Genomic DNA, 62,881 nt, shown 5'->3' with positions numbered 1-62,881 from the left:
GATGCTGGGATTTCATTTCTGCCGTCCTGAGGAAAAACGCCGTACATGCCTTCAGGCGTTGCCAATTTTATTCGCTTAAAATATGAATTTTAGGGGAAACTTGTGCATATCGACGGTGACACTACTGGATCTATCGGTTTGCGACGTTGTAGATTCCCTGTCATCCTTTATTTCTGAAATGGAAAACTGCTCGACGTCCATTCTTGAAAACTTCGGGGTTTTTTCTTCTTTGCGCGGAGGAAGCTCTGTGAACATTTCAAAAAATGATATTGATTTGTTCTTCTTTAAAAAATAAAAAGGGAGCGGGAATTTTGAGACACCGCAAACGAAATACGTGATCTGTTATAGTTTTACATGCAATTTTATCTGAAGTACCTGAAAATTTCAAAGGAAAATATGTCTATATTTTCCTAAGACTATGAAGGTTTCGTGGGTAAGGGGAAATTTGGCAACATCCAAAGGTTCTTAAGACATTCCTCCTTAGCTCGGAAGATTTAGCCTGCATTTAGCGAACGGACAACGCCAAGTAAAAGGGCAAGAGCCACGAGGGCATAATCAGTGGCGTGGCGTGCTTTGCGATGTATCGACTGATCTGTCAATTGAACCTATGGATATGGATCGATGAACAGGGTGTTTGCAGCGAACACCTTAAGAACGGATTCTTTACCATAGCTTCAAATGTGGAAATATCAAAAATCGATCATTCATGCCTCGCCACTGGGCTTAGTTGCATTGCAGTATTGCAAAGATTCATTTGACAATGCATATATTAGCTCAACAACGACGGTAACAAGTTTTTTTTTTTTTTTTTTTAGATATTGTGTGTGCCGTTTTTTATGATTCGACAAAAATTCCTTGAAAATTTCTACGTAAAGGAGGCACCCAGTAATGAATAAAAAGATAAATTGGCATGAAAATTGAAATGTTACAGTGCAAATAAGCCCCACTGATCTGATCCCTTCCATCAAATGAATCCCCCATCCGCACAAGTGAGACCTCGCATATTGTATCCCACACATTTGAAGGCGCTTTTTATGGGCAAGAGTGCAGAGACAAAAGTTTTATCCGTGAAACAAACTCTGAAACGTGTTTGGAGCTCTTCAGTGACACTTACCGTATCTGTTCAATCTTAATGGCGCACTAAAATCCAAGAGCTCTGTTTTCCCTCCATTTTTGTTCAACTGTTCAACTTTTAAGGAATCGGGGTGAAACGAATTTTAAGAAAAAACGAAGTGTTTTATCTGGAATTCTATCATTGAAAGAGCTACATACTCCCGAAATTGCCGATGCGATTTTATAGTACTTACATTACCTTTGCACATAATCCATTTTCTTGAATTTGCTGGTGTGAAAACAATAACACTTTAAATCAGCCTTTATGAGATTGTGCATTTGTATACATGTGCACACATTTTACTCTATCTAGCGGCTATTGCAGCCCAAGACACTCTATGACATTCATTAAAATCCTAATCCAAAACATTGCAACGGTTTACCTTCAAAATAATAATATATAATTTTGAGTGGTATCATTATATATCATGAGTATGTATGTACTAGTCACTCAACCATTGAAATAAATCTGCTTTTCTCAATTAGGAAAAGAAGTCTCGGTATACAAATAGGTAAAACATGTCTGTCTAATGCATAGGATTCTAGGTCCGAGAGTAGACATAAAAAATTTGAAGCGGGCTACGCTAAGTATTACAACACCTTTGGTGACTGTGTCAAAGAACATTGAGCTCAGCTTGAAATATTTTGTGACAGCTAAACGTATTTTTTTGGTCTCAAAGTCTCAAAAGAGGTTGCGATAAAGGAGTTAGTATAACGGATTTCGTAACCTTTTTTCTACACAAGCAGATAAATAATAATGGGAGGAAAAATATATTATTTAAGGGGGGAAAAAGTTATATACCTTTATTATATACCTATTTGTTCATATCTTCCTCTCCTTTCGTGCTTTATAAAAATGTGTAGCGATTTTCTACGTTAGGAAAAAAGCTCGCTTTGGTGCTTGGCTGCATAAGTTGTCAAAATACTTCAGAAAATCGATACTGATTCTGTCTCATGCCGCTCACAACTTTTCGGAAAGTTCTTGAATTAGCGTTATGACTAGCCTCTCCACTTTAAAATTTTGTGAGGAATAAGGTAAAGTGCAGCCGATAAAGCCTGTGTCCCCCGCTAAAGTCCACAAAGGTGTTCAAAGTTGAGGTCTTAATCGCCGCCTGAAACCCAACTGTCGGGGCATCCGCGGCTGCAATTAATCATTTACTCCAAGTGGAGATAAGCAGGGTTGCAAAGTCGTTCTGAAATATATCGATTAAAATAGAGGGATTTTACTAGACTGTTCAGCGAAATCGCTCAAATGTTTACCCAGACGCCGAATCGAACAGGTCACCCATTCAAGAGCGAAGATGAAACTGCAAAATCGCACATCTCACTTTACACGTTGCTGTCGTGCCATAATTTATTTTCAGAAAATGTAAATACACTACGTCATTTCTTCAAAATTTTCATTGTTCATTTTTCTTCTCTTCGTGAAGAATTTCCATACTTTCAAGAAATAGTATTGGTTCTTGTTCTTTCATAAAATGAAGCGAGAGCGGAGATTTTGAAACACTGTAAACGAGAAAAGTGTTTTTGTCGTTTCACCATCGGCATTTGCTACCGTCGCGTGTTTTTTTTTTTTAACACGGATAAGAGAAAATCCATACTTACCAAATCCCTGAATAAATATGATTCCTAGGAAATCCAATAGCCAATACCAGATTTCAAAGCATGATTGCAGATGCATGATTCTCAAAGACATTAAGCACTGATTACAGACTTCCTGGGAACAGGCCCGCCACATCCCATCTCGGGCCCTGGTACCAATTTTCTGGCCCGGGCCCCCAGCACAGGGGGGAGGGGGGTCCGGGGGGCCTCCCCCGGGAAATGTTTGAAATTTTAAATCTATTTGGACGCATTATGAAGCTCTTATGATGGATATTTTCCATCAATTTCTGCAGAATAATTACGCCTTTTTGTTTACTTTCAGCTCCAAAAACTTTCGAATTGTTGCATTCAAAACATCTATAAATTTTTTTTGAGGGGGCAGATGATAATTTTCAATTCTATGGGGAGCCGGCCCCCCCCTGGACTCCCCTTTCGTACGTCTATGGCAAGGGAGTTAAGCCATTGAAGTCGAGGATGCCCAGAAAGGAGCCTCTTAGCATCCGACAACGGAAGAAAATGAAACACAGTTACTAAAAATATCATTCTACATATACTCAAAATCTTGAAAATCTCTAAAAAAGTAAGAAAAATTTTATAGTGCCCTAGCGTGTTTTTGAAACTTTATTCACCTTTTGCGGAATTTTTAGGGTAATTTTTTCACTTTTCCCTACGAGACAAGGGTTACACATGAATTCGTAGTGGTTTGTCACCTGCGTCACGGGCCCCTCCAGGGCCCGGGCCCCGGTACCAAGGACCCAGTATCCCCCCCCCCCTTGTGGCGGGCCTGCCTGGGAATCATACATATTCATAAATTTATCGGCCACTATCAGTCTTCAGTATCCGAGTAGGTTGCCATTGTAGTCTCAACTTTTCATTGCTCCTATGAACTTAAAAGTGTGTCCCAGACTCAACTAGACGTCCCCGAAATTTTAACGTTGGCTAGCTAAGTGACTACTTGCAATGGCAGCAAAATTCCCACGACCTTGCAAAAACCGCACTCACTCTCTAGTTACACTCTTCAAAGTTAAATTACGGCAAAGAAAGAGGGTTGAGTTTTTAATTAATTTGCAACCTTCCTTAATTTTCTCTTACCCATTCCCACCCACCGCCTCGCAATTTCTCCCATGACGAAATCTAGTGGAAGAAGAATTCCACTCGGTACTCATGTAAACACATGAATAATGTGGCGCCTTGCTGGCCCCGATGTTCCCTCTTGGAGAAGCGTTGCCAACCCTGTCATAAAATGCGTTCATTGATACCTCAAAATAATTCCTTCCGAGGTGTGACATAAAATCTTTAGTGCCGTATATACTATTATTTTTGTCTCTTCTCTGAACGTAATCATAGAGGCGTTTAACGATGCAGCTTCCTAAAGATGTAGTTGATTGACAATTGTTGATCCACATTCATACAACAAATGTTGACAACAAACATCATTTTCTCAGCTTTCTACCTGAATTTGCATATCACAGTTTAACTAAGCAGTATTGAACCACACTGGAAAAAAACACATTACAAATAGAGTCCAGACCCTTAAAAACATCGACAAGAAAAAGTACTCTTGATTCAATCATAATCTAGCTTAAATCAAGAACCAAGCCTCTTAATTTAAGCGGATTTCGTTTTGATTCAAGCAAAAATCCGATTGTGTCAAGATTATTTTTTCTTGTCAATGTTTTCAAGAGTCTGGACTCTAGATCCAATGTGTTTTTTTCCACGGCTGACTTCACATATCACAGTTTAATTAAGAAGTCTTGAGCCCCATAGTTTTTGGTGCTGCAAAATTTCAAACCGTCATAACTTTTTTTCCGGTTAATATTTCACGGTATCATTTCTAATATGTTTGTAAAATACTTTTTATATACTGCATATTACCAATCGCCGAATTCTGAGATTTTCGGTGCCATGGTTCATTATCCTGCAAATGGCCTAATATTTCGAAAAAGCTCGGCTTTTTGGGTCTTATTTGTGGTAAACTTTCGCGAGGCACTCCCGTAAGTAACGGTAAAAATGGCTTCATCTCGGGTAATCTGTCACCACGGGCTTAACTACGCGTGTTAACGTGTAACTACGTGTTACCAAAATGTCAGCGCCATTGTCTATTGATTTTGCATTTTAAACTTTATTATTACTCCTCCCCCAGGGAATAAGGTAAAATGAAACTTTGAAAGGTGAAATTATTCTCCTTTATTTACGAGAAATTTACACAAAAATTGAAGTATTGATGCTGCTTAGTTTTATGTTAATAAATGAAACAAAATGAATTAGTAAAAAAAGTAAGAAGAAATTAGGTAATGTGAAATGCAGAACTCGACGTGCTTCTGGCTATAGCTTTGTTCAATATTTTTCAAACACCTCAACTGACGGCAAGTTTTTATGCAAATAAACTTAAATGAACGAGCGTTGCATGCGTTCTTGTTGCAGCGGTATTGTGCAACCGTGCAGAGCACTGTGACGCGAAAGGGAGGGGGCAGTGCTCCCTCACCCTTTGCTCTTGCCTCTCACTACTCTCTGACATCACCTCCACCTGACTTGGACAACAGTTCACTGCGCTGCGGGCTTCGTTGTAACCGTGAGGAAAGCTGGAGCGCCTTCGTTTCTCTGAACGCAACACGGCTAAGCATTGAGCAAGTATAGTTGTATCACTCCAGGCGTTGTCATAAACTCTGTGATTGCCGCTGAGCCACACCAAAAATGAAATATACACCACGACCCACCCTGCGCGAGCTACTACTTGATTCCTGAAAACGACAAGATATCAACTTTTACTTGATTTAATTAGAAAAAGTGTAAAAATCATAACCGGATGGTGTTCACAGTTGAATGATCATGAGACATGGTTTTAGTTATAAACCATACAGTTAACAGTAGTTATACAGTAGTTATAAACATAATAAAATATGTGTTTGACGCCTCATTTCTCCATGAGATTTAATGCAAAAAAATAAAAATTATGTTCTCTCTTTCCGGGCTAACTATCCTCCGCAAGCATTAGATTGATGAGAGAAGAAAATTCACGCATTTAAATCAAAAGCAATCCTATATCCATTGTGACATGAGTCCTGTAATGCATGCATTTTTATGAATCTCAGAGCTCATAGAAGAATGAATATAGTTCCTTTTGTTTTAAATAAGTCCAAAGATGCCTCTGAATGAGCTCAAAACTATCCTTATGTAAAATTTGCATCGTTTGATTATTGCATTTTAATTGAGGAAAGGTGGTCTCCCTACACGGAGGAATGACAATGAGGCTCCTTTGCAACCACGATGTTCATTTATAGTATAGCATGCGGTCTATCTTCTCAGCTGAAGGAACTGGAACCATCGCGAACCGGGAATATTTGTAGTATATATATAAGGGTCGCTTTACAGCACTTCCTCGCGCTCTACGACTCCTAACCTCCACTGCTCTCTTTCAAACCACAAATCTTGGGGGATTGAGCACCTGAGCATATTTGTAGTACATCCCTAAATATCGCGATAGAGTTGTAGTTTGGTAGGCCGAAAATTGCCTATTGTTTCTCTTCGGTATGCAAATATCATGGGTAATAATCTGGAAAATTTTGATTAGCCTTATTCATTCTATAGCAAAACTTTTAAAAAAAGTGAAACAATATTTTTACTGTGGCAAGTGTTATTGTAGAGCGTGTTAAAAAGCACTCGTCCCTGACAATTAACCTTGAAACGAAAACAAAACTGTATTCTATTGTCGTAAGCAAACAATGAGTAGTTTTCCTCATACGAAAGGACATAACTTCATTCCAATGTTGAAAAATTGACCAAAACAATTCAATTTTTCACAAGAATATGACTATGAAATATCTGTCGAAAATTCCTGTAATTTTGGCGTGCGATGAGAGGAAATATCGATGAAATTTTCAGTCAGAAATTCCTAACAAATTCCTGATAAAGGTAGAATTTACGAATGTAATATTCCGACGTTGAAATGTAGTTACGATCTTCTGTCTGTAAAACGACGAATACACTCAAATACATCGGTTTCACGCACGTAAAACCTGTTGCGAAAGCAAAAAAGGAGAATCGATGAGACGAACAATCGAATACGTCAGAGAGATGGAAAACCTGTCAGCTGCTTTTAATCCTTTTCCAGTTTTACCTCGGTGCAATCGACTGTCAATCGAACTTGCGGTCACGCGATGGAAATACTATTTGCGAGCCATGCTTGCCGACTGTCCCAAAAAGTCACGAAAACATGGAATAACGACGGGATAACCGATTTAGGGTCCGGAAAATTGTTTTTCAGTTTTTAATGTAACGTCTCTGTTAAATCGAAGAGAAATGAGTCAAAATTTCAAGCCATTATTTTCATGGTCAACGATCTCATGCGAGCTCTCAATGAGCTTCGTTTCTAAGGCTGGGAAAATTTCGAAGCTCTCGCCTAGAGATATTTTATTTTCGTCTGCTAATTTTGAGTTGTTTCCACAGAGCCAATACCTGGAATTTTCGAGCATTCTTTGCGCCATTGATGCAGAATTGGACCAAGTCCATCAGAAAGGCACCAACCCACATTAAGTTGAAGCTGAGAAAAAGAGGTTTGAAGTTTTATTCCTGCATAAGGGTCAATGTAGAAAATAAATGTTAACCCCTCTTTTCAAAAATTAATTTTTTTTTCCGACTTCCAGATTGGCAGGAGAAAATCAACGACTAGTGCAACTCAACAAAAATTCTTAGCTCAATTTTTTCGAAAATGTGGGTTGGTTCCTTTCTGATAAACTCGGACCAAGTAACCTCTTTGATTTGTGTTACAGTTTCATTTTTATTAAGCTTGAGCGTTGATGTTGGGAAAACGGTGGGCACAGTTGGTGTTCTTTTGAAACGTGATATAGGAGTAAAAAGTTAAAATGAAAATTCTCACTGCGTGTAAGAACTCCATTGACATTTAAACCTGGGATAGGGCAGACAAAGGGACAAAAAAATTGATCCCCATTTAGATAGCTCTTGTGCTGATGATTGAACTTTCTGTAAGAGGTTTGAACTTTTAAAATCGAGATACGACAAATTTTTTTTTTACTTGGAGACTTGGACTTTTGAGAAAAAATTAAAGCTTTTTAAGTGTTGAAAGGCACACGGCAGCCTTCAATATACTATAAAAAATTGGATGATCATCAACTCTAGCTGAATGTTCAAGGCTGCAGCAAAAAAAGGCAAATATGAGATTAATCATGTTTGATAAAATCAATTTGTTTAAAATTAGATATGCAAAACACGATTTTATCTTAAATCTGAAAATGTACTTCAGTTTTTAAACGAAACGCTCAGGGGTTTATTTTGGTCAATTTTTAGCGATGAAGTTAATCATGTAAATTTACACCTATTTTTATTACTGTTCACTTATTGTAATGGCGATTGGGCGTCGCAGAGCGCGAGGCTGCGCTGTGAAAACGGCTTTGTTTAAGTATTATGGTTGAAGTTATTTTAACTTTGGAATTTGATTAGGTGACAAAGACTCAGTCATTTAAAAGATTAAAGTAAATAATCATACCTTAAATCGGTTATAATAACTCACGTCTATTTCAGTACCAGGGATGATAACGATGGCTACAGTGGGCCAATACGTATCGATATTGAAACGCTCCAAAATCTCCCATAATATTAATGTCATGATAAGTTATGCAAGATAAACGACCAGTAAATTATTTTCGAAATTTTCTTCGAATTTGTTTTGAATAAGTGAAGTAAATTCATTGTACATTTCAAGAATGTAGGAAATGTAGGTTGGCGCCAAATTGTTTGACACACAATTCACAGTTACGTCATTCGATAGATTCACATGCTGTGATATGGTTGATTTTGTTGAAGAGCGTGGCAACATTTCATGACGGTGACTAACCTGCGCAACCAGAGCGCTTTTTAGGACGAAACGGAACAGGCGAGTATCGGGAGAAAAATTCTTGCAACTTGTTGCTCCGTTAACATTGAAAATCTACCATAAATGCCTCCCAATATTGTTTTGTTTGTGGCTGCTCTGACGGTGTTTCTACCGCTCGCCAATCTCTATCCAACTTCAGGTATTCCTCTCCCATTTTCAATTCTTGAAATCATGATTATTGTGTTGATATTTGAATAGACGCGCTTGAAATACATTCTGCGAAGGTGTTTTGAATGCGTGCGTGGCATTGAACATTATTCGGTCTGTAGGTTTGTCTGTAAAATACATTTTAAGGAAATATACAAACCAAAACTTTGTTCAGGCTCAACATCCAATATGACTCGATGTGTAGGGACCGACCCTTCCCGAGGAAAAAATTTGAAGTAGATTCAAAGAACATTTTCAAAAATTTCGTTTTGACGACAAACGCTGCATTCGAAATGATGCTGAGCAACGCTGTATTATTTTATCACTGTCGCCAAAACAGCGTGATGAATTTCCTCACAATTTATCTTCAAATTTTTGAGGAGGAGGGCCTTTGCATTGTTATAATTAAATTTCCCTGGAAATGAGAGATTTTAAGCTTTCCGGCAGCCATCATAACGCTCATTACACGCTTTTCTTTGCTGTGGTAAGTTTGACTCATAATGCATCCTTGGAAATTTTAGGAGCCCAATAATAATTGACCTCTATATCAACAATCACGACGTTAATAAACCCATCGGGGGAAAAAGGCTGAAATTCGCAGTTCCTCGAACCTTGCCACTCCACTCTGGTAGGTGACCGTTTTTTTAGATTTTAACCTTATTTTAATTCTTCGATTGAAAATGTCCAAGAGTTTGGTCGGAACGTCTCAGTTTTTTTAAAGTTAATTAAACCCATTAATAAAGCAAAAAATGAATATATAATTATTAGTTGCCATGTGAGTGTGGATAAGTCACCCAAAATTATCTTAAATGGACATGTATGGACATCTGTGACGGTCCTAAAATCCGTCAAGCCTTCATCGATGCCCTGTGAATAAGTCAGGGTCCAAAAATTCGACCACATTATGATTTTAAAAGGTTCATTCTTATTACCTGTTATTTTATGTCACGATTAAAATTCAGATTTGTTTGCAGGGGCCTAAAAATACTACTTAACACAAGGTTTTGAACTCATTGAATAAAATTACTTACTTTCCTGTGTTTTCATGAAATAACTTTGAAACCCCATTTTGAGCCGCAGGGCCTCGATTCAATGACGAATTATTTATATTCTTTCAATGAAGGTAGTTTTAGTACAACTGACAGATATCATCAATTTCCTCTCGAAAAATCTGTTAGTGCTCCGTTATAATTATAACTCAGGAATATACACAGTTTCTTGAGAGAATGAATTTTATTGGGCTTAATTTTGCTTCAAAACACAACATCTTAAGCTGATATAGAACGCTAGCAAATCAGAAGTCTCAGAATGAACTTAAGCGCAGTCACGGCTCATTCTGAGTAAATATAGATGCTTATCTTGAGATCCTACGTTGCAATCTGTCCTACAGTGTAAAAGATGACCGATGACGAAAGTGTTAATCCGTTTCGTTCAGCAAACATAAAGTGCGACAAACAAGCAACAAGAACAGCGTGCAACATCCCACTGATCCTGTTATGCGGCAAGACAGGCAGAGCGCCTTCAAATATGTGTTTATGCGATACGGGCATCCTTCGAGCGCGAATAGTTGCATGCAGGTGTTAGAGGTCCCAACATGGCCTCGGCGCGTCTGTAGAAAAACTCACCAAGTGTTTGATGGTTGGTTACTGACCTAATGTTATTTTTTAAAAGTATCACGCCCGGCAAAGCACTCGCCCGGACATTTATCAAACATCTTCAGGCGAAGTATATGCTTAACAAGTTCCTCATCAAACATCATTAACCGAATTATATCAATTAACTCCTAACACCGCATTTTTCTCATCGGGTTACATTGCTCGCAAGGAGAGTGTGATGTCTCGATAGTATTTTGTCTCTATCTATAGTGTCCATTTGGATTGCATTTTGCAAAAAGGAACCAAGACCATTCCAATGTTGCTGGGATTGTGCAACATACATTCTTTGCGACAAAATTACTGAAATAATGAAAAAAATCATATTTACAAGGATCATTTTCCTCTTGAATTCATAGTATATTGAGAGGAAAGATACAATTTGTATAGATGATCAATTTAGATTTGCAGGGTAGAGAAAGTTGCACAATCTCAGCGACATTGGAATGCTCCTGGTTCCTTTTTGCAGAATGCAATCCATATCGACGGTGTAAGTTGGCAATCACATAACTCGATTTGCGACGTCGCAGACCACCTATCACACTTTATTTTTGGAAAAAAATTATTATATATATATTTTGGAAAAAAGGAAGAGGTAGGCGAGGAATATGATAAAATGAGGGAATAATGAGAGGATGAAGAGGTATGGGAAAAAGAAGCAGTGGCAGAAGAAGAAGAGAGAAGGTGAAGAAAAAGAGGAACAAGAATAATTCCGTTTTTTTGGCTTTTCTTTCTCTTTATCATCATCATCATCATCATCATCATTATCTTCTTCTTCCTCTTCTTCTTCTATTGCTTCTTTTTCCGATGCCTCTTTGTCCTCCTCTTCTTATTCCTCTTAATTTTTCTCTGCCTTCGCATTTACTTTTTTTCCTTTTTCACTCTGTTTTTTCACTCTTCTTCTCCTTACTACTACTAGTTTCTTCTTTTTACATAATCCCTCTCTTCTATTCCTACTTTCTCACCTTCATCTCCCCCCAATAATGTAAATGTTAGGATTCTTAAGCTATTGTGAATATCGACGGTGAAAGTCGGCAATCACATAACTCGGTTTGCGACGTCGCAGACTTCCTGTCATACTTTATTTTTTAAATGGAAAACTACTCAACGGCTATTCTTTAAAACTCCAGTGATTTTTCTTCTCTATGCGAAGAAAATTCTGCAAAAACTTCAAGGAATCATGTCAATTTGTTCTTCTCTGAAAAATAACATAGAGGCGGAGATTTTCAGACACCGCAAACGAGTTATGTGATTGCCGACTTACACCGTCGATATGTGCTTTGCTTTTTGTCCCTTAGCTTAAAATATAACATAAACATATTGTTTCACACCTTCTTTTCAGGTGCAGATGTCTTGCAGTATCGCAGCGTTGACCCGGCCATCCCACACGATGCTCAACCTCTGGACACATCGACCGCCCCGAACCTTGTCACCCGCGACCTGACAAGCCTACTGGACCTTTCACGCGCCCTAGTACCGACCCAATCTTTCCAGCTAGACCACCTGGGAGCCCCCGGGGACCAGACCTACTACCGCATCCTCATCACGTTCCTGGACCTCTTGAGCACTTGCACCAAGCTCACCCGGGACAAGCTCATCCAGTGGCGCCTCGCCGAGTCCAAAGACCGCAACGAGCAGGAGTTCTTGAAAAGGCTCCAGAGTGAGTCGCCAGGGCGCGTCGTGTTCCCCGATACGTCGATTGTGAATCCTGGCTCTGGGCATGGCACACTCTGGACCACGGGAAGGAAGCTACCGTTCTTCTTGCCATCGGTCAACGCCAACACTGTCGACATCCGTAGATAACCAACTAGATATTTTAATCAGAATCAACCAGTGGCGTGGCGTGCTTTGCAATCTATCGATATCTTCCCATTTGAAGCTGTGGTAAATAATCGATTATCAAGGTGTTCGCTGCGAACACCCTGTTTATCGATACTTTTCCGGAGGTATAAATGGCCGATCAATCGATATATCGCAAAGCACGCCACGCCGCTGGAATCAGCCTAATGCCAAGTCGCATCAAGATCAAACCGAGAAAATGGGGTTACACGTTTATTTTTGAAATTTTATAATCGACTTCTTTCCTGGTACTCGGTAATTTTATCCTTTTCGATTAAGAACAGTTTTAACAACATTGTAGACCTCCGATGATCAATAATTACCGCACTTCCGAACTTCCTTTTTTTCAGTGTTTTAACGTAGGATTGGTAGTATTTCCTTAGACATTTTTATTAGCATGCTCTTTGACTAAGTCTTCCTGAAATCATTTACACACGGGGTACATAAAGAAAATCAATTTTGTTTATCTAAAAAAAAACATACCTGCTATTGTTTTTCTTTGTGCCATTCGGCTTTCGCTGATAAGTTCATGAACTGGATTGATTGTTTTAAAAAATCCATGTAAAGTAGTAAGCTCATACAATACTTCTGCATACTTTGCACTTGGACAACATTTTGGACATTATAATGTGAGATAAAATGCAAATTCTTTTTTGAGAGTCAATATAGATTAGTAGTATAGTAACATTCATAAATATATACATTAGTATTATTTCCGTAGTATTATTGCAAAGTCCTTTATCTTGATGTCTAAGAAATTTTCGTAAGTATTTGTATAATTCAACGGATGTTGATTCTTTATATTAGACGATGACGGACATATAATTTCTCAATAAATCTTGCCGGAGAAAATAAAGTTTGTTGTATTATTTACAAATTTCTTCTGCAATATGATTATTTCTTGATCAATAAGAAAGGTAAAATGGAACAGCATGCTACGCAGCATATTCATACAATACAGATCTTGGCAGAAATACATTTTGCACTCCAATGTTTATCATGGTAATGTGTTCTGAAATTCACGGTTTTTATTACGCGTTTCGAAGGCTTTGTCCTCGGGCTTCTCTCAAATTGTTACACTTTCAAGATAATTTCAAGATATTTCTAATGGTATTGTGGGGAAATGTTGAATCTGAAAAAAGTATAAAATTTGAGCACAACCAATCGTAATCAGCCTTTTCCTTTCAAAGTTTGCCCAATTTTTGTGTGCTTTTTGCATTAAAATACGTTAAGAATCAACCAAAAGGTCTCAAGCCTGGTTTTTCGCTTTTGAGCGAAAACTCCTGCATTATAACCGTAATAAAAGAACATATTTAATCAACTTACATTCCCAACGATCCTCCAATTCTTTCTGAAATGCAATGTAAGAATTTTGTGTCCTCGAACCAATGCGTATAAATGGATACAACCTTCAACGTGCCCCTCAAGCCCTTGGATACCCAAGTTGGGTCAAATTTTCCCGAGACTTGCTAAAAACACAAGCCCTGTGGGTTGTATACGACTGGTACATACAAGCTCTAGATGAAGGTCTACAAATAAATTCTATTAAAAGAGGGAGACGTATTTGGACCTTGTCTTTTAACTACTTCCCCAAATTCGAGTGAAATCTCATTGAAATCCATATAGCGGAGCATTGCGAGTTCACGCCTCGCGCCTTAAATTTTGCAGATGCAACAAGGACATCCATCAAGCACGAATAGTTGTATCTCTCCGCCGTCATCAACGCGCCTCCTTTCCGTTGCTCTGTTTCCATGTTGTGTTTGATTCAGTTTGTCTTATTTATGGTGCTTAGGCAAGTGCTTTAAAGACAGATGAGCAACACAGTCGAAGATAGGAAAGATGTTATCGGGCCTCGTTTTTAACTTTTCTCCTGAAACTGAGCGATACCTGATTAGTAGCATCCCCGCTAAAAACGATCATGTTGGTGAGTGAAACATGGCACTATGTTGACGTCAACATGATATCAACATCAACATGGGGCATGTGAGGGGGAAAATTGCTATTTTAATTCGGAAAATTCTTGTGTGGCCTCGTGAATTTATTTTGACACGAACATGGTATCGTCTTGGTCAAAGTGACCAATGTGGTATCAACATGGGGGCAATGGTTAGACCAATCGGACCACGTACGGACAAACTATGAATGCGACCGTTGGTTTCAAGAGTTGTCTATGATGCATTTACAACCGTGTTAACGGTTAAACTCTCGAATTCCGAACTTTGAATTAGTCGGTTTGCACCGTGGTCACGGGAGAGCCGCCAAAATCAGTGAAAATTTCCGCAAACCATCTGCCGCAAACATTTCCGCGAAAGCATTGAGGATGTCAGCCCCGCAAATCACGACCGTTGGAATTTCGCAATTTGCGATCCGCTCAGGGCCGGATCTACCTACTTGCCGCCCATGGGCCGCCCCCTTCTCATTCGTTTTGAAACAGCAATAAAAGCTATAAAATGAACGTGCCAGAGGAGGAGGGGTGCATAAGACGGCGTCTCATGCATTAAGACTCGTTCACTCGTGTCGGAAATATTTTTTGCGAAAACCCTGTCCTGTCAACACTACTAGCAAAAGTTCAAGGAACTTTGCGCGAAAGTTAAGTTCCGTAAACCTATCTCTGTGTGGTCAAGGCCTTCCATTTTTGAGAAATGAACGAGAAAATTATGAAAGAACAAACATAGTTGTGGTTTAATAATTATTTTAACGTCCGCCGCCGCGCCTCGCTGACCGCACTGTGTTTGACGCAATGCGCGAAGTATTCATGCAGCCTTGTAGGCGCTAATATGTGTTACATGCCAACCGCCGCACCGAGTGCTACTCCTTTTCATCTCAAGTCCTCGTCATTATTGCTCTCTGCGCCGCGCCACTCTAGGCCAAATTGCGTGTTTGGTTTCTCTCTTAACTCGACTAATTAAAGGTGCTGTCTTTTGAATCATCGAAATACGAAAAAATTAGAAACTTATATACTCTAAGAAAATTAGAGATTTTTTCGCCTTTTCTCGATTGTATTTTTTTTTCTGAATCCGATTTTTTTCTCAGCCTATATTTAAAAAAATTGCAAAATTTGCCGCCATGGGCCGCGGCCCATATGAACACCGGCTAGATCCGGCCCTGGATCCTGGCCGCTTTAAGAACTGTCCGTGATTAGAGTTTTTATCGGAAAAAACACTGAAAATAAAAACAGGGATTTTTTTTTTCAACATCTGAAAACTCGGGGAATTTTTGAATCCAAGAAAACTTGTCGCCTTTGACTAAATTAAAAACTTAATTTTGAAATAAAACTAACATTTATACATCTATTATCAAGAGAAAAGCTCACCTTGAAATCATACTTATAAAAGCCAAGATTGTGATTAAAACTATTTTAATACTTCGATTGTATCTCGCGAAAAGGAACCAAGAGTATTCCAATGTCGCTAAGATTGTGCAACTTTTTTTACCTTGCAAACATAAACGATCATCTAAACTAGTTTCGCCTCTGCTCCCAATAAACTATGAATTCAAGACGAAAATTACCGTCGTAAAGTTTACTTTTTGCAAAGAATGCACCTCGGTTGTTGTACCAAAGTTGCACAATCCCAGCAACATTGAAATGCTCTCAGTTCCTTTTTGCAAAATCCAATCCAATTGGTTGTTGCTGCAAAAAAATAGTTTCCCGCAACCTCCTATACAATGCTCCAGTGACCACATAAGTTGGCCCGAGCACAAATTTTTCGGAAAGAAAGGTTTTCCCCTTCCTGGTTTTTCATTTAATATCCGCCCGAGTTTCGCATATCTTCCGTTTCTCCTCATCGCAGCTTCCATCAAATCGCAATTGCCCGGAAACTAGGGCCGCACATCTTATCTCATAAAATCGTTCGCCCTTTAGACCGATTCTGGGGGATTAAGCTAGACTAGTCGATGAGTCAACTGTTGGTCTAATTTCATTACGTGAACGCAGAAGAAAAACGGGGTAAAAAAACACTAATGTGTGATCAATTTTCAAGGACAATTCTGTAATTTCTTCTACGATTTTAAATAGATTAAAACGCGTAATATCCAAAATCTAAGCTCAGATTCGGATTTCTCGTGAAAAATTGATGAGATTTCATGTATCATATGTTAGAATAGCGTGAAGGAAAAAGGTTTAACGACGTGTGTAGATTCTGTCGTACTTTCCCTTTGAACTACGCCGCCGCCGGTCGCCCGAGTGAAACCGAACGGGGAGGCGCCGCTTGTAGCGCCGGCTAAGCATTCGGTTTCGTCGCGAGGAATTCCTCGCGATAAATTCTTATTCTTCCTCCTCCGCTGACCCACTGAGCACCACCCATGTTGCCACGTTGCATTCATATGCTCGAATCAGTATGCCTACGTTACGTCTCTTTCCTTCACGCTATGCTCGAGTATGATACATGCAATTGCATCGATTTTTAACGAGGAATCCGAATCTGAGCTTCAATTTTGGGTATCACGCGTTTTAAATCACATTTTCCTACTTCAAAAATCCGAAATGACGGACGTGGCTAAAAATGCTATCTCGGCTCCAGTTCGATGGATTTTTGTGAAACTCGGTGTCAGGGTATGATACATGAAATCGCATCGATTTTTTACGAGGAATCCGAATCTGAGCTTCGATTTTTAGTATTACGCGTTTTAAATCAAAATCTGTCAAAATTCAAAAAATTCAAAATTCGAAAATCCGAAATGACAGAAGTGGCTTAAAATGCTATCTCGGCTCCTGTTCGGTGGATTCTTCTGAAATTCGGTGTCAGGGGGTATTTTTCGACGGGAAAATCGGATTTTTAGTCCATTTTTTAAAATTCTCAAATCGAAGATGGTGGACGTGGGCTAAAATGCTATCTCGGTTTCTGTTTGTTCGAGTCTTGTGAAACGCGATATTATGTGGTGTTTTTCAATGGGAAACTCGAATTTTTAGTCAATTTTTTAAAATTCTCAACTCCAAGTTGTTCGATGTGGCCTAAAATTCTATCTCGGTTTCTATTCGTTTACAGAGCTTTGTAAACCGCGGGAGCATGGGTATTTTTCGACGGGAAACTCGAATTTTTAGTCAATTTTTGAAAGTTCTCAAATCCAAGATGGCGTACGTAGCCTAATATGCTATCTCAGTTTCTGTTCGTTCGAGTTCGGTGAAACTCGGTATCACGTGGTATTTTTCGACGGAAAACTCAAATTTCTAGTCAAATTTCCAAAATTCGTAAACCCAAGATGGCGGTCGTGGCCTAAAAGGGCTCACGTGGAGATTGATGTACGCCCTTTACACATGAGGAGAAGCTGATATTAAATGCATTAAAATGAGCCAATCTTTTCTGAAAATTTAAGGCACTCTTCCACAATCATGGAAATGACTATTTCATCCTTTATTTGCTGCTGTGTTATACTATTACAGAACTGTAGTGGCAAGTTTATTACAAAAATCACCCGCAATCAGTTCAACTTTTAAAATGAACTGATGGTCTGAGTTACACAACATTCACGGCATTTCATTTCCACAGTTAAGACTATGGGATTCTTACAACGGATGATCGATGCCTTTTACAGCTGTTTCATCGGCGATGGATGCAACAAGCTTTAACGACTCCACTTTTAACTTCCATTTGACAGTTTGACAACGACATTATAACAGAGTTTGCACAAGATACAGTGAAAAAAAGGACCCGCCTACGTTGAAAGATTCCACTTAAACAGCAGAATTTGTCAGGCTTGCAAAACGCGAGGTGTGTGGCGGGGCAGTAAGTGTGCAAAAGTGCATTTCATTTTCCAAAAAAATAGTAGTATTCCACGAGAGACCTAAATACTTACTTCTGAATAAAAATCAACCAAGTTGGTATACACTTGATATCATGTTAGTATCAACTTATTACCATGATGGCCGTCAATATGATACAAACATGATCGTTTTAAGGGGAGATAGAGCGAAGCATTACGAGTTCACGCCTCGCGCTATCGCGCCTTCAATTTTGCAGATACAATCCATTCAGCACGAACAGTTGTATGTCTGCGCCGCCGTCTTCATCGCGCATCCACCTCTATTCGCAGTACTGAGAAGTTACCGAGGAGTGCAGGAAAATTAATGGTTGAGTTCCAAGAAAAATCGAATGGAACACGATTGGATTTTTTTCAGAAGTAAGTATTTAGGTCTCTCGTGGAATACTACTATTTTTTTGGAAAATGAAATGCACTTTTGCACACTTACTGCCCCGCCACACACCTCGCGTTTTGCAAGCCTGACAAATTCTGCTGTTTAAGTGGAATCTTTCAACGTAGGCGGGTCCTTTTTTTCACTGTATCTTGTGCAAACTCTGTTATAATGTCGTTGTCAAACTGTCAAATGGAAGTTAAAAGTGGAGTCGTTAAAGCTTATTGTTGCATCCATCGCTGATGAAACAGCTGTAAAAGGCATCGATCATCCGTTGTAAGAATCCCATAGTCTTAACTGTGGAAATGAAATGCCGTGAATGTTGTGTAACTCAGACCATCAGTTCATTTTAAAAGTTGAACTGATTGCGGGTGATTTTTGTAATAAACTTGTCACTCTAGTTTATAAACTCCTGGTTGCATCTGGTGCCGCAATCAGACGCTGAATTTAGCAGCTGAATGTGGAAGTCAACAGTCATCGCCCAACGGCTGAAATTGAGCAAATTCGAGTTATTTTCATCCAGATGTGTATTAAATCTACTCGAATTGTTCAGACAAATTCAAAATTGGTCCGATGGTTGCTGAGAATCGTTGCTGAATTAAATTCAGGCATCGGGCCGATGACTTCTACATTCAAGCGACATTCAGCTCCCACATTCAGCGTGTGATTGTGGTGCCACGCGATAAACACTGCACTTAATACAACTGTAAAAATACGTTGCCAAATGTGGCGACATTCTCTCTATAATGACTTATCTCGCTTAAAAATAAACATTTCAGTTCAACATGGCAATGTTCTTGAACATTAGAGTCTCCTTTCAGCAATTATTGCCAAAGAATCCATGATCAGTACTGCTTTATTACCGCAAATTGATCTTTTGCTTCAAAATTGGGGTTGGCGACGCGTAACCGACCGGACATTTTCGGCCTATAAAGTATCATATTATTATATATAATATTAATTTATCATATTTTTTAGCATGGATAAGTTCAGGAACATCAAGTATACTGATTTATCGACTTGGTTTTCAATCGTTTTGCCCTTTGTCGTATGACTCACGGCGACACGACTATCTCTTATCGTGAAATCACCCATCTGCATTCAAAATTTCTGAATATCGCGCTTACAAGGAGCGGAGTTGGTGTAATGTCAATGGAAAAATAGAGTTTTGAATTAAATATGAAGATCATGATTACTTCAGTTCTTCGGTACAATTGGTCGCAAATTATGGGGAGACGTCATACTCTCTAGATTGTAAGTATTGTTTTTTAAGGCTTTTAAACCATCACGTCAGTCGACACAGATAAAGTGTGTTTTTAGGAAGCCCTCTTTTTTCACACTTTCGTTCGGTTCATTTCCGTATGCAAGAGGGGGTTTCAGAGTTATTGACGTTGGTGCGCATTTTTATTTCTCTCCGCACAATTCTTTTGGAGAATAAGTTGGACTGCACTTTGCAATTTGGAACTACAAATTCTGGCTCTTCTGGAAAAACACTTATGTGCATAGGGAAACTAATGGCACATACGTTGTTTTTAAACCGGGCTAGAATTTATAGTTCCAAATTGCAAAATGTAGTCCGGTTATAGTTACTCGAATACGAAAGTATTCGAATAAGTTTACGAGCTTAGAGCTTTAGTTTAGGTTATAAGAAAGAGATTTTTTAGAAATAAACATCCGAAATGAGCTTCCAGAGGTAGTTGATCTGGTTTTTGCCAAAGTTTTGAAGTGAAACCAATCCAAGCAAAATGCGTTCGATGTTTCAATGTTTGCTTACTCCTGCTATATGTTCGCCCTGAAAGGTTCACCCTAGCCGAAAACTTGATAAAATTTTACGTTCGTTTATAAAAATCAGATAGTGGATTTTGAGGATTCAAAGAGCTTTTAAAAAGTTTTCCGTGCCAAGATCAGAAAATTTATTGGATATAGCTTGTGAAAGTCGCCTTAAACATATTCATCATGTTACCTAATACAAAACGTTGAAGATGAAGTTGGAATTCCCATACGAGTAGATTCAGTAGACTATTTCAACCAGATCGGCAGGGTTGCAAATCAAAGGGGAAAAAGACTTGCTGAAGTCAAGAACTAAATTCTTGGTAAATTTTCGCCAGCATTTGCATTCATCCACTTTTCGACCCACCTCAGGAGGTGGGTTAAGTATTTTGAATGTGGAAATCATTGCTGCCAGCATGAAAACCAAATGTAGGCGCACCGTCGCGTCGCCTAGTGCGGCCCTCTGTAGACAAAAATCAAAAATTCACAACTCGACATCTGAATATGTTTTTTTGGAGTTTGTCATCTTTAAGATATTTCTGACATACAATTATGGTTCATTTCCACATTTTTCGCTCAAAACTACTTCAAATTTGGGTAGAAGTTTGAGTAGAAAGTGGGCGGGAAATGGGTCGAGAATCATTGGTCCATAAGAAACACACGGGAAAAAGACGTCAACTTCAAATGAAGATTTCTCGCTTGAAACTCAAAATTCTCTAGGTGGTTGACATTTTCTTAATCCTCAGATATCCAACTTCAATTCTACCGAGGATCTTGCGACTTTTTGCGACTATCAGAGATATTTGAAGTTAAAGTTTGGGTGTTTACGTTGCTTTTACATTGTTAACATAGGGATAATTCGAGGTTGCGAACTTCAAATGAAGTTGTTCATGAAAAACACGCAAAAAATCCTGAAAAATAACATTTCCTTATTTCTCGAGTGTTTTACTTTGATAGTGCCGAAGGGAGTTTCCTGTGTCGGTGTTACTATATTCATTATTTAAAGTTAAGTGTCTTTTACAGATTTTTGTCCGCATCGTCCATAGTTGGCAGTAGCCCGAAAACTAACTAATACTACTCGCAGAATCTCGATGAAATAAGCCTGGGCCAGACTTACGTACATTTCAGCTCACTTTTGATACAATGTCGCTGACTCATGCAGTGACAGAAACTCAGAAATAGCACTCATCACTCAAGATGTGCGTAACAAGGTGGTAAAATAGTGCTCCGTCCACACTTTTTTACGGGGAAAGCAAATTCCAAAAATTTCAAGCCGGCTCAGGCACTTATCGACATCGCGATAAAATGACAAAAAATTAATTATTTCACCACTAATTCGCACCCAGTCTCTTGCTCGTGCTTCAAGCTATATGAGAGGGGTTTTTAAATTAAACGTTACTGAAGGTCGATTTGCACGCATGACGTAAAAATAGCTAAAAAGAACGCTACCGTACTGAGGGAGAACGCCGTATGAACCTTCGGACATTTCCACGTTTTCTTGGAATAATTGCTAATTTTCTGGGAAACTTGTGAATATTTCTCTTTCAGTTCTTCGAAGAATTTTATTCGCAACTCAGTCTGAGGCATCTAAAAATTCCCAGAAAAAATATCTACTCAAAAATTAGCATTTTATCGAACAATATTTGACAACCCCCGATTTTCATGCTGTGTTTTTCCCCAGCACGGTAGTGTAAGCGAAGCAGTGCGTACAGACTCGATTTTTTTCTAGTTTCTTGGGTGATGTCGCGATCCGTGAGAGTTTTACGACGCAGACAACGCATGTCACGAGAAACTGTCGGGTCAACTCTCTCTCTCATCTCTCATTACTTTCAAATAATGAGCACTTAAACTTTAGATTTTCAAAATCACGCGCAGCACGAGAGGTCTCCGAGGAAGTTTTTGTGATGGCGTGACAAATGTCTAGTATAAAGTTTTTTTTTGGCGCGGGGCTTGAACGATTTTTCGCGAAAGACGATGTTTTCAGCTCAGTCACCTCGTGTAGATTTACAAATAATTTTTATGGAAAAAAATCCCGACATTTTCGCCGCATTACGTTTTTTTCAGGGGTGCTCTCCGACTGCTCGAATGTGTGACGTTATAATCTGAACCATCGTGTGGGATGTATTTCTCTCTCCAGTGGGGTGAGGTGAGGTTATTCATGTGTGGAAATTGTTTTAAGGATGGGATACTCCGTTTTCTCACCATGCAAGTTCTCCTGATCCAGTTGATTAGGCTCATCTCTGCGTCCATTATAGGTGAGTGAGTGACTTTAGTATATAAAGCATTAAAGATGAGTGAACGATTCTCAGTGACGAATGCTCAAAATCGAATTTCATTGTTCATGCAGATCCGTCAATTACAAAAGAGGAGGCATTTACGAACGACGGAATCTTTAGGGAGTATCTTAAACCGTCTTAAATTTGTGGGCTGCCTAGGGGTTAAGATGTTTGCTCTTTATTTCTTCATATGATCGTGCCCACAATGACGCATTTAAAATTTCACAGTTAGTGTCAAAATTATTTCTAAAGATTTTACTTCAGGTTTCAAAAACACCTCAGGGGCCGATTTTGTCGGCTCTTTCATATGGAGGTGCAACATCTATGGATAAGTCCAAACCGCACCACTGGCTCATCAGAAGCGCTAAGCTGGACTAAAGTGCAGTCGAGACTCATCCTAAATATAATTAAACACAATGGCAGCATCCTAGGCTATAGAGTGCATTGTAGGAGCAACTTCATATATATGGAAGGGCCAACAAAATTCGGCCTCAGCCGTAGAGCTTTGGCATAAAACTCGTCATTTTCCGGCTAAATTATCACAAGCGCCATGCAACGTTTCAAAATTTCCGCCGCCATTTTATTTTTTCACAGAGAAATTGTTAGTTGAATCTGTTTGAAAATTTCACTGAATTTTCTTCGTGCTCCCGATAAAATGCCTACTAGGTAGCATTCACAGGTATAAAAAAAATAGACTAACAAACGAACGGTAAAAAAATTGATTTTAGCTACATTACACCTAAGTACTCTGTCAGAGTCGCATGCGCACATTAGCGTGGAAAATTCTGCTGCGTCAAATAATGGATATATGTTTCACGTCACACCATACGAAACAGCACGTGTTCACAATCATTTTACGGCTCCTATACTTAGATTTTATCAGAATACCAAGTAAAACCAAAATAATTTCATCATCATGCGTCAGATTTCTGGAAATTCAATTCCAAGATCCTTGATTCCAAGATTCAAATCCTCTGGACCCTTTGAAACAACCTCATGCAGTTCTGCACGGGGGCAAGAGCGAACAAGAGGGGAGCTCTAATCCATAGGTATCAGAGAAATGGTCAGCGGGATTTCACGGTAGATTTTGCAAATTAGCGATAAGCTTGCGAATCACGCTAGAGTCACAGTTCTAGACTATACCGGGCTAAGGAAGAACGCCGTATGAGCCTTCAGACGTTGCCAAATTTCCTCCGATTAAAACCGAAATTACTTGGGAAATTCTGAATATTATTTTTTTCAAATTTTCAGACAATTATGTGCAGAATTTAATCTAAAATATCTGAAAATTTCAAGGAAAAATACGCATAAATTTTGTCAAAAATACAGGTTTTATCAATGGAAATGTGGCAATTCTCGAATGTTCATACGGAGTTTTTCCTTAGCACGGCAGTAGATGCTTCGCCATAAGTTATAATTTTGATATTGACGCTCACTTCGTTATTTCAATGCTTCACTGGAATACAGAAGGACAATGGGCCGGGATTGTTTCGATCGACATAATTCGATCTGAAAATGGAAACGAAACTGTTTTTTTTTTTTTTTTATTTCTCGATCTATCTCTATCTCTATCTATGTAGATCGGTTCGCGTTTATTGATTCTTGTCGATCTCGTTGTTGATAAAAAGCTCTTACCAGTGTGCGTCCTAACTGAGCGTGCCGTTCCACAACGATACCACTATTTGACCACGGGGGAGCTCGTCTTGACTACACTATAAATTGAAGGCGAACTGATTTGCCGTTAATGTAATATTTTCCTCTCCGAAAAAGCTACTTTATTTTCTCTCCTGTTCTTTCACTTGTCATGCTCCTCTTTCTCTTATCTTCCTCTACTCTCCCATTTCTTTTTTCTTCTTTCCCTTCCTCTTTTATCCTTGTTTTTCTCCTCTTCCTTATCTGTTTATCCTTTCTCTTATCTCCTTCTTCTCTAGCCTCTTCTTTCTCTTTTCTTATTTTTACTACTTGAAATGCGAAAATGCAAAAATCTCCTCGCCATCGACCGTTGCTGCTGAACATATCCTTGGAAAAACTAAGGAAAGCACCCAAAAATCGATTTGACGGATTCTAAATGGGATTTTGATGAAGCAATTTAAACTATCCAGTGAAATTTCCCACTAAGTTAAGCGATCCATCATTTTGAAGGAAAATTTCCTCTATATTCGTAATTGCTAAAAGCAACACTAACAGCACCTTTGGTTCTAGATTCTTCGCTTAGTAGTTGGTACATAATTTTGAAATGGACGTATTTCTATCAAACGGGTCTATGTGCATTTTGACGTTGGCCCTGTTATGCACATATTCTTATGGGTCTCAGGGCTCATGTCTTAATTCACATAGTTCCGTTTGAACGTCCAAATATGGAAACTCCCGTTGGTGAGAAGGCTCCCCCCTCGGATCCTTCATCCCTACCCCTCTTATGCACAGCGCCACTCAGTGGAGTGAGCCAATGAGAGAAGTCATACAACGGACACGATACAAAGATTTTAAAAGATTACATCTTTGTTGTTGAGAAACGTGGAGGTTTAAAAGTGCTTTCATTGGTTTTTTTGTAAAATTTCCTCCAAAAATCACCTCTTAAAATTTAAAGTGTGGCGGAGGAAGCGTCAAAATTTCCAGTTTTAACCGAAAACTCATTCACGACCTCTTCTAATGGTTCGTTCTACTGTGCATCGTGTCTGCCTAAAGGTGATTCACAGATCCAATTTCGTTTACACCCATCACTCTACTATGTCGTGCCTCGGAAAAACACCGTATGAACCTTCATACGTTGCCAAATTTCCTTTGATAAATCGCGAATTTCCTGCTACACTGGTGAATATTTTTCTTCTAATTTTTCAGATAATTTTGCTTGCAATTTCAACTAAGGTTCCTGAAAATCTCAAGGAAAAATATTCATGTATTTCCTCGATAGTAAACATTTTATCGAAAGAAATTTGGCAACTCTTGAATGTTAATAAGGCGTTCTTCCTTAGCACGGCAGTATGGTATGAAGGCATAGAGAGAAAAAAGGAGGTGTTTGCATCTTGAGGTTTGTTTACTCTGTGACGTAGGTCGGTACAACCTGTCCAGCGAAATCCGGAATTCGAAATATGAAAAACGGACCATAATGTCCGATTTTTTTACTTAAATCAACTCATGATATATTTTCAAGCACTTTTTATAGAATGACTTTTTTCCATAAATTACACCATTTCCAAGAAAATCGATGATAAACGTCGCTGTACCGACCTACGTCATCAAAAAAATTCCAAGATGCCCGAAATGCAAACACCTCCTTTTTTTCTCTATGGTATGAAGGTATTTTTCCTTCTTCTTCGCACCGTCTCCCTACAATGACGGAGTTCACGAACAATTAAACTCCTGTGCGTGAAGACCATTTTGGTCTGACTTTTTTTTTCAGAATTCTCGTTAAAATGAAACAACGGGCTTTGCAGGCCTAGGGGGAAAAAGAGCCGCAATGTTTTCTATTATAATGGAGTACATTTTTTTTTCTTACGTCATGCGTTGACAATTTCAGCTCAGCGGTTTCGGAAGCTCACTGAGTCTACGTACTCGGTTCACAAGTCGCACTATTTCGTGGTTAGAAACACCGTGCAAGTTATGAGTCAAAGCAATCCTCATGGTCTCAGTATTTTACGGATCTCACTATTTTCGCTCATTGTTCACCTCGTTTTACCAGTCAGTAAGTTCACGCGTAAGGCGTTTAGTACTATTTTGATAGTTATGATTTTTCAGGAATATGTAGGTATTTTGTTTCGTTCAGATGTGTGCTTCACCTTCTGGTAAAACATAGTTATATATCTGGGTGATTTCATGATAACAGGACCAGCTGAAATGTGCAACGCCTTAAAACTATAAGTGCACCCATTTTAACCAAATGTCATTACTTCGCGTTTTAAAGTTATTAAACTTTCTTTTTCCTGCTTTGGCACGGATTATTTCGATTCAGTGAAAAGTTATAGTGATTGACAAACAAGCCATTGAATCAGTTGTAAGCTCTTCCCGCAGGACTGCTGGAGGTGGAGGTTTACCCAAACATGGCACCACGGCCAAATTGTGTCGGTTACGTAGCCGTCACTTGAAAATGTGAAATAAAAAATGAAACAAAAGATGGAACTTGGCGATTCTTGAGAAATAAGGTGAAATATGCTGCCTTAAAGTTTTCTAAACTTTGGGGACTTCCATTTAGTTTCATAACACTGGATCGTGGCTTTTTTGAAGTGAGGAATTAGTGCTACAACCCAAAAATCACTGGTTTCCATCACAATTAAAGTATTTACTGTAGTTTGGTCGAGAAGACTTCAGCGAACAATTCGATGACAGTTTTGAAACTCCTGGCTCCATCTAACGAGATAAACACAGCGCACTTCATTGCAACTGCGAGAACTTGTTGCCAAATGTGGCGACACTTCTCTTAAATGACTTTTTTCGCTTAAAAAGAACATTTTAGTTCAAAATGGTGATTTTTTTGAACAGCACAATCTCCCTTCGGCAAATATTGTCAGAGAATCCATGATCACCCTGGTGAAAATTGGCAGTAGAATCTGTGTTCCAAAATACCATAGACCTACAGTCGGCTGTAAGGTTTCCAATAGCTTTTATAGCCGGCAACACAATTTCTTTTAGCATTTTATAGCCGATGGCAACTAAGCAACAGCCTGGCGATAAAGTGTATGCTAAACGTTACTAATTACGGATGCTAGGACTTAGTGAGTTTTTGGACTACCGCTCTCTTTTTGGGCCGTAGTACTTGAGTTAATTTGCGAGGACAGCTCCGTACTTTTGAAGGATGCCTGCCATTCCTAATATGTTGGAGCGCCTTCAATTTCGTAAGATACTGTGCAATACCTCTGGTGTGAAATAGTTGCTCCAAGCGCCGCGGTTCGCTGCGGCGCGGCGGGCAGCCAGCGCTGAACGCGCATTGGCGCCTACAAACCTAACAGGTATACTTCACGCATTGCGCAATGCGTGAAGTATCCCTATTAGGTTTGTAGGCGCCAGTGCGCCGCCGCTCCGCTTTGTGTTAGGCTCTAATATTTAATCTCGCGGAGTCAGCGTTTTTCAACTCATAACTTTGAAATGTTTGCACACTCTGTATGGATTATTCTCATTTTAATTGATGAAAAAAAAATGTGTGGTAAAGGAAAATATAATGCGCGTTTTGTAAATATTAAGGTGATTTCGTACAAACTTAAGGATTTACAAAGCACAAGAATTTCTACATAATTTCTTACAGCCTTTTATAGCCTATGGCGAAAAAGCAACAGCCAGGCGATAAAGTGCAAAGCCCGGTGATAGGAACTATAGCCCGGCTGTATAATTTTTTATCGCTTCGTGTAGCCCGGCCGTATGATTTTTTCCACTTCCTACAGCCAGCTATATGATTTTCTATTGCCCTCTTCAGTCGACTATAAGAACTCCTGTGGTATTTTGAAAGGCAGCTCCTATCGCCAATTTTTACCAGGGCGGTACTCAATGATTTATTACCGCAAATTGCTCTTTTGCATCGGGGTTGGCGACGCGCATAATCGACCGAATATTTTCAGCCTCTAAAGTCTCATATTATTAAACTGACACCGCAATCACACGCTGAATGTGGGAGCTGAATGTGGCTTGAATGTGGAAGTCATCGGTCCGATGCCTGAATTTTGCGCGTGACGCGCAAAATTCAGCAACAATTCTCAGCAACCATCGGACCAATTTTGAATTTGTCTGAACTATTCGAGTAGATTTAATACACATCTGGATAAAAATAACTCGAATTTGCTAAATTTCAGCCGTTGAGCGATGACTGTTGACTTCCACATTCAGCTGCTAAATTCAGCGTCTGATTGCGGCAATAATCATAATTTATCATATTTTTTTGGCATGGATAATTTCAAGGATTCCTATTGATTTAACAATTTGGCTTGAAATCGTTTTGCCCTAAGTCGTTTATAACCCACGGTGACAGGAGCTCGAGCTAGTATAAAGCTTCATGAATGAATGATTTTCTGTCGCATTATTAAAATATTAAAAGAGTATCCTGTGCAATGATTAAAAAAAAAGCCAGAGCCAAATCCTGTAGAAAAAAGACCTTGACAACGCTCTGATTTAGATGTAGCAAAAAGATATTCCGCGAAAAAATTTACAATGGGCGCAAATGCGACACATTTTTGGAAGCTTTCGGTTTGAGTGGTTACTTTGAATTTTGACGAGCACATAAAATACATGCGGGCGCATAATGTGTATAATGATGTTCTTCCCGAGAAATACTAGATACAAGGCACAATTCGGGAAAAATACAATTTTTCCACTGAATTTTTCAATATTGTGCTCATCTAATCAACCGGAGTGTTCTCAACATCATGAGCAATGAGGTCGAACACACCTGCTGCCCAGCGGGTCGATGATTGAAAGTGATAGACAAAGCTATGGACAAAGGAAGCAAAAGGAATATGGAGGGATCCTATTGGTAGAAGCGAGTGGTTACAATGGACAAAGGAGGTAGGTAATGGACTAACTAAATGCAACCCACGAGAGACCCGACAGTTAGTCCATCATTTTCTCCCTTAGTCTGTAAGAGCCATCCGTTTCAACCAATAGGATCACTCCTTACTCTCTATGTCTTCGTTGTCTATCGCCTTGTCTATCAATTTCAATAGTCGGCCCGCAGGACAAATAGAGTGGGTTAAAGGTAATGTATACCTTAAGAAATGGAAACGTAAAGATAAAAGGTAAAATAGAGGTAACTGGGTGAGCACTCCTTTGCCATTTATTGATCCTGGTGCCCTGGCTAGTGCTGATTCATTGATCAGATATAGTAGCCCCGACTCCTAAATTTTGAATTTTTCGGTGCTGTAAGGTCCTTTCACGTTGAGTGGTCACGTACTCATTGTATGGTGTGTCATTTCTAGCAGTGGCAGGGGACGCTGAAAAAACCTCGATGACGTGTTTTCACCTTAGGGGTGGAATAATTTGGTGTCCTAAATCTCTCAAGGGCTCGATCGAACAATGGGCCGCCCTCATCGATGACGCAGCTGATTATGGAACACACTCTAAGATCACCACTGAATTCTTTCAAATCGAGAAGGCTGGTAATATTTGTGAAATTTTTAATAGCATAGCTCATTTAAATAAGTAACCTGTAGTACCTGTAGTAGAGTTGTCTCAAAAAATACTGTAAACTATACTGAGATCGACTGATCTCAGGTCGAATAAAGATGAGGTAAAAAATACTGTAAACATACATTTTTACCGATTTTTTAAAAGTTATCCTTTTACAATTTACGAGTATTCCAAAATTTTTTGCAACAGTCGTTAACTTGCTACGAATTAATTGCTATGATTTTGTTTCAACCTTCTCATTAATTTCGAAAAAACTTTTGAATTTCATGCAGGACTTTCAGCTCAGCGAAGTTCAATATCATACCCAAAAAAGGGCGGCAATCATTTGTCAACAAATCCTCCATCGTCTCAAAGCAGTCATCCTGAAAATAGTGGACCGCTGATCTGCGCGACGCACAAAGAAAACTCAGACATTTCCAACTTCGGAGAAGATTTACCAGAGCCTCTTGATCTCGGGTCGAATAAAGATGAGGAACCACAAAATCAGCAACTCCAAGTTAGAGACAATAGAGTCCAACGGCAAATTTCCAGCCCTCGAGTTTCGTTTTCAGGTCCAAGTCCAAGTTCAAGTTCAAGTTCAAGTTCAGGTTCAAGTTCAAGATCAAGTTCAAGTTCAGGTTCATTTTCAAGTCCAGGTTCAGGTTCAAGTTCAAGATCTAGTGGTGGTTACAGCGTGGTCAAGAATACTAGGAGGTACTCATATGGCATCAAAATAAACTAAATTTTACCGTTCATATGGAGAGGGGTCTTAGAACCAAACAACACGAGATGGGCCAGTCCCTAATTTTTTTTAAGCGGAGAAGAGAAGTCTCTCTCTCTCTGGAAATTGGCTAAAAATTTACGTTGAGCACATCAAAGAAGTCTAAAATGAACTCATAACTCTACAGTATCTGCAACGTGAGAAATTTGAGCATTATGATCCAAAGGAAAGGTCGGAAAATCTCATTATTGGCATCAATCCGCTGAAACCGTCATCGATTTTGCTCTCAGTAAACTGTAAAAACTCTAAATCAAGTCCAAAAAAAGAGAGAAAAAGTAATTACTTATAGAGGCGAGATTGGACTTGGTTAGTTGATAATCGTTTTGAGACAACTGCTCGCTTAGTGCTTACATGGGGACATCCATCATCATCCAGACATTTTCAACCCAAAGGTTGATAAGATTACATGCATGAAAAACAACATATTACACACCTGGTACATTTTTACAATTTCTGACTTTTTATACTCTTGTCAATGCTTCATTAATTTACTTTTTTGTAATAGAGATGAGTCAAATGAATATAAACAAGTGTTTGATTGGGTAATTTAGGTAACTATCTGTATAGCTTTCATTGCCTAAGAACTGAAACTTACAAAAATGTAAATTTCTGTAATTTTTTTAGGAAACGCCCTCTGCCCGGTAAAAAACGCCAAAAGTCCATGACCACACACGTGCGTAATTTGGTGAGTGGTATTAAAAAAGGATCTGCGTGGCTCCTTCGTAAGACGCCTTTACAATCCTTAGCAAGGACAAAGAAGGACACATCAGCGCTTCAGTCGAAAAATAATGTCAGCAGACAGGTCCAGGTACAATAAACTCTTTCTAAAAAACCTTCATCCAATTTTTCGCCCTTATTAAAATTTATTGAACTCTTAACTTGAAAAACTAGTGACGTTTACGTTTTAGAAAAATTTGAGGTAGAATCATTATACTGATAATGACGCGAGCATTTAAGGTAAATTCAAAACTGGTATAATTTAGTTACTACTGAAACGCTGACCTATCAGATTTGGGTTTTAGAGCTCCTAAAGTATCTTTGAAATCGATAAAAAAAAGGAGAAGATGTAGAAGAAGAGGGTGAATCATGAGAAGAAGGAAAATGGATACAGAAGAAGAAAAAGAGAATTCATTTTTTCGTCTTTTCTTCACCCTACTTCGTGCCTCCTTTTCTTTCACTCCCTCCTCCTCCTCCTCCTCCTCCTTCTCCTCCTCCTCCTTCTCCTCCTCCTCATTCTTCTTCTTCTCCTTCTTTTTCCTCTCCTCCTTTTTTCTTCGATGTGCATGACTAAGACCCAGGTCGGTAAGACCCGAATCAGTTAGACTATAGGGATAGATTACAGTTATGAATTGAAACAGGGTGTGATATGACACTTTTGTGGGAATTATTAAAGCTACAGAAAATGGAAAAATGGAGACATAGCACATTTTGAAAATACGTTTGATCTGACCAAGTAATAGATTATTAAACACGAGAAGAAAAAAAAATTTACCGCATGTGTTTAAAATTCGTTTTCTCGACACTAAGTTTAACAAAGCTCCAAATGCGTACATTGTGTTCTCCATGAAATTTTGTTAAGAATACGTCAATTATGCTACTTGATGTACATCCTTGTCTGGTAGGGCACTGTCACATTTTAATTTCATTTTTCAATAATTAGATAAATAAAAAATCAGGATAGAGATAACTCAAAATGGAAGTGAAACATTATAATGGAAGACAACCACACAAACACAGAATATCGACGGTTTAAGTCGGCAATCACATAACTCGGTTTGCGACGTCGCAGACTTCCTGTCATACTTAATTTTTTAAACGGAAAACTACTGAACATGAATTCATAAAAACTAATGAGATTTTTCCTCTCTGTGTGAAGAAAATTCTGCATAAACCTCAAGGAATGGTGCCAATTTGTTTTCCTTTAAAAAGTAATATATAGGCAGAGATTTTCAGACACCGCAAACGAGATATGTGATTGCGGACTCACGCCGTCTGAGGAGTGTTGTTCGCCTTCAATTTGACAGCTAAGCAAAAACAGCTACTCTAGTATTGGAGAAGTCGTATCCTCCGTGATTGACCAATGCGCGGCACCCTTCTCTGGCAGGCGATATAAGGTGGGTGAAATGAACCAAGGCAGGTAAATACATATATAATCGGACGTGTCCATCGTCAAAATTTTACCCATAACGCCGAAAACATTCACAATATTCCTAAAATCCACTTATAGGTAATACATTAGCCCTCAAAGTTAACGTTAGAATCGGTCCAATTAAAATGTCACACCTTGAAAAAGAGCCTTTTTCATGGGCTCATACGAGGCGAGGCCTATTAAGGCCGGCTTCATAAAATTGACTAGAGCTAAGCAAAATGAGTGTTTTTAAAATACACATATCGACGGTGAAAGTCGGCAATCGCATAACTCGTTTGCGGTGTCTGAAAATCTCCGCCTCTACGTCATTTTATTAAAGGAGAACAAATTGTTATTATTTCTTGAAGTTTTTGCAGAATTTTCTTCGCATTGAGAAGAAAAATCATGACAGTTTTAAAGAATTGCCGTTGAGTAGTTTTCCATTTAAAAAATAAAGTATGACAGGAAGTCTGCGACGTCGCAAACCGAGTTATGTGATTGCCGACTTTCACCGTCGATATTCACAATGGCTTAAGAATCCTAACATTTATATTATTGGGGGGAGATGAAGGTGAGAAAGTAGGAATAGAAGAGAGGGATTATGTAAAAAGAAGAAACTAGTAGTAGTAAGGAGAAGAAGAGTGAAAAAACAGAGTGAAAAAGGAAAAAAAGTAAATGCGAAGGCAGAGAAAAATTAAGAGGAATAAGAAGAGGAGGACAAAGAGGCATCGGAAAAAGAAGCAATAGAAGAAGAAGAGGAAGAAGAAGAAGAAGAAGAAGAAGAAGAAGAAGAAGATAATGATGATGATGATGATGATGATGATGATGATGATGATGATGATGATGATGATGATGATGATGATGATGATGATGATGATGATAAAGAGAAAGAAAAGCCAAAAAAACGGAATTATTCTTGTTCCTCTTTTTCTTCACCTTCTCTCTTCTTCTTCTGCCACTGCTTCTTTTTCCCATACCTCTTCATCCTCTCATTATTCCCTCATTTTATCATATTCCTCGCCTACCTCTTCCTTTTTTCTCTTGTTTTTCTCTCTTACTCCGAATTTCGAATAGGTCCCCACTTGTCACCTACAAATATCCGACGATCTAAGTCTGTCTGACAGACCCTGTCAGACTACAACTAACCGAAAGCTTTATCCTTGCAGCCCCACGAGAGAGGCGATTCATCAGCGGGGATGACCGAGACGTCGCCTGACCGCTCGAGGTCGCTCTCCCCGTCACCGCAACAGCCTCCCGGGCCTCATCCCTCACCACAAGGTCAGAAACCTCTGAAGCCGCGGGTAACACTGACAGAAACCATGAAGGCCCGGATCTTCCGGCTGGCGGCCACGCTCTTCCCCTCGTTCAGCCACTCGACGAAGGACGACCTCGCAGAGGCCACGGACGAGCCCGAAGAGGGTGACGACGACGCGCAATCGTTCATGACGGACTCCACTGACGTCCACGGCGCCCGCCCGTACGACTGGGACCTGTCGGCCTCGGAGCACCTGAAACCGCATAACAACAGGGTCGTCAAGAGGAAAGAGAAAAAAAGGCGTAACGACGACGACACGCCCACAATGCCCGTCACGGGCTGGAGCCGCAAGCCCCTCAACGCCCAAGACCTTGCCTTGCGCCTTGCGCCCCTCGCGCAGCTCCAGAATGCAGGCTACGAGCTCCGCAAGCCCCCGCGCAAGTACAAGTATGACTACCTTGAGAAAGGGAAAGGTTGAATTTTGTGGCAAGAGTTGGAAACGCTTACTTGACTCAAGTTTAGTTCACTCAGGTCTTGTGGGTGAACCTGAAGGTCATAATTCGGGGTCCCGCGTAGAAAGGTTTCAAGCCCGTGTGAGAGGAGGGAGGAAACGGAAAGGGGATGGAAAATAAAAAGAGGAAGAAAAAAGAGAATAGGATGCAGAAAAAGGCGGAAAAAAGAAATAAGAAGAGGAAAAATAAAAAGGAGGGAGAGGAGACGGAAAAATAAAATTTTCTCTTGCTTTTCTTCTCTCTCTTTTTTTCCCTCTTCGTTTTCTCTTCTCCCTTTTCTTCTTCTTTTATTCTGCATTCTCATATTTTCCCTCTTTATTTTCTCCTTCATCATTATCATCCTCTCCCTTTCCCCTCTCTCCTTCTTTTTCTCTCTCTCCCTCTCGTCTTCCCCCTCCTCCTTCTTTTTCTCTTTCACTCCTTCTTCTTTTTCTCTTCCTCCTACTTCTTTTTAATCTTTTTCCTCGGGTTCTTCTAGTTTGTCTTCTTCTTCCTCTCCTGCTTCTCTTTTTTCCAATTTTAATGCGTCCTGTCCGAGCATAATGATTACCCCGGTAAAAATTGGCGATAGGAGCTGCGTTTCAAAATACCATAGTTCTTATAGCCGACTGAAGAGAGCGATAGAAAATCATATAGCTGGCTGTAGATAGTGGAACAAATCATACGGCCGGGCTACACGAAGCAATAAAAAATTAAAAAGCCGGGCTATAGTTCCTACCGCCGGACTTCACACTTATCGCCTGGCTGTTGCTTTTTCGCCATCGGCTATAAAAGGCTATAAGAAATTGTGTAGAAATTCGTGTGCTTTGTAAATCCTAAAGTTTGTACGGAATCACCATAATATTTACAAAACACACATTATATTTTCCTTTACAACATATTTTCTTTCATCAATTAAAATGAGAATAATCCATATAGAATGTGCAAACATTTCAAAGTCATGAGTTGAACAACGCTGACTCCACGAGATTAAATATTAGAACCTAACACAAAGCGGAGCGGCGGCGCACTGGCGCCTACAAACCTGACAGGGATACTTCACGCATTGCGCAATGCGTGAAGTATCCCTGTTAGGTTTGTAGGCGCCAATGCGCGTTTCGCGCTGGCTGCCCGCCCGCCGCGCCGCGCCACAGCGTACCACGGCGCTTGAAGCAACTATTTCACACCAGAGGTATTGCACAGTATCGTACGAAATTGAAGGCGCTCCAACATTTTAGGAATGGAAGGCATCCTTCAAAAGAACGGAGCTTTCCTCGCAAAATAAATCAAGATACTACGGCCCAAAAAGAGAGCGGTAGTCTAAAAACTCACTAAGTCCTAGCATCCGTAATTAGTAATGTTTAGCATACACTTTATCGTCAGGCTGTTGCTTAATCGCCATCGGCTATAAAAGGCTATAAGAAATTGTGTTGCCGGCTATAGAAGCTACTGGAAATCTTACAGTTGGCTGTAGGTCTACAGGGTGTTCGAAAAGTCCCCTCCCCACCCTCTAACTTTTGACCTAATTGAGGTAGAGATTTGAAACTTGGAGGGTGTTCCTAGATCAAAGGGAGCTACTTTTTGACCCCCCCCCAAAAAATTTTGGGGAGCCCCATTTTTGGGGGGTTACGGACCCTAACTTTTAATTTTCAAATGGGAAGACCCCCTTTGTGATACCTCGTTCGAAAGAGCATAAAAAAAGAAAATTTTTCGCGCAAACCGGAAGTCATTATCTCAAACCGTTTCAAAATGGCGGCCGGTAAAAGTTCCAAATGGCCGAAAATTGGCACCTCTGCTATTTGCACATGGATTTGCTTGAAACTCGGTATCTGGGGGTATTTTGGCACGAGAAAAACGAATTTAACGTTAGATTTTCAAAAAAACCCTAATTTTTCAAAATGGCGACCGGTTTAGGCTCAAAAAGGCCGAAAATTTGACAAACTCGATTTTTATGCCAATGGATTCACCTGAAATTCGGTATCTAGGGGTATTTTGACCCGAGAATAACGCATTCAACGTTAGATTTTTAAAAAAAACCTAATTTTTCAAAATGGCCGCCGATTAAAGTTCAAAATGGTCAACAATTGGCAACCTCGACTTTTTGCCGATAGATTCGCCTCAAACTCGGTGTTTGAGGGTATCTGGGTGGGAGACAAACGAATTCGACGTTATTTCACCGAGTTTCAGGCGAATCTATCGGCAAAAAGTCGAGGTTGCCAATTGTTGACCATTTTGAACTTTAATCGGCGGCCATTTTGAAAAATTAGGTTTTTTTTAAAAATCTAACGTTGAATGTGTTATTCTCGGGTCAAAATACCCCTAGATACCGAATTTCAGGTGAATCCATTGGCATAAAAATCGAGTTTGTCAAATTTTCGGCCTTTTTGAGCCTAAACCGGTCGCCATTTTGAAAAATTAGGGTTTTTTTTGAAAATCTAACGTTAAATTCGTTTTTCTCGTGCCAAAATACCCCCAGATACCGAGTTTCAAGCAAATCCGTGTGCAAATAGCAGAGGTGCCAATTTTCGGCCATTTGGAACTTTGACCGGCCGCCATTTTGAAACGGTTTGAGATAATGACTTCCGGTTTGCGCGAAAAATTTTCTTTTTTTATGCTCTTTCGAACGAGGTATCACAAAGGGGGTCTTCCCATTTGAAAATTAAAAGTTAGGGTCCGTAACCCCCCAAAAATGGGGCTCCCCAAAATTTTGGGGGGGGGGTCAAAAAGTAGCTCCCTTTGATCTAGGAACACCCTCTAAGTTTCAAATCTCTACCTCAATTAGGTCAAAAGTTAGAGGGGGGGAGGGGACTTTTCGAACACCCTGTATGGTATTTTGGAACACAGATTCTACCGCCAATTTTTACCAGGGTATGACAGGACTCTTGAGACCCGAGTTTGTGTGACTGTAGGACCAGTGAAGAAATAAATAAAAGGAATGTAGGCGAGACCATTTAATTGTCTTAAAAGCGGAGGTTTAGAGTGGGTCATCATCAATGTAGACTCTCCCTCTGAATTCCCACTGAATTTATGAGTAAATTAAATTACAGAAATATTACTTTTTTTAACAGAATTACCTTTAAAGGTGATTATTTATTTTTTAAAAAAATGTCATTTAATGTTCCTAAGAGTGTGAAAGGAGGCATAGCTCCTTAAATTCTTAATTTCTGAATACATAAGTAAATCCAATTTTCTACATAATTTAAGTTTTTGTATGAAATGACCTGAAATAGTTACTTCTGTTTTTAAAAAGGCCATTTAAAGTTCCTAATAGTGTGAGAAGTGAGTCATGACTGTTTTTGACACTCCTGCTCAATTAGAACTGAATTATGAGAAAATTTAATTTTTTACATGATATAAGTTTCCATATGGAATGACCCATGAAGGTGATTTTTTATCTTTAAAAATGTCATTTAATAGTCCTAAGAGAAAAACGTAACGTCCTTAAACGTAAGTCACAACTATCAAGGTGACATTTCTACTTAGTTTACATTGAATCTTTGAGCAAAAGGTAAAAACAGCAATGCAAGTAAACTCAAGAGCCCTTACGTGTCAAATCTGCTTCCTGTGAATGTTCAGGCAGAAGTCACTTCAACTCGGAAACCATGAATTTTAAGTGAGGTGTATAATAAGTAAGCCAAGTGTTTACACGCGGGGGACTCTCGAGAAAATTTCAAGTCAATGTGGTTTAGATGCATAGAGTACATCTTCTAGAGTTGTAATGTAAGTGGGAGAGCTGGCGCTATGTTCTGCTCGATGAATTCCGAGCCCGGTGTGCGAGGTCACTTTTTCGATACATATTCGATCCAAAATGGCGGCGTGGAATATGGCCAGGTGGGCGGCACCCGATTCCCTCCCGAGATTCCCTCCCGGATCCGATTCCCTCCCGCTAATGACCGCTGCCCAAGTCCGTTTCCGATTCCCTCCCGCTAATGACCTTTAATAAAATGAAGCGGCAACGTCGCTTTAATCATTCAACTTACCATTTCCAGAGAGATGCGCTGTTTCCCGTGAGTGTTTCAGGAAAATTAGTGTATATTCACAAAATTATGATGATTCGATGAAGAAAGTGGGCTAGGTTGATAGAAAGTTCCCAAAGTCTGTTTCATATGTATGTGTTCATATGCATGTTGTATGTAGTTTTTCTGTGAACATCCGGCAGCCATGAACATGACTTACTACTGTGATTTTATTTTTTGTGTGACGCATCGGGCTCTCTACACACCTTTTAGTTTTTCTGTGAACATCCGGCAGCCATGAAGAGGGTCATAGAAGGGAGAGAGGGTTCTCAAATTTTGTTTTATGCATGCATATGAAATAGACTTTGGGAACTTTCTATCAACCTAGCCCACTTTTTTCATCAAATCATCATAATTTTGTGAATATACCCTAATTTTCCTGAAACACTCACGGGAAACAGCGCATCTCTCTGGAAATGGTAAGTTGAATGATTAATGCGACGTTGCCGCTTCATTTTATTAAAGGTCATTAGCGGGAGGGAATCGGAAACGGGAGGGAATCTCGGGAGGGAATCGGGTGCCGCCCGGCCCGGTCCCCGTGTATCGCAAACAATCGATTATGTATCAAAAAAGGGGCCCGGCGCCACACAGGAATCTCGGGATTCAGGGCCTGAAAAATGCTTAAAAGTGGAGCCAGCACTCCCACTTGCATTACGACTCTATATACTCTATGTTTAGATGCGTCTTAAGAGTTTGCTATGCCCATACCGTATGCCGGTCAAGCGAGCGGCCTAGCTTGTAAGGCGCGAGCCGTATAAGGCCGTAGCCAGGTTTTCCATTCCCTCTGTTATCTATTCAATATAGACTTCTTTGATTGCTCGTGAATGCTCTCTTTCCTGTCTCTTTTTCCCTTGCCTTGTTTATGGCATAGTTTCCCTCGTCATTCCAGTCATAGCAGATTTTGACCGTACCATCAAATCGAAAAAAAAAATACCAACTCTACATTCATCTAATAACTGTTGGTCTCTGGTCTCGGCTGATTGCCGGAATTGGCTTGTTGAAAGCTGCATATTGACGGCCAAGTGCGGAACCATATGATGTCTCAAAACTTTTGCTTCTGTTTTATTTTTTCGAAGAGAAACAAGCTAATTTTATAGCTTGAAAGGACAGGATATTCTGTGAATAGAGGTGAAGAATTGAGGAAGTCTTAAGAAATAAAAACATAAAGTATGACAGGAAGTCTGCAACATTGCAAACGAAGATTAGTGGTTTTGCAGTTTTGCCATCGATGTAAGAGGTAAGTAGGTCTAACTGAGTAGACTTTTCATGGGTAAACTGCACCAAAATTACAACGAACACGTCGTCTGAAATCCTCAACTTATCGCACAACTTGCGGAGTTTCTTCACGCATTTTCAAACTTCACGCGTCCGCAGCTACTTCCTACGCTGCAGGCAATCAGGTTGGTCGAGAGAGACAGACGTGAGGGCAAAGCCCGAGCTGAAAATTTTGTGGCCCTGAAAAGGGCCGTTTTGGAAATTATGAGCTGTGCTCAAAGACGGTGAGCAGGAGCAAAGCTGGCTGGAGCGATGGCGAGGACCTGAAACAGAGTGATGCTAATGCTAAACGTCCTCGACCGCACCGTATTTATAAGTGCGGGAGTGCGGACGGCTTAGAGGGCAGCGCCTTAATTCGCCGGTGGTGGTGTCACCACAGACGCTAGATAATCAAATCTATCTCGCAACAATCTCAAACAATCTCGCAAAACCTTCTCTCACGAATGATTTCAATCTTTTTGAGCCATTTGCATTTTTCTTCATTTTCTTGTGTTACAAAAGGAGATACTTCAAAACTATTGAAATGTAGGTATTCGTATTTGAGATGTAGGGCAATTTTTGAGATTGTGCGTTTTCTTTGATCAGGTTTTTCTACAACTTTTTTGGACGAACCTAACTGTCAGCAGCTGAGGAGGAAACTCCCGTACACGCACTAAATTTGAACATACGTCATAGAGCCTACGCAAGACTATGCATTAAAGAGTGAATTTTAGACAATTCTAAAGTGCACAACGTGATTTTTGCGCAATTTTCCCTGTGAGAAATCTACTCACCTAACTTTACCTCTTGCGCGCAACAGACACGCGAGAAAAAAAATCAGCCAATCACAGGTAACCTTCTCCCCGTCTCTGAATGAAGAAGTTTCCGCGCAGTTTCGTCATTCAAAATGCGACTCTTAGTCGGCCCTTAAGTTTACGTCACAAGCACGTAAACACTGCAGCAACAGTGCCTTAAAATCAGCGCCATCAATTTTCCTATAAAATTCTCCTACTTTCCGTTGGCTTTCATGCGCAAATCAGGCAATTCCTCTTAAAAAGCAGCAACGCTGTTCGAAAAAATTTTTTTTCGTTAAGCCGATGAGGCAAACACTGCGTGTGGCAACACTCGCTGTGGTGAAAAAAATGCTTCGACTCAGTCGGTAAAAATGTCATCCTCGCGAGTAAACCTTGATGAAAGAGGGGCTTCCATCATGCGAATATATGGCATTACCATGTGAGCTGACATACAGGATGTTAAAAGTTTTTCGGTTTCATCATTTGATTTGGATTTTTTCAAGTCTATTACAATTCGTATCCAGTACGAGTGAGTGTTCCCTTTTACAATGTCACTAATTAACTGTGCTTGTATCCAAATGAAGCCAATTCCCTTGGCTCTTTTCAGAGACAATATATACACGCGTTGATTTTCCTGTGCATGTCGGTAGTTTTATATGTGTGCTTATCCACGTGGTTTCCTCTCTGATAAATGCTTGCCATCCGTGTTTAAATCGAATCGATGCACTGTTGTTGGGCCTTCTAATTCGTTTATGGATCGGTCAAACTTCTAAATAAGTTAGAGGTGGTTTTGAAAGATGACCTAGTGCAATTATTATTCATGGGTAATGTTGCTTAATTTAAATGACGGTGATGTCAGATTAATTTTTTTGTCCCAATTCAAAGTGATTACCTATATTAATCCTTGAAGTTGAAATACGCGTGCGAAAATGAGACGAGATTCAATTCCAAGCGCATCCCTTTTCTGACGAACTTGAAGGATTATTTTGACTTGAATGCCTTTCTGAGATATTACGAGTAACTTATTTGCTGAACCTGGTTAATCTCGCCGTGGTGAACTGATTTAGTAGCTACGTCATTCTTGCAATGTTCAACCTATCCATGTTTAATGATTCCAGAGTGAAAAATTGGAATAACGGAAATGAAGTTTTAACGTACTTTTTGTTGCTTAAAAATTTAATTTTTGCAGTAAATTTTTCACGGAGTATATTTCAAGACTAGTTCTTGTTGAAATCATCAATATTCAATTTTTGAGTTCAAAACCTGCACTTGTGCGCCTTGTTCTCCAATCCCCGCAATTGAACATAGCCAAAATATTCAAAACATTATTAAAATTCAATCTTGAGTGGATTTCTCGTTTATTCATGACAATTTCCTCATGAATAAATGATAAATCAATTCATGAGTCCCTTAATCCTTAGATGCCAAAGTTGGGTCAAATTTACCCAAGACTAGTGAAAAACACCTGTCTTGCATGGGCCGGTGCGTAAAATCTTTAGATATAGGTCTACAAATCCATCCTAAAAAAGAATCAGCCACAAATTGAAAAAAAGAAAAAAAATCTAAGGTCGGGGGATTTTTTAACAACTACCCCTAGAAATCCGAAGCTGGTAAAATTGACTCGACTATCTCTTCTGTGGGAACTATGGGGCCGGTACACAAAAGCATCAAATATAGTTCTACAAATACATCCTAAAGTAGGAATGAGACGTGAAATTGAAAAAAGAAAGAAAAAATCGAATGTTAACACAGCCGAAGATATGTGAGACGTATTTGGGCCTCGTCTTTTAACTTTCCTCCCGAGTCTGAGCGATACCTCATCGGCAGCATTCAATAGTTCACGCAGCGTGTCATCGCGCCTTCAATTTTGCAGACGCAACACGGACATCCATCAAGTGCGAATAGTTGTATCTCTCCGCCGCGCCTTTATCAACGCGCTTCCTTTTCCTTGCTCTATTTCCATCTTGTGTTTGTTTCTGTTTGTCTCATTTGTAGTGGTGCTTCAAGGGTTAAGTGAAGAACCTGGCCAAAAATACTGCCGTGATAGCGAAGAGAGCCGTAAGTGCAAAATTTTCGAAATCGAGTTTTCTTTAAAATTCGTCTAAACTCTTTTAGATGAAATTACTGAGAGCTAAAACAGCAAATTTCATACTAATTTAATGGAAGCGAGACGGATTAAAAAACCGCAAGTGCACAAAAAATGACATAGTTTTTTTCAAGAAGCCGTAGGTGCATGAGAACCAATGAATACTAGTGCTTTCAAGAGGAATGCCGCCCTCATCTGCCGATTTCTAACCTGAAAATGTGTTCGTTATGTGTCCAACACGCTTATACAAAAGCAAGCAGAAGATATCACGTACTGCTGTCTTGCCAAATACTTATCTAACATGAAACTGAATTATACCTTTTTCATGTATTTTAAAATAAAATCGGTCGAGTTTTAAGCCCCCAAATGATTTCTAAGAGTCTATCGAATGATTGGTTGCGATTTGACAAAGAACGGAGGCTTCTTTCAATAAAATGTTCCACTCAGAAGCTTCTAGGCCCATTTTCTCAAAACTTCATTTTTGCACTTACTGCTCTCTTCGCTATCACGGCAGAATAGGAGAGGCTTAATCGGACCTCGATTTTAACTTTTCTTCCGGATCTCTGAGTGACACCTCAGAGGCAGCATAGAGCGAAGCATTAGGAGTTCACTTATCGCGCCATCGCGCCTTCAATTTTTCAGATGCAATACGGACATCCATCAGGCACGAATAGTTGTATCCCTGCGCCGGCATCAACAAGCGTCCTTTCCCTTGCTCATTTCCTACATTATTTATATACATATCGAATGACGTTGCCACTAAATAAGTCTACATGCACCGAGGTCATCGCTTATTGCAATAATCAAAGATCATACCTTTCAAATAATGATACATTTGCAAACATACAGGTTTTGTATTTCTTGTATAAAGATGTAATTTTTCCACCGGTTGCACGAGTTCCCTTCCCAGATACTGTCGTATTTCGTAGTCTGGAATTTAACACGTCAACAGAATGTCAATTCTGTTAACCCACCGACGACCTTAAAACCTTCAGAGAGTCTAAGGCAGGCAAGACGGATCGGAAAGAAGTTTTTTTTTTTTTTTTTTTTTTTTTTTTTTGCGCTGAGGAGATGTGCTAGAATGTATCAGAAAAAAGCTAATCGATAATGAAATAAAATTTTACCAGTGATCATTTTTGTGACTTCGTAATTACTATAAAGGTTTTTCATTTAACATTTTGTTGAATCTTTATCGATTTTTTAGTGAATGAATTTGATGAATTAATTTTATCTTTGCAATATTTTTCTCCGATTAGGGTCATAAGCCAGGCAATATTATCATGCAATAAAAAGTATACGATAAGAATTCAGCAAGCCAGGAGCCGGGCGCTGGAAAAAGACGAAAAGGATTTGCTCCCTATTGGAAGTAAATTTTCAAATTAAAATGACACCCTAAGTACCTATCTATCCATATAATCACGTGATAAATGAGGCGCTGGGTGCAGAAAAGGCATTTCTTAGATGCGGTGTTTCAGAATCTTCAGAGCTAATTTTTATTTTAGAGAGGAAACTATTGGGTGAAATTTTTGAAACTTTACGTTTTCAGTACGGTAAAATCATAAAAAATATTTCGTGAAAGTTACAACAAATGATATAGATCTGCTTTAATTATAATGGATGAAACGTTGGCACAGATTTTGAGACACTGCAATCAAAAAATGTCCTTTTTGTACCCAGCGCTTTAAATATAGCACACTCGGTTTCATTGACCCACCGTACATATTCGACAGATGCGGAGGGTGCAAAACAAATTTCAATAATGTGCTCTTATGTGGACCATGGGATCATTTGGTGCTCGAAACTTGCAGGAGAAACAGTTGAGCATTGGGTCTCCTTTTTGGACGAAACAATCGATGACGGGACGGCCAACGGGACTCTGGTTGATTTATTGCGAGGCTTAAAAACTGGTAACAACTGTCGACTTTTGTACAACATAGCCTAACTATTCTTGACTTTCAGACTTCAACACAGTTAGACCTCAGATTCTCTTGAGTCACATACTCCCGAAGATCCTCGAGTAGAGCTTATTCGTGTAGAGCGTGTTTAATGCTCATTCTGGAGGAAAGGAGCCATTGAGTGGACTGTGGACTGAATTTCGATATCAACACTCCTGCAGCGTTGATATCATCAGATAGAACCAAATAAATGTTTTTCTCATTTATGGAGAGATTATAGATATTACTAAACGCATAAGTGGCTCCCCTGGCGCATGCTGAGTCCTAAAATCTTCGTAAAAGTGAACCCCACCATATTTTATCTTAACCCTGATTCAATGGACTCGACTCCTTTAGACCCGGTTTACTGGGACGATGAGATATATTTACAAAGCCCCTCGGAAACAGGTTTATTATTATACAGATTATAAGAGCCAAAGAAGAAAAACAGAGGGAAGAAGGAGGAGGAAGAAGGAGGAAGAAGAAGGAAGAAGAAAGAAGAAGAAAGAAGAAGAAAGAAGAAGAAAGAAGAAGAAGCTGGAAGGAGAAGTAGAAGGAGGAGAAGGAGGAGGAAGGAAAATAAACTCTTCTTCTCCTGCTCCTTTCACTTCTTCCCTTTAATTGTTCTTTTAATCATTCCTCCTCCTCCTCCTCTTTTTTTTCACTCCTCTTCTTATTCCTTCTTTTCTTCTACGATTTATTCTCATTCTTTTTCTTCTCGTCCTCCTTTATACCTTCTTCTTCCTCTTATTGATTTTGTTCTTTTTCTATCTATTTACCTTCTTTATCATCATCTTCTTCTTCTTCCTCCTCCTCTTCTTCCTCCTCCTCTTCTTCTGTAACCCGGTCTCCGGACATAAAATTTGAATATGCGCGGTTTGGTCCCTCCAGTCCCAGGGCACGTTGATTGGTCTCTCTCTACTGGCTGTCGGCCAGTGGGGAGAGGGCAATTGGCATTGCCTGGGGAGTGGGGGGTCCGGCCGCCATTAGTCTTTTTGCCATCTCCTTAGGAGACTTCACGTAAGTTTTTTCATCATCCTTTTGAAAGGGTGGGGCTTCGGCCCCATCTAGTGTTTTAGTCCTCAATCATGTGCTTCAGGGTCCTTCCGATATTTGAACTCTAAACACCTACTCGTGTTCACTTTATCCACCTGTTTTCATTCTCTATCTCGTTTGAGGCTTTCGGGCCCCGGCTTCACTTCCTTCTCCTCTTCTTCTTCTTCCTCCTCCTCTTCTTCTCCTTCTATTTTTTCCCGATTTCTATAATGCGACTTCATCTGACAAATGTCAGGCATCCTCAGACCCGAGTCTATCAGACTGAAGGTATAATCGGAACACGAAAACACATCTGTTTAAGACTTTCTAAATAACCTCTCACTTTTTACGAGCTGTAGATTTTGAAATTGGCTTAATAGACGTCTGCGAGGAGGCGTTTTGACGAGAATAATCCGCGTCATATGGTTTCATTCTGGCGGCCAAGGCGCGTTTGGAAACGCCTTCATGTTTAGGGTATGCAATACGGACATCCATAGAGCAGGGATTGTTGCATCCAGGCGTTGCGATCAATGTCGGGTCATCTTTGGCAATGGTACAATTAAATAGAGGGCGCTTTTATCCGCATTTCAACATTTTTCTGATTATCTTGATTGTTTTTCGTTTTATAACTTATTAATATTTTTCATTGAACCGGTGTGTTTCGAAAACACGGCGATTCAAGGAGAGCTAAATTCTTTAAATCGCGCTTTAAATATATACGTACTCAGTGGAAATATTGTCTTTCTTTATTTTTACGGCCGTAACTGTTACTAGTTTCCGCTGGTAGAATAAAGTAACATTAAATTCCGGTAAAATTGTAAGTGGTCCCAAAACATTCCTTCAAACGACCTGGATTACAGGTACTAGTGCCATACACGAACTTGATGGAAAGTTTACCTTCTACAGCCCTGTAGCTGAGCAATGCCTAATTTAAAATTCAAAAAATTCAGGAGGGGGGCACTGGGGGGGGGGGGGGGGGCACGGTCGTAAAGGTACCTCCCAAAAAAGAAAGGAAAATGAGAGAAAATCAGGCATTAAATGTATACCTACAGTAGTTATTGGTTTTCGCAGGGAGATTATTAGATACAATCGAAACTAAGTTCTAACTTATAACTTAAAAGTTTCTTCATTTTTTGTGTGTGGTTGGTTGGTAGATACGTTTATTTGGTGCTTTCAACATTGAGCCATTAACACCTTAGAGGAGAGATCAAAATGCTGTGTCTTTTGCGCTAGAGGTGTGTATACGCACCAAAACCAAGTGCTCAGCTAAATCGGATTATTTTCTCTAAATGTAGCGCAAACCGCGAGGAGCCATGGAAGCGTAAATTGATTTTTGGAGGAAAATAGTCAAAATTTAACTGGAATACATTAATGCGTGGGAAGGGCCCAAAATAGGACAATTTCCAAAAGGTCATGCGCATGCCTTAAGCCTTTCCGCATCCCTTTCAGTCCTGGTGCAAATGTTAGAAAAGAAATTAAAGGTTGATCTCATCCACCATTGCTCATGGATCTTCTGCGTCATCAGCAAAAATTAAATTAAACCAAGAAGGGAGAGACACGTGCATTGCACATGTCATTCCACGTGCGTGACTTCCAAATTCACTTTAGATAATGTAAAAAAGGGTAGACAGAGTATTCTCGTGGTTTATTTTTTTTCCAGTGGAAATTTCCCCCTTTTACTGATGCGGCATCAAGAATTTTTAGCACTTGCTCTCTCTAATTTTTCATATTTTTCAAAATGCATATTTCAAAAGAATTTTATTGAATCCATACAATTTTCCTCATTTCATAAAAATGGATCTCTGGATCTACTGATATTTGCAATATAAATACAGTAAGAACAAGTATTATAGCACTATCTGTGACGCCGTTCTTTCTTAACCTCAAGTTTGGCGGCGACCTCGTATTAAATCTTTATAGGAGGACAATAAACACTGTCCATACTGGGCCTGTCGCAAACTTCAGTTGAAGCAAATATTAGAGTTAAATATAATGTGAAATGGCCCAAAAGTCACGATGGGCGCATCGGAATTGTCTCAAATCCCCTCCTAATTTCACAATCTGCGTAAGAAATACCGACGGTGTAAGTCAGCCATCACCTAACTCGTTTGCGGTGTCTGAAAATCTCCGCCTCCATGTTATTTTTTTAAAGGCGGACGCATTGACACCACTCCTTGAAGTTTACGCAGAATTTTCTTCGCAGAGAGATGAAACAAGCAGTAAGCTCCAACGCATTTGCGTCGGAAAGCGGCTCTGGCGACGGTAGTTGTAGTCAAGAATGAGGGCTTAGACACATTTTGTCATTGATGTACAATCCGACAACTGTCGATTCATGTTTCATAGAGTCGATGTCATTTCAATAATCGCCCCGATGGCCACGATAGTTGTTAAACGTTTACGGTTTCCTTGGTAACCTTTGTTTGCTATCAGCTGATATCGAGTAATATGCCTAGGAAGCTCCAACCACTGCATTCTTCCAAAAAACCGCGAAAACTTTAAAATTCAAAATTTCAAATTTTGAACGTAAAGTACATTTTTTCCATCACGAGATTAAAGCACAGACAAGTTTTGAATTATTGACTGTATCACCATGATTCCAAAAATACACTACACAACATAGCATTGGCTAACAATAAAATCACTATGCAATAAAATAAAGTCATGACAAGGTACATAGTCGAAAATGGCGCCGATTCCCATCAACCAACGCGCGGTCTCTCCAATGTAACATGGTCCATTGATACTCCCCAGCTGGGACCGTCCGGAATAGCAGCTCTAGTGCAAGTACCAGAGCCGCTAAAATCAAGGCAGTTTCAAAGAATTGCCGTTGAGTAGTTTTCCGTTTAAAAAATAAAGTATGCCAGGAAGTCTGTGACGTCGCAAACCAAGTTATGTGATTGCCGACTTACGCCGTCGATATGCGCTTTTGTAAGCTTTCCGCTTCAAAAACGATACTACGGCACAGGTGAGCAAGTCGTAAGAGGAGCCGTTCCATCCAACCCTTCCACACTAGGATGCCAAGCAGTATTAAACATGGCCGACGTCAGCCCGCCAAAACACTCGTCCGACGGGCTTTTATCAACCGGCAGGTTTATATTTACAACAATTTTCTTGCGTTGGTAAAGACCAAGGTGCTTCCACACGATTTGCGCGCGGGAGTGCCGGCAATGTTGCGAATTGAATATTGTGAAACATCCTAATTCACAAAGGTTGGAAGAAACGAATCCTCTAACGAAATGTCACAAGTGCCGTAGTGTCGTTTTTAAAGCAAGAAGTTTAAAAAAAGGCACATTTCTTACGCAAATTGTGAAGTTAGGAGTGTATTTCAAACTTTCCCGATGCGTTCATCGTAATTTTTGAGCCATTTTGCTGAAGGGAACAACTCTTATCATTGCTTTAGCTGAAGTTGGCAACACGTTTGATGGCTGGAAGTTGTGAACGGAGCATAATCCATTAATTTAACGAGCGCATCCATATAAAAAAGAAAATCCTCCATGATTCACCAGAAGTCTACGTTAATAAAGCATCGGTGAGTCGATTATTTGTTGCGTCATCCCCTCTTTCCTAGATTCATGATCATGACGGTGAATTGATCGAGGCCGTTGTCGGATGAGTCACTAGTCTGCTCATCAGGGAATTTATGGAATAATCATTTTTCAATAAGGATCAACGATTTTGGATTCATTCATAAAATCACCTATCCGCGTGGGGGAACGCATAGCACATACGTGGTTTTTTAAAATGAGCCAAAAATTGTAGTTCCCGATTTGCGAAATGTAGTCCAGATAGCCACCGGAAAAAAAGTTTCAAGATTTACATGCAGAAGCCATTGAGGTTTTAGAGCGAAGCTTAATGTCAAATCGGATTAACCACTAAGACACGAATCATGATGAAAACGTAACTGCTCCATTAATTCCTGTGCTTACTTCTAAACAGGGGATCCAAACCAGAAATTCTTACTGACCTGCGTCGAAAAAGAAAAAGAGGATGAGTCTAGCGAACTGCGTTCTTGTCACAAAAATGATCGGTCGGCCTCGAACGAAACCAAAATGCCTTCCGATTTCGACAGTAGCCATGAACTGGCCCCCGGTGTGACCGTTCCGGAGAACGTCCACCTCATTTTCGTCGATTTCGATGTGAACGACGTCACCGAAACACATCAACTTCAAGCCAGACAATGCAACAAACCAGGTAGAAGCCCTAGAGATGCAAATCGGTGTGCCATGGAAATCATGCGCCAAAGGTGAGGTATATCATTGCTACTGGATTCAGCAAGACGTCTATCAGAGATTCTTAGAAGAATAAATACTGAGTGCAGGGCCGAATTTACCTACTTGCCGCCCATGGGCCGTCTGTATTTTGCCGCCCCTTCTCATTCGTTTTGAAACATCGATATAAACCATCAAGTGAACGTGCCGGAGGAAGAGGGGTGCATAAGACGCTTTTACTCGAGTTGGGCACATTTTCTGTGGAAGCCCTGTCATTAATAGCAGAATTTCACGGAACTTTGCGCGAAAATTAAGTTCCGTAAACCTATCTCTGTGTGGACGAGGCCTTTCCTTTGGACGTATCTTACAAAACTATGTGCATTAAGACATGAGCCCTGAGACCCATAAGAATATATGCATTACGTCACAATGCACATAGTTCCGGTGGATAGAAAAACGTCCTTCATAAGAAAAGAACGAAAAAATTATGAAAGATTAAACATGAATGTGGTTTAATGATTTTAATTTCTGCCACCGCGCCAACAGCACTGTGTTCGGTGCAATGAGTGAAGCATCCATACAGTCTTGTAGGCGATATGCGTTTTACGCCGACCGGTGCTGACCGCACTGTTTTTGACGCAATGCGTGACGTATTCATGGAGTCTTGTAGGCGCTAATATGAGTTTCATGCGCCGCGCCGAGGGCTTCTCCTTTCCATCTCAAGTCCTCGTCATCATTGCGCTCTGCGCCACGCCGCTCCAGGTCAAAGTGCGTGTTTGGTTTCTCTCTCAACTAGACTAATGAAAGGCTCTGTCAGCTCTTGCATCACCGAAAGACGAACAAATTAGAAATTACTGTACTTTAACTTTCAGAAAATGAGAGATCTTTTCGCTTTTTCTCGTATATAGTTTTTTTTCTGAATCAGATTTTTTTCTCGATACCTACATTTGAAAAAATTACAAAATTGGCCACCCCCGAAATCCGGCCCCGACTGAGTGGACGACTTATATTCCTAAGGGAAAATGTGATTTTCAACGATTTGAGTAAGGAGCCATAAGAATGTATTTTTTTGTCAGTGTATTTGATCAAATTCTATTCAATTTGCTGCTAATTATTAAGAGAAACATAACATATGTGACCACTCAGACGGGAAAAGGGGACTTTCGCCCAAGGAGGTGAAAGCTCTAGTTAAGAGTTTTTTGTCGGGGTAAACCAAAGAATCGGATTTTGAAGTTCCGAAGAAAACTCTGTTTATTGTTCTGAAATATTGATGCGAATGGTTTAATTCATTTTTTTTGCAAATTGAGGGTGTGGAACTGTCCGGTGATTCCGCACTCTGGCCATGATCGGTTAGATTTTAGATCGTTTTTGTCTCGAAACTAAGTTTCATGGATTCAAAGCTTCAGACCGTCATGACTCAAGTTTGGTTCGACCGATTTCGGCTTTCTCCAAGAGGGCTTGCAGAAAACTCATTTGAACTCTGATATCAATAATGCAATATCGTGAGTTTGTGGAAACGAGGGTCCCTTTTTCCCTGGACAGTCGCACACATTAATTCATTCGAATTTTAACGAGAGAAGAAATCTTTAGGATATTTCATGTGGAGCTCAAGTCCATCTTTTCTTCCGGTGATTTCTTAGATTGATATCTGAGTAGAATCCACGGCTACCTATATTGACCGGTTTACTTGATCCAGGATCCAGGTTCACAAATTTGTAGAGATTAAGGCAGAACGAAATACTTTTCTACAGACCCTCTCGTCAACTCCATGGAACTTGGTTGCCGTTACCGAGTTTCGAACCCAGAATCTATTAACCTGGAGTCTGACCGGCATGTATTTTTACGTAAAGAGTCTGATTCCAGGTGGCAGCAAGGGCAATATCGGCGATCACCGCGCAGGGTCATCAGGAGTCGAAGTGGAAGCAGGACAAAATCATTGCGCCAGCAGAGAACGGTGCGGCGGACTTATTCCAGTCCCAACGGGAAACAATATTCTCGGATTACAACCACGACGAGAACCAGCCCCAACGGTAGACGCCAAACGGTAAGATGAGTGCCGGGAATTGAGTTTAGTATATACTAGAGGGTCCGCCCCGTCGCCCCGTGGCCGCTACGCAGCCCAACTCCCGGGGCGCTACGCGTCCCTAGGGGCCGCTTCGCGGTAGCGAAATCGTTGAGATCGCCCGGACAGAACAAATTGAAATTGCCGAAAATGAATTAAGAATAAAATAAAAAAAGTAAAAAGAGACCTCAGCAACTTAAAGCAAACATAGAATCAGACGAACCAAATGGAAATCTACTACTCTCAACTTACTAAGAAAACTCAAACGAAAATGAACAAGAGTATTATTAAGAATTAAAAAACAAAACAAAAAAAAAAAGTCAACCAACAACTAAGAATGAAATAATGAGAAACAGAAGACGCAAGTCAACTAGGGAGGGAAAAGGGAGAAGCAGAGGACAGAAGCTAGAGTCAACAACAACGCAAAGGTAAACCCATCGGGGTTCCCACAGTTCCCACACTTGCGGGTGCCCCCCTTACAGACTTTGAAAATTCCCTTCCTATCTAGCCAATCGAACGTCTTACTCCCCTTCCTCACCCCGTCCATCAAGCGTCTTAAAAATGATTTCATTATCATAGAGAGGATATTGTGGAGTAACTACCACTGGACAACTGTGGATTACCACTAATTTCAACTAATTTTGAGTCGGAGGGAGATTTTTTTGACAATCGCCAGGATTACAGTTTTGTATACCATTAGACTATCATGAATTTTGCAGAAAGCAAATACAATTTTAGAAACTCCGAGGGCAGGATGTCAAGTTGTCATTAGAATTGCGGGTATACACTTATGGCTTCAATTCGCACCTTTCTAATGGTCCATTCGGTTCCTTGGACATGAAAAATAGATATTTCAATTATCTTTTCCTCGAAACTACAGTTTTTAAACTTAAACTTCGAACAGCTATAGGTAAATTTGGTCGGTTTGACATTTTTGAGGTTTTTTTTGTCCTAAATTCTTTGTAGGTAACTCCTCTAGACTCTGATGCTAATAACGCAATTTAGAGATTTTGCGGACTTTAGCGCTTTTCACGCGTTGAAAATGGGAGCCGAAAGTGAGGTTACGTGGTTGTTGTTCAACAGTCGTTTTCCCGTAAGTTTCAACTTTGTTGATCCAAATTTGAACTCAAATTCTTGGAATACTCAGCTGATGTCGAGTCCAGACTCATTATCGGTTCCTGAAAATTGCGAGAACCACGCAAATTTCGCGGAATCTCGCGGCAAAATTCATCAATGCGTCTATGGCCTCCATTTTCAGCTCCTATTTTCGGCGTGTGAAGTGGGCATGGCATGAGAGGCAAATTTTCGCGAGTGGATTTGGTTCAAGTTTTAAACTTACCGCCAACCTCTGTTACAACACAACGAAATTCCCTCCGGGTGACGGTGCACCTACAACATTTAGTTTTCACGCTGGCAGCATTGACGACCACATCCAAAATTCTCGACTTACCTCGGGAGGTGGGTCGAAAAGTAGATGGATGCAAACGTTGGGCATAATAATTCATCCAGCGACTGAGTTTAGTTCTTCAACTCAGCAGAGCGTTCTTCTCCATTGGTTTGCAACCCTGCCAATCTGGTTGAATAAGTCGACCAAATCCACTCGCGAAAATTTGCCTACGTCCCTTTTTTCGTGAACAGAACCGACGGTGTAAGTCCGCAACCACGTATCCCGTTTGCGGTGTTTGAAAATCTCCACTCTTAATTCATTTTTTAAAAAGCGACATCATTCCTTGAAGCTTTCTCAGAATTTTCTTTGATCAGGGAAGAAAAATCACGGCAGTTTCCAGGAATTGCAAACGGGTAGTTTTCCATCTAAGGTGATTCAATGGACGCCATATTTTGTGTCAGAACGGCATGCGATATATCGCATCAATTGGTTCCATTTTCTCAGCTATTCGTCATTTTTCTCCATTTTTGAGATCGCAATTCTGTTGTCAGGAGACTAAAGCGCTCACTTACTAATTTTAACAAAGAAATTCAACTCAATAAAGGCGTGGGTTTTTTAGAGAGAAAATATCGCATTCGAGTGCAGTTCTGATATCAGTATCGAATGCGATGTTTTCTCTCTAATGAAACCACGCCTTTAGTACGTTGAACTTCTTTGTTAAAATTAGTAAGTGAGTGCTTTAGTCTCCTGACGACAGAATTGCGATCTCAAAATTGGAGAAAAATGACGAGTAGCTGAAAAAATGGAACCAATAGATGCGATATATCGCATGCCTTTCTGACACATAATATGGCGTCCATCGAATCACCTTAATGAATGAAGTATGACAGGAAGTCTGCCACGTCGGAAACCGAGATACGTGGCTGCAGACTTAAATCGTCGATACATTCTTTTCCTTCTCTGTACGACTCTCAAATATTTATTTAGAGCTTCCAGTTTCGAACCAAACAACTTTCAAGTACATCTCCGCATCGTCCGATCGTTTTCAGGTGGTGAGACGAACGAATTCGCGCTCTCCGCAGCGGAACAATCGAAGCAGGGGCAGGAGCCCACCCCCTAAGCGGCGATCACCCCAACGAGCATCGTCCGGGACCAACGCGAGCTTCCAGAAGGCACCTTCATTCTCCGCCCCGCCGAGACAGCAGTCCCCACCGAGACAGCAGCCCCCGCCGAGACAGCAGCCCCCGCCAAATCAGCAGATCCCGTTCGAGATGGATTACCCTGAGTCGCCGCCGACCCGCGACCGACCGCTCACGGCCGCGGAGCTCCTAGCGCCGAACAACAGCCTCCCCTCGGACCACGTCGAAGACGATCTTCCGACGGACGGCACGCCGCCCGTCGCCCGAGAGAGGCTGTCCGAGCCGGTCGACGCTGACGCTGTCACGGCACAACTCATGTCACTCTTGGAGAAAAATGGAGGCGGGCAGGATGGAGGCGGGCAGGATGAAGACAGGCAGGGCGATGGCAGGCTGGATGAAGACCTCATGTTTTGATGAAATTGAAATGATAGCACCATTAATCGAACTTCATTTTGCAATAAGGAACCACTATTTCTGGCCCATTTTAGAAACAAAATATATCGACGGTGAAAGTCGGCAATCACATAACTCGTTTGCGGTGTCTGAAAATCTCCGCCTATACGTCATTTTTTTAAAAGAGAACAAATTGACATTATTTCTTGAAGTTTTTGCAGAATTTTCTTCGAATTGAGAAGAAAAATCATGACAGTTTTGAAGAATTGCCGTTGAGTAGTTTTCCATTTAAAAAATAAAGTATGACATGAAGTCTGCGACGTCGCAAACCGAGTTATGTGATTGCCGACTTACACCGTCGATATATGACATTGTTTTCCCGATGCAGATACAGTGAAAGCTCGCTAAGTCGAATTGTGTAGGGACCGACAAAAAATTCGACTTAAGCGGAAATTCATCTTGACCGGTTCTCCGTTTAATTTATGAACGTGTCTAGGGACCGAAAAAAAATTCGACTTAATCGACATTTCGTCTTAACCGTAGTTCGACTTAGCGAGCTTTTACTGCATATGCTTTTATGAGACAGCCGGAGGTAGTGGTTCCTTATTGCAAAATGTAATCCAATTCGTTGTTAGCATGTTTGATGTCAGCATGAAATCGCTTTTAAAACCGCACCCGAAGAAATATAGATAAATAGACGGAAATTATATTTTGGGGATTTAGGAGAGGACTTTGGATATCCTGGAGAAACTGCATGCAAAAACGCATTTTTGGGGCTTTCTCGCTTCAAGACTTAGCTGCGGCAAACGTAACTGAAACATGCAGAGCGTGAGTTGACAGAGTGCTGGGGCAATTTTTAACGGTACTAAAATAATTGAATCATAAATATTACTTCGTAATCTGCATCCAAGACCGAAGATAATTAACATTAGTGGTTTAGTCGGAAATTTACTCCTCTTCTCTCCCCCCCCCCCCCCCATTTGATAATTTTAGAATAATGGACCCAAACTGAGAAGTGTGCATTCACTCAAAAATGTTCAATGTGAAACTAGAAATCGACGGTGAAACTACCAAACCACGTATCTCGTTTGCGGTGTTTAAAAATCTACGCTCGCATTTTATTTTTTTGAAGTAGACCAAATCAGTATCATTCCTTGAAATTTTCACAGAATTTTCTCCGCACGAAGAGGAAAAATCACAGGAATTTTCAAGACTGGACGTTAATTAATTTTTTATTTAAAAAATAAAGAATGACAGGAAGTCTGCGACGTCGCAAACCGAGATACGTGGTTTGGTAGTTTCACCGTCGAAATGTGCCTCCCTCCACTTTGACATTCAGCGCCAAAAACTTTTCTATATAGTTGCACCATTAAACTGTCAGAATCAAAGGAGCACACAGACAGATAAGAATAACGATGGTGACAAAAAATTGAATAAAAAAGTCACAAAAAGACGTATTTCCGCCTCGGGATAAGCTCTAATGTCAATAAAACTCCATGATTTCTTGAGCCCATACGTAAGAAAAGCGGCGATCTGTGGACTACCTTTCCTATCTTTTAACCATTTTTCCTTCGGGTTTTTTTCTTAATTTTTCATCTTGGACGCCAACTTGGAGATGAAGAGCTAGGATACTCGTATTTATTGTACCAAAGACTTAAGTAAAAATAATAAAATAACTATGGAAAACCGTCGGATCAAATACAGATTAACTTCCTCTGCCTTGCAGGTTTCCCTGGTTTCCTCAAAACAGATCTCGTAGCTTTTAGGCTGCTACGTTAGTTGCATACTTCAAATGACTATTGCATCACGCAAGAAGTCTACTTGCGGGTGAGTTGAAAACCCTTCCTTAGCTGCCTCTGGCTTTTAATGAAGTATTGATGTTCGTGAATACCCACCGCTTGCCTCTCACGTTGACGCTTCTTACGCCTACGAGTTCTGTTTACACCTGTATCTAACACATGCCACCAGCATTTAACTACTGCCTTTCGGTCTTTTTTTCAAAACCTCCAATGTTTATGGACTAGTTGATTTAAATGCGAATATATCTGCTGAATATATTTCAACCGAGCAATTGGTGATAAGACCGACTGTTTGTACGGTTCGGTGTGCATGTTTTTGCTTCATTTTAAACTGAAGGCGCTTGAGCGTTACGGTGAACGATGATGACACCGCTCAACAAGGGTTCTAGTAGTATGATAATAGGGATATGCCATCACTTGACCTTTGACATTTAAGGTGTCACCAGGGAGAATCGGTGTGACGTCACTAGCGACTGGTTGCGGGTTGCCTACCTATCGTTACCAGTGTTGTAAAATTGTGCAGAAAAATGTTGATTATTTTAGGATGATTTTACAACCATGGTGTGACGTCACTAGCGACTGTTGCGGGTTGCCTACCTATCGTTGCCAGTGTTGTAAAATTGTGCAGAAAAATGTTGATTATTTTAGGATGATTTTGCAACCATGGTGTGACGTCACTAGCGACTGTTGCGGGTTGCCTACCTATCGTTGCCAGTGTTGTAAAATTGTGCAGAAAAATGTTGATTTTTCAACCATGGTGTGACGTCACTAGCGACTGTTGCGGGTTGCCTACCCATCACCCGCGTTATCAGTCTGATCAGGAAAATCGTGATTAATTGAGGGGTATTGATGAAAAATTTTACGGGGAAATCTGGATTATTTTAGGATGCCTGATTTTACAACCACGGTGTGAGGACACTAGCGAGTGGTTATCTGTCACGGGTTGTATAGCTATCAGTCTAGTAAAATCGGAGTTAATTTACTGGGTGATATAGCATCAATGATGTAAAATGATAACCGATTTTACGTGCTGTGACGTCACACCAAACAACATTGAAAAATTGTGCAGCGGGGGGCCAGGATGAATTTTCAAAATTGAAGTCCGGCAATCGATTTCCCCAGATTTTTATTGAAAATTGAGCGGGAGCCTGATCTTACAACCATGGTGTGAGGTCACTAGCGGGTTGTATACCTATCGAGGGGTGATGGATAATCGTAATCAGTCTAGTAAAATCAGAGTTAATTTACTGGCTAATCAATGATGTAAAATTGAGCGGGAAAATTTCGAGAGTGTTTTACTGTATAAAATGATAGCCGTCTTTACGTGCTGTGACGTCACACCAAACAACATTGAAAAAATTAGGCGGGGGCCGGGTTGAATTTTCAAAAATGAAGACCGGGAAACGATTTCCTCAGACTTTTGACAAGAGCCGAGTAATTTAATCACCCCGTACAACGGTGAAAATTTCCGAAATTAAAGATCGAAAAATTCGAGTGTAATCTTTGTATGTATGATTGCCTTTTCAAAATTATCCCGTGCAATTTTTCTGACAACAGTCATCCAAATGTTCAATTTCGGAAATTTCCCCGTGTATAATCTCTCCTATGAATATCATTAGACATTAGTTTGAAATTTTCTCATCTTATAACTGTTAGGTAATAGTCTTAAACACCAACCGAAGGAAGGCGTGGAGAAAACTCTAACCTTTAAGGTTTCATATTAATTTTTTTTTTTGTAAAATTCATGAGTAAACAGAAGATGAAAAAATATTACTTCTCCACTCGGATATTTCTTCATCTATTTCTTATATGGAACAGATGTGAGGGTTGCATAGCAGAGGGAACCTATCTCCTGTTTAGACTAAATCCTAGGATTACCATGTGTTAATCCTAGAATTTAACTCAACATTATCAGAGATATAGAGCCCTGTGTCTGCTCACCCTACATTATTTCATTGTAAATGTTAAATCACTCATTAGTTTAGTATCCCACCCACCCATTCTCAAAGTGAGAAAAAGGAAGAAAGAAAAAAAACTCGGGTATTTACTCTCTGACTTCACCCTTTATTTTTTTTTTTTTTTTTTTAAACATGGGTATAATATATATATATATAACATGGGTATAATATAACCGACCGAGTGAGGGAGAGAGTCCTATCCCTGGTATTGATTCATCATCCTCCCATCAATACCAGGGAAAGACTCGTCTCCCCCACTGTGGCCCAATATTTAACGGAGAACAGGCTCCCCTCCTTGGTGATGAGATACCCTCCTGGTACATTCTCCTTCGTTACCGATAAGGACCTCATCGAAATCCAGGAGGATATCTCATCCCCAAGTCGGAGGAGCGTTTCCTCCTCCATACTCCCCGGCCCCATTACATTAATCATGAGAGGCCTGGGTGCCGGGGTCCTTGCCCAAACGTAAAAATGAGACTGGATGATGGGGCAAACATGCTGTAGATACATTGTTGGTGCTGGTGGAGAGGGTGCTGTTTAAGATGGGTGGTGTGAGACCTGGTGAGGAGGAAAAAAAAAAAAAATATTAGAAATGTAATAGAAAATAAATAAATGGATAAATAAATAGATAAATAAACTCAGGAAAGGAAAGAATGGGATAAATCTCGTATTTTGCTCGATAAATCTCTAAAATCGGAATCTCCTCTAGGGTCGTAGGATTTGAGATTATCTAAAATCCCTCCCGCTTTTGTCCCGCGTGCGGTAAGTTTTCGACATTGCTGGCACATTCGAACACATTCGCAAACCCACCACTTGGCTTTCAAACATTTAAATTTTCCAACTTTGCTCGACTCGTATGTCCTATTCATCTCGGTATACCACGGGTGATGTAAGAAAACCGCATGATATTCTGCGAAGCAATCGAATCTCTCCGTGTTAGCATCGCTGTTGAAAATGTAGGGCATGAGCTGACGGAGTATTTGAATACGGGGTTCGTACATAGCCTCCATTTTCAAAGCGTCCACGTAAAACTTGTCGAAAACAAAGAGGAATTTTAAATAATCTCTGAACCCTATTTTAGACTTCACAATCTCACACCACTCATCGATTGTTTTCAAGCACCGCTCATTACAACAGTGATCTTTGAAATTGAGGAAAGAGACATCGAAATACGGATCCCGGTCATCCAACTGTTGGGACGGTGACATTTCCCAGTGGAGCATTCCGATGAATATCTCTTTCACCAATTTTTTGAAAATTTTGAATCTGTCCGCCCTCGACAGACGAAAACGGGAGAGAACGGCGAGAGCTTGCGGGATTTTCTCTGATGCCATTTGACTCATAGCGCTATTCGGGTCCGAGTGTGTGAGATTGCATGGATAGGAAAAAAGAAAGAAAAAAAAAAAACGAATTAATATTAATAATAATAATGATAATGATTAATGATTAATGATAATGATAATCCTTAATCCTTATTAAGGATCCCCTGCTTGCCGGATGGATGGTGATCATGATGTTGATGATGATGCAAATTATTTTTAATTTTTACCTCACTCTTTCTCCATTTTGAACAAATGGGTCCGTCCTGCCGGTCCTTTATACACGAGAAGATACCCCGTCCCTTGGTTGATCTTCTCGATATCCTGTTCGCTAACTTTTCTTCCGAAAATCGATGGCAATATGAGCATGCGCTCTTTGCCATCGACTCGGATCCAAGCGCTCAGCCCGACCCCGTAGTCTCCTTTAAAGTTGTCAAGTGAGATAAGTGGATATTTCCCACCCACGGTTAGTTCCTTCGCCATTATCCGCTCTTCTTGGGCATCATTGAAGGATTCCACTAGAAAATTAGAAAAAAACTAGAGCGTGTGGGAGGTATTCTTGGAAAACACCATCATCATCATCGTAGACCTGAAAATTGAGAGTGTGTGTGTGTGCTCCCTCCATTGATTAGTAAAGCGAGTCATATTTACATTGATTAGTGATCCATATTTACATTGATTAGTGAATCGTATTTACATTGATTAGTGAATCGTGAAAAACTAAGAAATTTAGATGCTAATTTTTGTCTTAAATTTACATTTTTTTAACGAGTAAAATAGGAACTATTAATGGATAACCGGGTTTTTCCTCCAAAAGAAGTTGCACAATCTTGGCAACATTGTAATATCTTCAGGACTCGAGCTGAGAATTAACATAATATATATACATATCTATATTTACAAATCGAGATCCTCGCCGTGATAGGTCATTACCGGGGACCGCGTGAGCTGCAAGGCAATTGCCTCTCACAAAATTTTCGGAAGCGTTTTAGATCGGCATCTTCACGGTCGGGTCTACGGCTACCTGCCCCCGTGCTTGTAGACATCGCACCAGACTCATTGACGGAGACAGAAACAGGTCTTTTCCTTCCTCTCCCCGCCTCCGCCGGAGCAGCCACAGCAGCAGTACCATCAGCTCCGTCTCGCTCAGGCGACCGAGGAGGAGGAGGAGGAGGGGAAGGACAGGCTGGTATCGGGCCCGGCGGTGGGGGACAGCTCGCTCGCATGCTTAAACTGAACTTGTGTGACCTGTGGGATAAAGGACCGAGATAATTCAGGAAGAATTGACCCGCGTTAATTTCCCTAATGTTTTCACGCGTGAGGGCTCTATCGAAATCCTTGGGCAAACGAAGCCTGTACGGCTCACCTGTGAGTCTTATACAAGCCACGATACAGCGGCCGAATTTACCAAAAGTCTCCTCCAACGAATCGAGCGGGTATGCTCCGTTTTTTTCGAGCCAGCTCGGGTGGATAAAGGCGGGGCGCGGGGGAATACCGTCGAGCAGTGCGGTCACCGACTTCTCCAGCATGGCATTCTCACCGGAGCAAAAACAATACCTGATCCCATGATCGGAGCACGGTTCGGGATTCGAAGCATTACCGCTGCCACCGGGTAAAAAGTGAGCTCGCAACGCCGCGATTTTATTCGTCTCCCGCCAAATTTGAGGCTCTACAATGTCGCGATGACCCCACGGGAGTGTGTGCACACCGTCGGGGAGAATGTAACGCTTTTGATCGTCCGAAGAGAGAGCTACTTTTCTACTTTCTCGCGAATAAAGTTGCATGTGCTTACTTTGAATCCGCCTTTCGGTAATGTGGGTTTTTTCTTTATTGAACAAAACATCCTTGTAGACCTCAAAGTTGGCGGTAGCGTGTAAAACGCGGGTTGGTACACCTTTCGCTCGCATACCCTCCCCTCCCCCTCCCAATCTATAGGCGTACATTTTACTCATCAATCCCACGAATTCGATGATCGTCTTACCGCACGTTTCATCCTTCATCACTCCCATCCTTTTTCGATTTTTCAGCGAGAAACAGGGGTGCTCCGGGGGTAGATCGCTGCAATCGAACCACTCGTCCGACATTTCCTTCATGTCTTCCCACCAATTTTCCGTGAAAACCTCTAGTATCAGCCCATCTGTATCAATATAGTTATTTAAACACCTCGTGGGACCGTATCTTCGAATCATCACATCGTAATAAAATCGGTACATGTGCACCTTGGACAGCTCAAGCACCGCAAAACCCACCAAGATCGCGCTGTCAAAAACGATCTCGGTTTTGCGCATGTGCACGGCGGCCAGCTCCTCGTCGAAGAGGGTGCGATCGAGGAAATCAACGCGGGCGACCAGTTTCAAAATTTGCTCGCTATTCACCGCCAATTTAATCCTGCGCTGTTTCAAAGGGTTCTGTAAAAATTTCCCGAAACAGCTGTTGCTGAGCAGTTTCGCGACCCCCTGGTGAAATTTAGACGTTAGCGTCTGCCTCAATTTGATATTTTTCTCAATGAATGGTTTCAAAAAAGGTTTTTGACTGAAACTGAAAGCCCGGTTGATTTTCACCAGCCGGAGCCCGTGGCGCAAGGCTTGTTTCAACGTGACGTAGTGAATGATGTAATTTTCACGGTCACGGAAGGAGGCCAGGAGCCGGGGTTGTTTCGCGCTCGGCAGAGGAGGTAATTCGTTGTTACACAAAAACGGGAGCCCTTGATGAAGCTCGTGCAAGTGCTCGGGATAGGCAATCGATACGTCGAGCACGTAGCCGGTCGGAGCGTCATCGGCCACCGCGGTGACGTCGAGCCGCGACAGCTCGTCCGCGGTGAGCCACCTGTAATCATCGTACGGCAAACTCAGAGTCATCGTGTGCGCGTACAGAGAATTTATGTCCAGGTACAGTCCCCAAGAATGTGGAGCTGAAGGATCGTAGTCATTCGCAAAGCGGGTTATTGGGCTTCATGTAGCGTTTGCCCACTTGAACGATACCGCCCCGTATCCCGGACATGGTCATCAAGGTCATCTCGTAGTCTTTGAACAGCTTGATACGAGCCTGCGTGGTTTTGAGCGCGGCCGAGAACCCGAAACTCGGTAGCGTCATGTAATTGAAACAATCGAGGCCGTAAACCTTGAGACACAGAGCTCTAAAATCGAGGCACAAATCGGCGAGCAAATTCACATCGCAACAAAGGTAAAAATCATAGTATTCGCCGAGCGTTCGGCACCCGAACTCTTTCCAGGCCTCGAGAAAGTTTGCATAATCCTCAGGCGTCACCGCCGTGTCGGTGAGAGAATTGTAAAAATGTTCGGGTGCCGGCGGCTCGGTGAGCTCCAGCTTGTCGGGA

At 40.5% G+C, this 62,881-nt stretch overlaps 3 protein-coding genes across 3 annotated transcripts; 2 read left to right on the top strand and 1 right to left on the bottom strand.

Moving 5' to 3' along the window:
* The first annotated feature begins 29,321 nt into the window (after positions 1-29,321).
* Positions 29,322-34,214, top strand: LOC109031039 (uncharacterized). Its single transcript, XM_072297589.1, has 4 exons — positions 29,322-29,495; positions 29,799-30,219; positions 30,911-31,094; positions 33,581-34,214. Exons 1-4 carry the CDS (start codon positions 29,345-29,347, stop codon positions 34,145-34,147), a joined length of 1,323 nt encoding a protein of 440 aa, XP_072153690.1. The 5' UTR covers positions 29,322-29,344; the 3' UTR covers positions 34,148-34,214.
* A 6,402-nt stretch (positions 34,215-40,616) lies between these two features.
* On the top strand, positions 40,617-56,167 carry LOC109031038 (uncharacterized). Its single transcript, XM_072298048.1, has 5 exons — positions 40,617-40,753; positions 44,041-44,217; positions 49,216-49,522; positions 51,351-51,531; positions 53,986-56,167. The coding sequence occupies exons 1-5, from the start codon at positions 40,621-40,623 to the stop codon at positions 54,487-54,489; spliced, it is 1,302 nt and encodes a 433-aa protein (XP_072154149.1). The 5' UTR covers positions 40,617-40,620; the 3' UTR covers positions 54,490-56,167.
* A 1,178-nt stretch (positions 56,168-57,345) lies between these two features.
* LOC140223737 (uncharacterized) lies at positions 57,346-62,418 on the bottom strand. Its single transcript, XM_072298047.1, has 2 exons — positions 59,775-62,418; positions 57,346-58,783 (listed from the first exon to the last, which is right to left on the bottom strand). The coding sequence occupies exon 1, from the start codon at positions 62,400-62,402 to the stop codon at positions 60,474-60,476; it is 1,929 nt and encodes a 642-aa protein (XP_072154148.1). The 5' UTR covers positions 62,403-62,418; the 3' UTR covers positions 57,346-58,783; positions 59,775-60,473.
* Positions 62,419-62,881: the final 463 nt, after the last annotated feature.

Source organism: Bemisia tabaci, chromosome 3 (assembly GCF_918797505.1).
Source record: "Bemisia tabaci chromosome 3, PGI_BMITA_v3".
NCBI classification, from domain to species: Eukaryota; Metazoa; Arthropoda; class Insecta; order Hemiptera; family Aleyrodidae; genus Bemisia; species Bemisia tabaci.
Note: the sequence above shows the minus strand (reverse complement) of the source record. Positions and strands in the feature narration are given on the sequence as shown.

Bases quoted from the DNA above. Each gene is read 5' to 3' on its own strand.
- LOC109031039 (XM_072297589.1), top strand. From the start codon at position 29,345: ATGACGTGTTTTCACCTTAGGGGTGGAATAATTTGGTGTCCTAAATCT. The intron at 29,496-29,798 runs GTAATATTTGTG...AATTTCATGCAG, and splicing joins CTTTCAAATCGAGAAGGCTG to GACTTTCAGCTCAGCGAAGT. The intron at 30,220-30,910 runs GTACTCATATGG...TAATTTTTTTAG, and splicing joins GTGGTCAAGAATACTAGGAG to GAAACGCCCTCTGCCCGGTA.
- LOC109031038 (XM_072298048.1), top strand. From the start codon at position 40,621: ATGAAAGAGGGGCTTCCATCATGCGAATATATGGCATTACCATGTGAG. The intron at 49,523-51,350 runs GTGAGGTATATC...GTCTGATTCCAG, and splicing joins ATGGAAATCATGCGCCAAAG to GTGGCAGCAAGGGCAATATC. The intron at 51,532-53,985 runs GTAAGATGAGTG...GATCGTTTTCAG, and splicing joins CCAACGGTAGACGCCAAACG to GTGGTGAGACGAACGAATTC.
- LOC140223737 (XM_072298047.1), bottom strand. From the start codon at position 62,402: ATGACTCTGAGTTTGCCGTACGATGATTACAGGTGGCTCACCGCGGAC.